The 64,493-nt window shown below is 44.8% G+C and overlaps 2 protein-coding genes across 4 annotated transcripts; both read right to left on the bottom strand.

Moving 5' to 3' along the window:
* Positions 1-8,060: 8,060 nt before the first annotated feature.
* On the bottom strand, positions 8,061-17,470 carry IL10RB (interleukin 10 receptor subunit beta). The gene is made up of 7 exons (XM_026046700.1): positions 17,416-17,470; positions 16,441-16,564; positions 15,156-15,325; positions 14,030-14,196; positions 12,458-12,608; positions 10,666-10,823; positions 8,061-8,683 (listed from the first exon to the last, which is right to left on the bottom strand). The coding sequence occupies exons 1-7, from the start codon at positions 17,462-17,464 to the stop codon at positions 8,471-8,473; spliced, it is 1,032 nt and encodes a 343-aa protein (XP_025902485.1). The 5' UTR covers positions 17,465-17,470; the 3' UTR covers positions 8,061-8,470.
* A 665-nt stretch (positions 17,471-18,135) lies between these two features.
* On the bottom strand, positions 18,136-31,329 carry IFNAR2 (interferon alpha and beta receptor subunit 2). Of its 3 annotated transcripts, none has more exons than XM_026046696.1 (9): positions 31,131-31,329; positions 30,037-30,133; positions 28,334-28,375; positions 27,884-28,013; positions 26,119-26,282; positions 25,268-25,434; positions 23,004-23,169; positions 22,481-22,599; positions 18,136-19,276 (listed from the first exon to the last, which is right to left on the bottom strand). In XM_026046696.1, the coding sequence occupies exons 2-9, from the start codon at positions 30,077-30,079 to the stop codon at positions 18,578-18,580; spliced, it is 1,530 nt and encodes a 509-aa protein (XP_025902481.1). In that variant the 5' UTR covers positions 30,080-30,133; positions 31,131-31,329; the 3' UTR covers positions 18,136-18,577. The 3 variants fall into 3 exon arrangements, with proteins under 3 accessions (XP_025902481.1, XP_025902483.1, XP_025902482.1); XM_026046698.1 differs by having other exon boundaries at positions 23,004-23,166; XM_026046697.1 differs by having other exon boundaries at positions 27,884-28,010.
* Between the last annotated feature and the right edge of the window lie 33,164 nt (positions 31,330-64,493).

Genomic DNA, 64,493 nt, shown 5'->3' with positions numbered 1-64,493 from the left:
GGCCGCGCATGCGCCGCCGGCGCCGGGCGGGGGCGGGGGTGGCGGGGCACCCGAGGGCGTTAACGGGCGCGGCGCGGCGCGCGGGGGCGGTTAACGGTCCGTTGGGGACGCGGCCTCCCGCAGCGGCAGTGGTGCCTGGCGGAGCGGGAGGGCTCGGGGGCAGCTTGTCCCGGCCGCGTGCGGTGCCCTGGCCGGGAGGAGGCCGCCGCCGGTCCCCCGCCGTTCCTCCCGCGCCCGGCGGCCAGGCTGGCGCCGGCCCTTCCTGCCCGGGCCCGGCTCTGGTGCCGCCGGCCCGCTCCCCCCGCGCGGCCGCGGCTGCCGGTGGGTCCCGTGCACGCAGCGCAGGGGCACGGGGCCCTGCTGGCGTGTGCCTGTCCTCGTGGGTAGCCGCTGGGGAGAACRTGGAAGGCGCGGGGTGGCCGGGGCAGCGTGGCCGTGGAGCCGCGCGTGCCAGGGAGCCGTGGGCTCCCGCCCGCAGCCTGCGGCTCCCGCCTTCCCCTTTTMTGTTCCCTTTTTTGAAATTATTATTATTGTTTTCCCGAGGTTGTCCAGCTGCAGCGGAGGGGAGAAGTGAGAGGGCACCCTTCGCCTCCCACCCCCTGAAAAGAGCCTGCTCCGCAGCGGACGTAGCAGCGTTATATGCTCGGGGGTGAGGATTTGGAAGCCTAGCAGGCCAGGGCCTGTGTTTTGTGCATCCTGGATGCTCTGACCACTACATTATTTGCTCAGTAAGGCAGCAGTGCTGGCCAGGCGTGCTTCTGCACGGAAAGGCCGCTGCCTGCAGCGTCGTGGCCCCTTCTGCCCTTGCGTGTTCAGCCAGCTTGGGGCATGGCTACATGGAGACCTTGGTCCTCTGGGGACACAGATGTGGGACACACAGGATCTGTGTAGTTAGAGCCYGCATTCATTTGGCCTGTAAATACTGAGGACTACTCCAGCAAGCTACAAGAAACAGCAAAATCACTTTTATTTGGARATAGAAGGTGCAAGGACCCTGCCCTGTTCGTGAAGATCCTAGTGCCAATGTAATTCCACTTGAAGTGAGTCCTTCAATAAGCTCCAGAGAACTGCCTGTGTCTCAAGTCATATTCCATTTCTAGATGTCTGCCGGAAATGGGAGTGGAGGCGAAATGCTATGGACTCAGTATTACCAGCAATGTGCCAATGATGCTGGCAATAAAAAGCCCGTGATCATATCAGAGCGGGCTAGTGAAATATAGATGCTGTTAGTCCCTGTATATCAATGAATGCACACACAGCCTTAGACTGCTCAGTGAGATGAAAGCTGCAAACCTGTATTGCCAGAAGGAGTGGTGATGAAGAGGAAGCTAATGCCACTTTTTGAAGGTTTGTAAGAGGTTGTGGATAGCTATGTCCTTCGAAACACTCACTGTCTGAGGTTATTTATTTAGCATATTACAGGTGTCTAACTTAGCACAACTTCCTTAAGGAAAGAAGTAGTTTATGGAGTTTTACTTTCTGATTTCTATTATGATTTGATCAACAAATATGCAATGCAGTAAATGTATAATGCAGAGGTTTATTTAACGTGCAATAAAGTGATTAATGGAAAACTRTTAGAGTAGAAATGCGCTGTTGAGCAGCAGGCATTTGAGGCTGTCAGGTCTATCAGGATCCTTGCACGATGCAGTCAGCAGCACCAGCGAGGGAAAACAGCATCGTGAGGAGCTCAAAACAAGCAAGTCATTACTTGCCTGCATCATCTATTGAGCACCATCATCGGCTTCACCACAGCTTCCTGCAGCTTTTCTCTTTTTTTTGGGGGGGGGATGTAAACAAGCTTTTCTTTAAAACAAGGGTGGTTACTTGTTGTTTATCTAGGACACAGGCTGTGGGCTCCGGTGCAGCATTTGCTCCATGGTCGTGTTAGTCCGTAATCCCAGTAATCACCCGCACGCTCAACCTGGTGGTTTAAAAGCAAGCTTTATTAGCCGGCCGGCGGCGGACCTCTTCCAGATTGTCCCGAGATCCGYGCYGTTTGAGGAGAGGTTCGTGTTTTTATAGACGACTAMAACTTCTTAAATGTTATTTACGACCACCATTGACTARCTCCCCTTTTCACAATCCCCTTACCATTTGGCACGTTTGGAATCTTATCTCGGGGTCACGGCAAAAGCAACAAGAGCAGGGTGTGCATCCTGTTAGTCCTTATACTCCCTTGTAGCAAGCGATATTTACAGAAGCAGATGGCARGGTTAACTGTAAATTACCTGCTAGTCCTTATCCTCCCTTATAGCAAGCGAGWTTTACAGAAGCAGATGGCAAAGTTAAATGTAAATTACATAGTCTATATCTTATACATCTTCAGCGTGCAGGCTTTATTTACAGAAGCAGAAAGCACRCTACCCTGTTAACCCCTTACAGGCCTTACAGTCGGAGGAGGGCTTGGGCAGCTGGAAACATGGGTGCRCAGGAATGTCGCTGCCAGGTCTTGGCCGGCGTTTTCATCTTGCCGCTCCCTTTCAAGAGGCTCCCAGGAAAAGGCYGCAGAAAAGGAGCTGTGTGGGCTGGGTGAACTGCTAAGCTGTAGAGTTACCTATCTGATACAGACAGTTGTGAAGCACTGGAAGTCGAGAGAGGGACTCGGCACCCTTCCTGCGTGTTTGGTGGGAGGAAGCCTTAGCCCTGCGACGTCAGGAGTGGGCTGGGAGAAGCCGCATCCCTGCAGGGGGAGGCCGGGCTGGTGCGCAAAGGCTGAGGTTGGTTAAAACGTGTCCTAAAGGGCAGTTGCTCGGCCGTGAGAGCATCGCCAGGGGAAAGCAAATCTGCCCTTGGAGAGTGGGCCGCTGCTGAGGGGAGTGGGGTCACTGCAATAGGTGGTGGAGCCCCCGGGAGATGTGTGACTGGCTGTAAGGCTTCCCGTAGGGGAGTATATTGCTACAGGGCATTTCTCACCTCGAGGCTGCTTTATTCTGGGATGCYTAGTTGCTTTGTGCTCAAACACCATACAGGACCACATTTTTAGAGCGAGTTACTTAAGTAAATCACGCTTCACAGCAGCCATTCCGCAATCCAGACCACGGAACGAACCCCACCTCTCCAGCCCCGCTTGTTACCGCTCGGAATAAGCGCAGGCCTCCGGTGCCGCGGCGTTGGCAGCTGCGGCCGCGCCGAGGAGGGAGGCGGAGCGCTCAAAACAAACTTTTTTGAGKTTTTTTTTCACTACCTCCTAGCAGTATCTACCATATCATTTCTGTTGCCACTGTTAGAAAGCCTTTCCTCTTAAAACTGCTTGTTGCAGCCTTGTAATTTCTCTCCTGCCTCTCATGGACRTATAAAACAGATTGTTCATTTCCTGTTTTCAACAGCCTCTTACATATTTGAAGGCTATTAYATCCCCATTAGGCTTCTCTTTATCAGCTTACATAGTCAAACGCATTGCAAATAAAGTGGACGTTCAAAGGAAAAAAAAAAAAAGCCTGCCTCCTTTTCCTTCCCAGCATTGTGCCGTGTGAAACCCTGCTGCCTTCTTCATAAATGGAGATTTTTCCCCAAAGCGGGTGGCAACATGGTTATAGCTTAGGGATTTTCCATAAAAATGTTATGACAGAGGAAACTTTTGTCCGTGTGAACAGATCCTTCTAACAGCATGTTACAAGCAGTTTGCTCCTGTGCTCGTTGCTCTTGCATGGAAGGAGGGGATTTTGGAGCAGGGCTGGCTACATAACTTTTCCAAAATATTCCAGTGTTCCCTGTCACGCTACCTCATGCTTCTGTGTCACCAGCTGCTCAGTGGCTTTTATTACAACTTGGTAAGGCCCAGCTGGCCTTATGACAAAGGAGTTGTGCTCATTTTGGGGCTGTTTCCCAGTGTCCTGGGCCTGGCTGTGGTGCCTGGCGATGCACAAACTTCCAGCTGTGACTTCCATGCCGTGGGGAGCCACGTTGCTCACGGCATCTGGTAAAGGAAAAACAGCCYGAAAATCTGGTACCTGCCTGGCAAAACTGCCATGGGTTTCACTGGGACCAGGATGGTACCCGGGGCTCGCAGGGCTGAAAGTCTCCGTCTTTCTCTGGCATTTTGCGRTCTGCTTTTTAAAGGTGTGATCTAAACAGCGGGCGCTGAAAGAAGGGACAGAGACGAGCGGCAGCTGATGAGCTCTGTGATGGCAAAGGCAATGGGAAATGGAGGAGCAGGGAGTCTGGAAGCAGCTTCTTTGGCCTCGTGCTTTCTCCAGGGTGAAAGGCTCGCCTTAGTGATCTCAGACTAATGCAGCTGGAGCCASATCTCCCCTGTGGTGCTTCCCTGGTGGTATCTCATTCATCTTTTAGATACCATTATCGTTCCGAGCCTTCGCTCTTTTACAGTAATTGCTTGAAAGCAGGCAGGAGTTACTGAAGGAAATCCAATTTGTGAGGAAGAAACAAGAGAGGACTCTGTAGTAGGAGCAGCTTCCCGTACATTGCATGCAGACAGTAAGCTGAGCCTTCTGATTATTCACAGTGCTTTTTACAAATGAAATTAGCTGATTTTACTTTCTTTTTTTCTTTTCATGGCAGTGCAGCAGCAAGGAACGAAGCATGGCCTTGCCCAGATGCCCTTTAACCGCTCCTGCAATAACTGATGACTCCTGGATAACTGCATTTTGCTAAGTAATGGTAATGCTTCCCAAGCTGCTTCAGAACAAAAATGAGGAACATAACCCCGGGAAATCTTTCACCAWATCTCTTGTTAAAGGGCTGCTTACAACCTGCCTGTGGCCAGGCCTGGCCTCAGTGCCAGTCACAGCCCTAACTTCCTCACAGAGAAAGGAGCCCACGTGGTGCGAGAGGTATCAGTACAGACTAACTTTGCTGCAGAGCAAAGATCACCAAATCACCTGGTTTCCTCCACAGTCAGCAAGGGAAGAGAGGAGAAGGATCCCAGGCAGTGCCTTCTGCAGGGCCTGAAACAGGGGAGCCCCAGGGACTGGCTTCATGAGGCCAGAATGAGAGTTTCTGACCCTATCACCTCCTGTCACGTAGCCCTGTCATCTGACTGGAAGTTGTTCAGCAGGCAAAACACTTGGGAAAAAAAGAAAAAAAATATATATATCCAAGATATCCCCAGGAAGAGCTGCTTAGTGGAGCCTGAGTACAAAGCTAGCTTGGCTGAGTCAGTGTGGTAAAAAGCAGACGAGCCAGGGTTTTTCCTGGGTGAGGGTCAGCACATGAGCCTGGCCACAGCTGGGCTGCCTTTGTAGGGAAGAAGGTAGCGACGCACTCCTAGCTGTTGCGCTTGTTGGTCTGGTGTGGGTGGGTGTATCTGGTGTTGGTAATATCCTTGTGTGGATGGGGACAACTTCACGCTGGCCACGTGATAAAACAGAGCAGGTCTCCTGTGAGTCAGTGTTCCTTGCACGCTGGAATTGGCTTCCCGTGAATGTCTCCTGTCTGCACATTTCCTGGCATCCTCGTTGAAACTTAGTTTCTAAACGTAGGTAAGAGTTTTCACTCTGCTAATGTGATTACTCATTAGTGCAATGCTCTTTTTTTTTTTTTTTTCTTTTTTCCCCCCCGCATAATTGTAATTTCATATTGCTGTGAATCCTTCATATCTTCATTGCAGGACTTTGTGTTTGCTCTTTGTGTTGTAAATCTGAAATTTTACAAAATGTTCTTGTGCCTACAGGTAGAACACAGCTTGYTCCTGGCGGGTTCCCTGTGACATCGTGGATCATGCTGGAGACTAAAACCCATCACATTTACTGCAAAACAACATCTCCAGGGATYGCTCCATGCAGGAGCTCTGGAAGTCAGTCTATTAGTCTTTCTACTCACAAACCACATTCTAGTCATCCAAGAAGTAGCTTGCGTGCCTGAGCAAGCTGAATTCACCCTTTAACAGACATTAAAAATACACAGCTCTCCCTATTCTTCTCACTCTGCATCGAACGACCGTGTTGACAGGAACCACGGGGACCATATGCAGCAGCGTGAGGCCTTAGCCCTCCCTGCTTCCCCACCACGGCTGCCTCTTTGCCTGGGGGCTCCCATACCCCGTCCCCGCAGCACCTGCACGCCCTCGGCCTCGCTTCGGAGACGTGTGATGATACATATACACGCTCACACGTCCGTGTGATCTAACCATCAGCAGCGCAGCGTTCATCACAGTCCAGCCCAAGGGCAAATCCTGATTCCGGGTCCCTTCCTTTGCACGGGGGGTGAAGGTGCCATGCGAGGGGCACGTGCAGAGCGGCCCAGCGAGCGGCCTCAGCAGCCGCCCCACTGCACCGGGGCGCCAGGCCCCAGATAACGCGGTCAGCCTCTCACGGAGCGCCTCGCTGCCCTCCCCGCAGCCAGGAATTGCCCTTACTCAATAAGTTACTCTGCCCCGAGCCCTCGTTTCTGTTCTACACGGCGTACAACCGCCCGCAGTTACGTCCCCGGTGTCCTCTGCTAGGACAGCAGTAGTGACAGATGTGGTGTCAGTTCATCGTGCTCAGGCGGCTGGAGCACGCCAAGATTATGGCTAAACAGTTGCGAGGATTATGTGAGCTTATGGACTTTTTGGAAACTCTGGTGACCTGTTCAGAAGAAGATTTCATTCCTAGTTCATGCTAGCAGTGGACTATCATAATTTCAATTTTGGAGTTCACCAGGTAATTTCTTTTTTGATGGTGAAGGTGCCAGTAAGTTAAAGATGGTCTCACGTTGACTTCAAGTAGCTGCTCTTTTTGGAGAGGGTATGTCCCCATTAAAGCAAAGCTAAAGCAAAGCTATGAGGACAAATCCTTTCTTTCCCTGTGTCTGAGGACTGTGAAAGAGGAAGGAATACGCTCAGCAAGTCTGTCCCTTTCACCCACGTGATACTGCAACCACCAGCGTYGGCAAAGACACGAGGGGAACCACTTCCTACTTTCACGTGGGGAAGGCAGCGTCTTAAAATRCCAGAGATTTATCCATTCCTCTTGCCCCTGACTGTATCCCCCAGTCCTAATAACCACTAATATACTCCTATTTTTATCTTTTCCTTCTCCGCTCCTCTCTTCTCTTTCAGTTTGGCTTACTAATGAACCTGTAAGGAAGCGGCACAACACAMGGGACTGCCTTATCTGTGTCTTATCACAACCTTGGAATTTATTGACCAGTTCCAGCCATGTTTGATAGAGAATAAAATCCTGCTCTTCCACGGAAATTACAGGCCAAGCAGAGGCCAAGCAGACAAAAGCAGCTCTATTAAGAATGAAGAAAAGAGACAGGAAAGTCTCGGCCCTCTTCATTTTTACCTGATGGCAGCTGACCAGCCAACAAGCACCCACATTGACCATTGTAGCTGTGCTAGGTGGTTTTTGTCTCTCCTCTGGTCAAAATTAAAAAGAAAAAAAAAAAAAGAAGAGTATAGAGAAGAGGCTGCTAACATGGAAGAAGGGATAGGGAACATGCTGAGAGGTCAATTTTTGCAGGGGAGAGGGGTACTAAATTTTTCTTTGAATATTACATATAGTTCAGTGCCTATTTTCCTCATGTTTTCTTCCTGTAATACTTCTCAAAAAGATGTCTATTTATAACTAAAAAACCCTTAAATCTCTGATTATGTATTTTGTAATGCAGTTGTTTTACACMTATTTTCCCCTGTAGCGAGTCACTTCTGGTGACAGAATTTAATCATTTACTGACATAACCCTGATACGAATAAGCAGCACTATGCAGGTGTGCATAACGTAGCATGAGGCACCGCTGCYGTTGCCCACTTCTCTGGAACTGARACTCTTCATCACTAGATAAATGCAATGATCCTACCTTTTAACTCCTGCTTTAGCTGCCGATGTTTCCACAGATTTCTGTGGATTYGGCAAGATTCAATTAGTCATGGAAACAGCAGCAGAGATGCTCTGGGGTCTGGGAGCTGCACTGGCAAGCAGAGGGCTGTCTGTCAGTGCACACTGCTTATTATCCTCGGTGATGAAGCACAGAAACACCTTTGAATGCAAAACACTGAGCATTTGTATTTGCTTTATTAWGGTGGTATGCAACTTGTTCTGAATAACTTCAGAATTTAGCACCACGTAAAAATCCAATAGAGAGATTATGCCAATAGAGCCATCTTAAGAAATACATGCAATTTCACATTAAAAAAATATAAGCTATTTTCTTGCAAAATATGATCTTCATTTACAAATCTTATACAGTAGAGCATTTTGATTAGCTTTCGCAATAAATAGTGCATCAAAATTAAATTAACTAGTCATATATTATGATATTTAAAAAGTAAATGGAGTGGTAGGTATTGCTATAACTTAAGACTGTGCCACTACGAATGGCAGCAGCAGAAAATTACCYATCATTTAATTCCTCGTTTAGAAAAAAGAAACAGACCTTTCTTGTAGTTAAGAAAAAAGTACGATTCTATGAAAAGTCTTAGCTACAAAACCTTCCTCTGTGTGAATTTTTACTGTTAGGYATGCAGGAGGTAGGAGATAAACGTATTTGCTTTTCCTTTGGTCTGAACGAGGCACGAGGGGGGCATTTAGTCCCCTTCCGAAGCTGGGACTACTTTTAAATCAGGTGGTTCTTGCTCAGAGTCCTCCTGCTGCCCCGTTGTATCGCTGGCCTCATCCGCAACCCGCTCGCTTTGGCTTTTGGATTCTTCAGAAACAACTGTCAATGTGTCACAGAGAAGATGCTCTTCTTGGGGCACTGCAGAAAACAACTGGGAACCGTTGGCAGGCTTGCTCAGAAACTGTGGAGAAAAGAGGAAATGAGGATTAGGCCGCACCAGTCCTACCTGCTGCCATAGCTGCTTAGACATATGTTTTCTAATGCTTTCTACCCCTTGTTTGGCTTTCCCAATCCTTGGAAATTTTTGACAATGTAATTTTTTTCTGTTCACTCCAACATGTCATGCAAGGCTTGGAATCAACTCATAAGTCCATGTATTCATAAGACACTATCCTGGAGTATCTGTAGATATTCTAAGACTGTATCCTGGGGGACTGTATCCTGTATTCTCTTTGGAATATAAATGCTATTTTTTTAAAACAAAGTATTTAGGTTTTACTTGGAAATTAAGACTAAAAATGGTAAACTGACTATAGGTGAAGGCAGAGTCCACTGAGAGGTTTGCAGAGCAGCTCCAAGAGATGTGAATTGCTCCTGCCTTCTCAGAAACAGTTGCTAGCTTAGACATCAAGTAGCTTTAAATGTCAACATAAACCACGACAGTTAATGCAAGTAAAGGAGAGGGAGTTGTGCAGAGCTATGTAATTCGCCGAGAAAGCTGTCCTAATTTTGCTACTGAGATCTCACCGCTTCCTCCCACTCCTTTTTCTCCTAGCCAGAACCAGGCTCAAGAATCTCCATGGCCCTCACAGGGCGTCGTGACCGTACTTTGAACGCCAACACAAGAGCAACACACCCACTCAGCCCAGCAAGAGCAGCGCAGCCACTCATTTGGGCAGCTCCCATGGGAGTCCGTTTCATTTGGCGGATGATGGACGAGGCAAATGGATTTTCTTCCTATGACCTGCCCCTTTCGGTTTAATACATTGCACATACAAAAGTAAWCTGCTCTACCAACAGTTCTGTTCACTGTAATTTTAAAAAAAATATAGTGTTATTTCTTGACTTGGTCTATTAAACTGTGATTTGAAATGCTCTATCAGTAACCAGCAATCTCAATCGTAGTGAAACTACTGCCTTTGATTGTGTCASCTTAGTTAAGCAGGACTGACCTTTATTAGTCATAGCCAGTTCTCATTAACCAATTCCACCCAGCAGCAGTTTTCTTGAGAGAAACCTGGAGTAAGATGAAGTTCTACCTGATCCTGTATTAACCATACCATTTTGGCTTCTCAACAGCTGAGCTCCAGCTCCAGCAAACTACTGCTGCGTGGGCTCAACTTAAAGCACAAGATTTGGGCACCTGCTAAACTCAAGAACTTTGTTTCAGGGGAGGAGTGTGCAATGTGAAGCCTAAGAGGACAGAGTGGAGACAGACCTCAGTTGTTTGCTAGCTAGAAAGAGGAACTGCATGTTAACACCTGCTCTTCCTCCACTTTGAAAAAAAAAAACAAACAAACCCAAAAAAGTCCCATTTCCAAGCCATAAAAAGGTTCATACTGAAAATTATGCAATTGTTCCAGGGATAAACTCTATGCCAATTTTTGAATTATTCAGCTTTATAATATTTCGGAGTGCTCTGTGCCTAGGAATTCAGAAAGAGTGTTTTAGAGTTTATTGTATATCAGTATGCTTAAAAAAGGAAGTCTGATTTTCAGTTCTTCCCTTCTGTCTGTGTAGTTCCACAGAACTGGATGTAGAAATGGATGTAAAATGAGGTAACATTCATTCAAAGTTTATGACCTTGTAATGCCAGAAATTAGCCATTAAATGAACTAAATTCCAGTACCCTCCTCACRCTGAAAAGTACCTTGCTCTCTCAGCCTTTTACACCAAAGCTCACGAGATTATAATTTCTCCTTGCTTGAATGACTGTTTAGTCCAAATTGCTCAGCAAAAGAGCAATTTTTATCACACAATATTTACTATACGAACAGATAACAGAATGGTTCCTCTGCCTTGCCTATCAGTAGCAAGCAGTGCTCCATACACGTGCCACGAAAGCAGCTGTAGAAGTTTTGGCACAGAGAGCCCTTGGGAGGCAGGCAGTTCTGTCACAAAAGCTGATTTGAACTATGTTAGGGAGAACACAAACAAACCAACCTCTTTCAAGTGCTGTGGGAAATAATATGACGGGCAGAACACATGTTTGGTCAGTCGATACAGAAACAAAAAGAAAAAGAAGCAAACAGGAACAAATATTACAGCAGCCAACATGGATCCCAAAAGAACAGTGACAATTACCCACGTAGGGGTTACACCTGCAAGAACAGAAAAAAAATATTAAATCGGCTGTTTATTACTTTCTGAACATGCTGTTTTCAAAACATCATACTTCCTAAGGAACTAAAAAAGCTTTATTAACCTTACAAGGATGTAACTGCAAATAGAAGTCATTTTGTCTCTAAACTCTCACATACACACAGTAAAACAAAACAAAGCAAAACAAAACAACAGAGTCACAGAGTCTATGTCTCTGTTATCTGTTTCGGTTTGGCTGGCAGGCACCTCTGGGGATCACTGGGTCCCACTTTGCTGCTCAAGCAGGGTCACCTACAAGGGGCTGCCCGGGACGGTGCCCAGTTGAGCTCCGAGTACCTGCAAGGAAGGAGAGTGCAGGGCCTCTCTGGGCAACCTCTCCCAGGGCTTGGCCACTCTCACAGTAGAAAGAAAGGGGRAAAAAAAAGGTTTTTTGGTATTGAAAGTGGAATTTCACAAGTTTCAGCCTGTGCCCGTTGCCTTTTGTGCTGTCCCTACCCTGGTAACCATCGTGTTCAGACATCTGCAGTAACACATACAGTAACCAGTGACTCTACTTGCAATATGAGACATATGATTAAAGAAACTAAGAGCTAGCACTACTGGCAGTATAGGCTTCCTTTTTCTCTTTAAAAAAAAAAAAAAAGCAAAAATAAAAACGCAAAAAATGGCAAGAAAGCGAAGACAGCAGAGAACAAAAATGTGGGAACTCCTAAACTCCTGAGCCTTTTAAAAATTCTTGTCATGCATGAGGATTTCTCAATAGGTAATGAGAATACGGATGTACCAATACATCTGTATATACTTCACTGTATAAATGTATTAAATGGCTCAGAGTTGCTAAGCAGTGGCCTAGACACAAATTGACAAGAAACAGCACCACCAACTCTCCCTGCAATTCAATTGCTCTAGCTGCAGATAATATATGTGTAGGAACAGTGCACGGGGAAAAATATCCATGGAAAAGTTTAGCCCTCCATCTTCCGCAGGCTCCCCAGTGATGCCTTCCCYTCCATGATAACTTGTATGAACTCCAAGGCAGCGACACAAGTAGTCTGAGGGTACAAGCTACAATGCACGTGAAAAAGCAGCCAGGGCTTCATCCTTTCTCTTCAACAGGGATATAAAGCTCCCTGCTAAGATGACAGGGTCTGGCCATGGTCCTGGCTATTGCTGTATCCCACAGCCCCAGGAGACACGAYGGCAGCATCCCCCAAAATGAAGCAGGTGGCAACACAGGGCCCAACTCCTCTCGGTGATAAACGGATGGCACAAAGGCTGTGACAGTGGATCCAGCTTATGGGAAAGGAAATTCAGACCTGGAGAGARGAATCAGCAGAAAGCCTAGGCTCTGTGTAACTCCTGCTTAGAGAATAAGAAGAATTCAGAGGCTTCTGCCATGAACAGACTATCATGCAACAGGTGCTGCACTGCCTGTAGCTTTCACTCAGCTTCCAAAAACTCCCCTGTTTAAGGGTCTGTGCATGATGATCTGTGCGTGCACAGCTCACCAAGCAACAGCACAGTGAGAAATGCAACTTTCCGCTGCAGGTTTGCACATCACACTGCCATTCCTTTGAAATCCCTGCTTCCTCCTTCCCTGCAGAGCTTGCAGCACTGCTCCCGCATTACTTGCCGTTGTGGGTTGTCTGGTCACAAAGCTCTTGGCTCAGCTCCCCAGTCTTGTTCCAYTCGGGAATAACTGCTTGCACTTGGATGCAATATTCCGTCCATGGCTCCAGGTGAGATAACATTTCAGAGTTATGCTTAGTATCTAGGTGAATTACCTGGCAACGTGGAAGGACACACAAAGAACCTGAAAATCCTGAGTCCAGAGAATTGACCAGCTCAATAATTAATATTCCATCCAGCAGTACCAACCTCAGCAGCTACAGCCGSGTAAGGCTTTTAAAGGCAGAACGAAATACTCTGTGTATGAAAAACGATTGCTAACAATGCATTAATTTCTCCTCCAGCTACCACGTGAGAGCCTTCACACCACTAACTGGATGGGGTATCCGCCTGGGTGCCTTAATGAAGCCCCAGGCCAAAGAGCACTACAGAGACAGCATCAATGAGACGGGCTTGCAGGCAGGAGCAGCTATCCAGCCAGGGGAGACGAGGAAAGGCTGCTGCCACAGGCAAAGGGATTTAAGCTGAGGCAGGGCATGCAGGAGGGAGGATCCAGCCTGGGAGCAAACACAGTTTGCTGCCGAGGGGCAGCCTGTGCTTGCATGGGCTCCTTCTCCGAGGCAAAGCTGCTCTGCAGCAGCCACGTGGCAATGCTTTGCTCAGTCACCTGCTTTAAAAGACAGCCTGCAGAGGTTCTGTTTCCTGGCCCTTTTGAAATATTTCTTTTTTTTCTAAGTGAGAAATAAAGACCCTTTATCTACTGGAGTGGAATGTCAARGACTTTTGTAAGGTAATGAGTACATATGCATTAATAATACGCACTAAAGCCCTGCTGTATGAAAATTTTACTGATGTACAAAGCACTAATTATACTGTGATTGGTATCTACAGCTGAAATGCCTTTTTTTTTTTTCTCTCTCTCTCCATGTAATAGACCTTATGATCCTAAAATTAATACATTATTGATGATCTTTCTCCATACATTCAACAGGGAGAAGCCTGCTGAGYTGAGCAGCAGATCTGCCAGGGGAAAAGGGAGAAAGCAAATTTCACCTCTTCATCTTCCATCAGGTGTAAAGCTGGCAGGAGGCCACCACAGGTAATCTAAGCACCGATCGTGGTAGTATTCAGAGCCAAGAGTTTCACAAAGGCTGCTGCAGCACAAATGCCTAAATGATCTGAAGCTGGGATTTAGGTTGGCCTTTTGCCACGCTCTTAGACACTGCAAATGTGACAAYCCCCAGGCTTACCCTTGCATCTGGGTGTGAAGTACAGAGATGTGCACTTCTGCCAAATAAATGCACTGCTGAACAGAGACAGTAAGCTCTTATAGCACAGCAGTGATTTTTGACTATGGAAAGATTACATCCAGGCTGCTGATTAACCACACGACCACCTGACATCCTCCTCTGAATACCAGCTGTAATGACTTTATTTCATTATGATTTATAGCAATACATATTTTACTATTGTTGGCTTTCAGAGACTCATCAGCACCCCATTTTACCAAGCAGGGCACATGTACCAAAGTCATGTCTTGTGAGCGTAGTTAGAGCATCAAGTGAGCAGAAGTTACCTCCTTTTTGCTGCCTTTCTTCCAGTATAGTATTCGGTAATTCCACGAGCCATAATATTGCCGTAAAGACCACTTGTTAGGTTCATTTTCAGCAATAGGGCCTAYGAAATCCATTTGCAAAGACCCGGATTTTGACTTCACCTTTACGTCAGGTGGTCCAATGACTGCTATATATGAGAACAGTGGAGAAGAACAACAGAACTCAAACTCATAYAGCTGTCAATTTGAGATTTTAATGCAACACTTCCTGTTTGAAGCTTCAAAATATTTTATGCACTTGGAAGAAAGGGATTTCCTCTCATCGGTAAAGGATAAGTAAACCCTTTCCTTACACAACTGGTCAAAGGCATTTATTTTTTTATGGTCAACAGCTATCTTTGCAGACTACATTTCACATACATGAAGTTTACCCACTTCTCCTTKGCCAGCTGCTGTCCCTCCCAGAGGAAGCAGGCCCATTTGCATAGGCTGCTACTGCTCACTTCCCCTCCTGGGCWGAGCTGCTGCAACACCAGGCTTTTCTGGGGAAACCCTCTGGTGAAGCCTCTCCCAATGCTTCTTTCATTTGGATTGCTTTGAAAAACTGAAACACCCGAATTGTTTCTGCAAGTCTTACCAGTCGTACCGAGTGAGGTCCCTGCACTGCATATAAGGTTTTCATACTATGGAAAAGGAGCATCTTACCTGTGCTTTGGGGCCACTACCTGAATTATTGCATGAGAAGCTGGGTTACCACCTAAGCTGCATCTGCAATGAACTCTCCATTAAAGTCTCCGCTTATTCCAACTGAGCAACTCTGCCTTAGTTGCTCTAAGCCTCTAATAAGGTTCTGCCTTGCTAGAGCCGCACTARGAAGTGTTTAAAAAAGGAAGAGCTCACAACACAGGCAATCTTGCCTTCTTCCAGAAAGACGTGGCTTTAAATTTAAGAAAATTAGTACAGTAGCTACATCTACAGCCTGAAAAGAAAAGCATCCCAACTAAAATTTTGTAGCTCAATGTAAGCAAATTTGCAAGTAAATTTGTTTGTAAATTTGGTGCATGTTTCAGCTTCCTGTATGGGGCTGTATTGCGAAGGTGCATTAATAGCAGGCACTATTTTAATGGAAGACTAGAGAAATACTTACTGTCAACCATCGGCTTAAATCTGACCGTCACCCAGTCTGACTGCTCATTTTCCGACTCCGCTCTGACGCGTAAAATATAGTCCCCATACAGAGACAGAGAAGAGACATCACACTCTGGGACTCCCAGGTTTGTGCTCATGTTTTCAAATGTGGCTTTAGGAAGAAGGATGCTGTATGGAAGAGTGGGGAGAGGGAGAAACAAAAAATTATCTGATGSGTAAACTGCAAAACTTGAAATATCTTTCCTCTCAGTTAACTGGAAAAGTGGCAAATCTGTTTGTTAGTACAATCAGATAGGCCTTACGAACACGAAAGATTAGATCAAACATATACGAAACATTATTAGTACAAATGCATATTTCTATAGTATATGCAAATTATGCATTTTACACCTAAGTATATTATTTTATTTTTAAGTATATTATTTTGTGAAGTTAGTCATTAAGATTATGGTTCAGAAAATACATGCTTTTTTTTTTGACAGCGATTACAAAAGAGGAGATAATTAGACACGGCAATAAATATGAGAGAGCCCTTCTCTGCTTGGCTTTGCTGTCTAATTCCAACTTTTTTCCAAACTGTCCCTAGTCTTTCCTTATACATTTGAAGGCTGCCTAGGAACCATGTGTGACCAGACAGACACTGCTTTTTGTCTTGCACCAAACGCCTACCAAGGAACACGCTGCTCAGTAGGTTAGTGCCACCATCACTCCAAAAAACGCAACCCTGCTTTCAACTGCAGTGGTTCACACGCATCCCAGCTGGAATGCATTTGGAAATATCCCCTCCACAGTCACTACCTGTGGGTGCTATCTCCTCAGCTTTGCTTCCTGACCCTCCTTTTAATCATCCCAAAGAATTCAGCCTTTCTGCAGGGCTGTGAGACCTTGGATTCAACGCATGAGACCTTGGATTCACAACCAAACCAGCGCCGAGGCCTGATAAAAGGAGACCTCGGGAAATGTGTCTGAAGTGAAGGGGTGCTCAGGTGCAGAGCCGGAGGACACCGCACAGAGAGCGGCAGTGTCAGCACCGGCACGGGCTCCACCGGCACGACGGCGCCTGCGAGGCAGCCCCGCGTGCAGCACGTGCCCCTGCGCCGCTGCCCGCCTCCCAAGGGAAGCCTTCCAAAGGCCGGGAGAACGAGGCAGCTCCTCATCTCCTTGCAGAGGAGGGAACGCACCACAAACACACGCAGCGGTAAATGTGCATTTCTGAGAGTTTATGAATAAATACATAACTCTAAAGGAAAAAAAAAAATAAAGTGCAGCTCCTCCAGACTTACCTCTTGAATTGCACCGTGTACGTTACGTTTCCTTGGGGAAACACGGGGGGATCCCACCGCAAAACGCTGTGCAGGTTAACGGAGACGACTCCTGCATTTCGGGGCTTGGGCACTATTCCAAAGGCTACGGAAGCAATCAAGAAGCACAGGCGTTTCAGTATCTATTCCTCCAGCGACTTCCCACGAGGCCAAAAGACAAAAACGCCGCCTTTCGCTTCCTGCATCTCCCTCTAACCTCCCCCAGCCTTTTCTTCTCTTTTTTAAACGGAATTTAATATGGGCTAGATTCCACCCTACAATTAACTTTTGAGCCCTCAACACCTACCACTCAACCTGAGCTTAAGCAACGAGGGAAAAAAAAAAAAAAAAAAAAAAAAAAAAAGAAGATGAGCTAACCCCAGTCACTTCCCGTAAGGATCCTCCTTATCCTCCTTACGGTATCGCCCTTCATCACGAACGCCCTGGCACGGCCTCAGCCTCCGCAACCGGTCGGTCCCAACGGCGTTTTGGCCGTTTTCGCCGTTTTGGCCGCTCGTGGCCCCGCCGAGCCGAGGCGGCTGGCTGCTCGAGCCGAGGGTCCTGCAGGGGCCGGGGCGCAGGACTGACACAAGCTTGGTGATAAATACCATTAAAAAAGCGCACGGCTTGGCACCGAGATGTGGAAAAAAAGCGCGTTTCGGGCCCGGGGCGTTCAAGGACGGAGCTCCCGCATCGCCCCTGGGGGAGCAAGTCCTCGGGAAGCGGCGGCGCGGGATGGAGCCGCGGCAGCTCCCTGCGGGCCCGGCCGCTCTGCGCGGCCGCCCCTGGGGCGCCCCCTTCCCGCCTCCCCGCTCCCGGGCGCTGCCCGCTCCCGAAGGCTCCCCGCTCCCGAGGGCTCCCCGCTCCCGGGCGCTGCCCCGCTCCCGAGGGCTCCCCGCTCCCGGGCGCTGCCCCGCTCCCGAGGGCTCCCCGCTCCCGGGCGCTCCCGGCACTCACCGCCCAGCAGGAGGCAGGCGCAGAGGGCGCCGCGCAGCCCGGCGCCCATGGCGGCCCCTCAGCGCGGGCGCTGCCGCCGCGGCCGCGCCATGGCCGGGCCGCCCCGCGTCTTTCCCTTCCCTCCCCTTCCCGCCCTTCCGCCCGCCCCGGGGCCGCCCCGCGAGGCGGGGACGGAGGCGGCGGCCCCGGGGACGGAGACGGCCCTGGGGCCCGGGGCCGCCCCTGCTCCTGGCGCCCGCCCCGCGGCGCTGGGGAAAACAAACAAACAAACAAACAAAGAACGCTTTTCCTTGGGGTTTGCGTCTCCTCCCGTTTTTATTTCCGTGGCCGCGCTCCTGCTGGAAGGGCAGCGTGGAGCCTTTCGAAGGCGTGGAGGGCCCACAACGGGAAAGGACSAGGCGCCGCTGCGGTGCTTCGGGTAAACGGGTAAAGGGGGGTATGAAAACGGCAGCCTGGCTCTTACAAAAGGATTTTACACTGCAGGAAACCGTTGTTAAAAAAGCCTTTATGTCATTAAAATGTAGCATACTTAATAAACTGCACAGAATATAAAAAACGTTAAAAAATAAAGTTGATATGTATATATAAGGCCTTGATTCCCATTTAGGACAACACCGCTGAGTATTTTGTTTTACTTTAGCCTCTTCAGTGTCCCTGCTCAGCTTTCCCTGCACGGACACCTTCATGCAGAAGTCACTGTGCCAGCCTGAGTAGGGGACTACCTCGATGTCTGCAATCCCCTTGGTAAAACAATGCACTAACAGAGCGATGAAATAGTTCCAWGAACCCACCACTTCCATGCTCCCTATCGTTCTTTCCAATGCTGATAAATGCTTCTGACTAGGAGACCAGCCACTCACCTCTTCCTACACGATGAACTCCCCCCAGGCACCATCAAACTGCAAAATGAAATAGCTGATCTCTATCCCTGCCCCATCTTAGTCCCTTAACAGTCACGGGTGTTTCACTGTAGATAATAATACAAGCCCGACTACACCTGTAGATGTACACCTGCCACCGCAGTACTTGTTACAAGGGAGTCTCACCTGTTTTCAGTGTACAGCTATCAAGAATGTTAAAAGAGAGAAAGACCAAATCTGTGTTCTGTCCAGAAGCAGCTAGAGCAGACAATATACATTTGTATGTTATAAAACAATGGTTCTCATCTTCTCATGTATTCTCGTCTTCTTATGTATTCAGTTTTTGGGTCCATAGCCGAGTCTGATGAATCACCTTCATCAGAACTAGAAGAGCTTGGCCACTCACAAGAGACATCAGGACAGAGTGGTTTCTGCAYGCTTTCTGCATCATCAAGAAGTTCTGAGTCAAAACCACCAGCATCTGGCCAGTCGTCCTTATCTTCTTGGGAAGAGAGGAGAGCGGCAGAGCCGTCTGCATTCCCTTCAGACAGCCCCAGGAGCACAGTTTTTAAGTTTATGGTAAAGCAAGCACTGCTCCTTGACCCATCAGAAGGACAATTGACCTCAGAGAAAGAATTAATTAACTCTCCGCTTGCACCTTTCTCTTCTTCGGTGTCTGTTTCGTTCTCTTCAAACACCTCGAGGTCCGAGTCTGGGTTTTGGCTGGCCTGGCTGCCGTCGTCTCTGCACGTGCTGTCTGCGCAGCACTGCACAAACACGTGGGACGTGTCCGAGGGTCGAGGCGGTCGGAAGATATCACGCCTTCTGTAGTCATTATTGCTTCTGGTTTCACTCTCACTGTCGTCGTCGTYATCTTCATCACTGTCATAGCCAATAAATTCCTTTGCCTTTTTTCTAACATCCTTAGAGATGACCTCTACAAAGTCTATTTTTTCAGATTCAAATGTAAAAGGTGAGTCAGATGATGTTTTGATGGATACCTAAAAGAAAAAAAAAGTGAATTAAAAAAAAAAAAATTTACACAAACACAAAGCTAAAAAAGAGTATCCATAGCATGAGGTCATCAAACAAAGGGTTCTCCCTGTGTAATAAACACGTTTATTCACTCAGGCTATCGAAGGATTTTGTTAAAGTAACCACATCCTGTTAATGATCCACAAGATGTTAACCATGAATAGGCTTTGCTTGCATAGGAACAAGTTTGCGAGACCAAGAGATAGCCAACTATTTTGCATACAATGGGCACTGAGGGCAATGGGAAACAGAGGGCACTGAGGAAGACTTCTCTGCCTTCCTCCAAAACGACCACCTAGCAACAGCCGGCGCAAGCACATTCCGACTGAGCAACATCCACAACACACAGCGCAGACTCAACGGAACCTTCGGAAAAAACACCAAAGGCGGGACTCGGACTCAATATAAATACCGAGACTTTGGGGACTTGAGTAGGGCCTGAGAATGATTACCTCCAGGCCACCCCAGCGCTGTCACCCTTTGTATCCAGCTTACTTYAATAAAATGTAGATGAGAAAATTGGCTCGCCTCATCTATAACACCTGCACCATTTTTCTGGCCTTTTCTGCGGAACTCAAAGCATGACAGCTATTCCTTCTTCTCCATTCCTGTAAACATGAAACCCTGCACTACAAACCAAGGTACTCTCACAGAAATGAYCGTCAGTACCATGCACCTCAGGGAGAGTCTTTTAATTCTCACTCTTGAAATATTTAATATTAAAAGCTCATTTCATAAATATAAATTGGCTTGTTGAGCCAATACTTGCTGAAGCAAATCTTGCAGTTCTCTTCTAGCTTGTGTAACTACCATGCTGAACAAAAGAAACCTTACTTTAGTAACAATCTTAATGAAAAAGCTAATGAAAATGGTAGAAAGCTACCATTTGAAGCCATGGCCTGTTTTATCGGTTGCCATTCTGAAGATTACTGAAGGTTGAAGCATTGGAGGAAAAAAATGCTGAAAATAAAAGATTAATCTCAGAAGCTACTTGGTAGAGTCACACTGAACAATCCTAAGGATAGAAAGGCAAAGTCCTATAGCAAAGGATAGATAGATAAGATAAAAAAAAAATCTTAAAAAAAGTCGAGATCAATTTGTTCTAGCTATGTTTTCAGAAAACGGTAAAGGCTTATGTAAAAACCAAACAAGCAAATAATGCTCTCCAAGATGAAATGTGATAGAAATCACACACACTAGATCAAGAAGAAAGCCAGGAAACAGAGAGAGATGAGTCCCCAGTCATCTTATTCTTGCTTGGAATTTAGTGGCAATTAATTTCTTTAAGTTGTTATCTGGTGCTATCTCACAGAACGAGATTTCATTAAAATACTGGGAGGAAAATTATCTTTTGCTCAATATTCTTTTCTTCATTAAGGTAACTGWCCTTTCTTAAACATGGACTTCTGGTAATTACTCTACCTGACTAAAAATAGTATGGCACTTGGAAGGTACGTGACTCTTCATGAGTAACCATTCCTTCAAAGCTGGATTGTTTCTTTTGTTTCCACTCTGCTCCAGTATTCAAGCAGATTACGACAGCCTGGTCACAGTATGTAACTTCTGAGAAACTGCATTAGCTCCACATTCCCACAGAGACACTTTGTAAATAAATTTCTTCTTCTTTTTTTTTTTTTTCCCCTATCAAGTTTCTCACTGTGTAACATCCTTTTTACTACTTCCTCTTCACAGAAAATACACTAAGAAATCACAGCTGAGCTGAAGGAAGGTGGACATAAGGCCACACAGAAGTGATCTTCAGCTCTGCCACATAACTATTTGAAAGGAAGAGCCAGGATACTGTTCTGTCAGGGAAGTATCTGCAAGATAACTGCACCCAGTTTATAGCATGAGAAACTTAAGGTTTCTTACTTAAAGCTAAACTGCTCGGTCTGTCTGTTTTTACTAGAGAAGCTGTTTCCTTTGACTCAAAAGCCACTGTTGATGTTGCAGAGCAGAGAGGCTTCCTGAGGAATAACAGCGTTTGGAGACTGCTTCCTCACGGCTGCAGTCTCATCGCTGCCCGGCCCTTTGATCATCTGTCCTTTGTCTCCTTGTCCATGGGAACAGCTGCGCGCAAGACCAAGTCCGAGAACTTCTTTGCAACCATCATCTAGATGGTGCTTTCTTACCAGGCTGCCGAAGTGTTCGTTTTGGCACTTTTTGGGTGCTCCCCTTGTCTCCTTTTGCGGACAATAAGGAAAAACATAGCTCTAGAAAGAAGGTCTTAGACCACTGACACTGGCTCTTTGCTTCAGCAGATCTGCCTAAGTACCTGGCCCATCTTTTGGGGATTCATGAGCGTGAGAGATCAAACGTCCCACTTCTAGGCCGTACTGATGCTTCACTGCAGGGACAGTAGGCTTAGAGTGGGAAGAGACAAACAAAACCTTGAAGGCAAATTTAATACACTTGCTTTCAGTAGCACAACCTCAAATGCCTTTCTGTAACTCCAGCACCTAGGGATCAGGCTGAATGACCCTCAGAGCTTCAGGGAACGATCTGATTCTTGGTGTAATAAGTGAAAAGTTTCATTCAGTTGCAGTGGGGACAGGATTTGTTCCTACAGTGGTGCACAATGCTGCAAGGTGAAATAAAGCCATGTTGGGCAAAATGCCCTCGAAACTGCTTTGCTAAGGAACGACTGGTTCTCAGAGCATCCTTAGCCACTCTGTCAGCATTAGGTTTCCTCCCTGCACATCTCACCTGACAACTGGAGCGGTTTCCATCTGGAATTGCTGCTCTGCCTCAGATGGTGGGAGGCATCTGACTGCGGCGACAAGGACTTGCATATAAGCCAATGTTCAAAGGGGCTGTTGTGGCATGCTGGGCACTGCTGTGAGGACTAGCCCACATCTGCCTACTGTAGATAATTCTTTTAAAGTCAGGCTGGGGAGTCTTCCTGTCATTACAGCTTGCACATTCTAACTTGCCCCAGAAGTAGCAAAATAGGTTTTTGAAAAAGACTGAATATTTACAATGTGTAATACACAAGATTCGATRGCCTATGGACAATCTTTGAAAGTCTGGAAGATGCTAACTCCACATTTAATAAATTCTGCTTGTGCAGTTTCTGCACACAGCATATTATTAGAAATTATTTTTGCTCAGCCAAAATAGTAAAATTCTTTTTCCACTACAGGAAGGCTAAGTACAAAATGAACACATACCAAAGTACGGGGAAGTGAGTTTYGTTGAAGTATAAAACCTCCTGCATACAAACAGAGCAGGATGACCATGATTGACAACGAAAAACATACAGCACCTATGATTGTATCAACACGATAATCTGCAAGAGAGAAAAAAAAAAGTTTCTAATGACCATATTCCAAAGTACACATTCAGAACACCTACTTAGAACTGCAGAACTATTTTGATTAGAAGGGACATCTAGAGTTTTCCTAATCCAAACCCAGAATAAGATCAAATCCAAGGTTAGATTCAAGCACTAGAATAAATAAATTATATCATTCTTGATAACTATTTATGCAGTCGGTATAGATAATATACACTTAGCAGAATTAACAATAGATGTGTAGCCACCAAATAGAAGGGTTTTAATATTCTATTTATAAATCCCTCAACTGCTTAAATCATGGAAGATGCTCTCTCTTACTATTGTCATAATTAACTGACTTGTAAATCTTGCTATGCTAAAACACAGATGATCCATCTAGGTTACGGAACAGTTACCTTGTTGAGCTATAGAGTCTGTAGTTGCACATTTCCAGGGTGATGCAATGGAATTCTTATTTAGAGACGCGGAGATAGTAATGRACACACAGTAATTTCTATTTGGATACAACTCTTCCAGCACTGYATTAAAAATTTCTCTAGTCGTTTTTTCAGATCGCCTCTGCTGTGAAAGACAGTGTTTTAAGGTCAGCTCTTTGCTTAAGAGAGTTCCCCAATCACTGATAAAACATGAAAATTTCAGTGAAATAATACAGTAGTAAGTTACTGAAGCTTTTTACGAATAAATTAAATTTCACTTGAGGGCATCAGTTCTTTGAAATGAAACAGTTCTGTTTCCAAGAAACAAAGTCTACATGATTTCCCAGCAGATTTGCCCTGGATTCAGCAAGCCAATAACTATAAATAATAATATCTAGCATAGCTATAAAGAGTAGTTCTATAAAAAAAAAAAAAATGACTAGATCAGAAATTCTATCTATACTGTTACCCTCCACTAGTGCCCTTCTAGATGCCAATTTTTAAGGGTCCGTTGTTCACAATTTAGACTCTGGTCTCACTGCTGGCTGCCTGGTCAGACACCTCGAGATCCCCATTCAACTCCCGGGCTATTCTTTTCTGCCAAGCAAGCAGGGTGTGCTTGCATTATTCAAAGCTCTGCTTTAAGGGGTCACCTTGGGGGAGCCCCAACAGCCTCTCATTAAYTCTGCCTAGCCCTTGAATCGGCTCTTTTCAGAAATTCAGCTCTTTCTACAAGAGTCCAGGTGCCCCTGCAGTACCTGTGTTATTGAAACACTGTAAAGTTTTGTAGTACCATGAAAACATGAGTTCTCTTACACTCTTCAAATACATCCATCTTCACAGACAGTTAAGGACTTGACTCAAAACCTTGGAAGGGAGCTGCTTCTATTACTGTTTATTTCATTACAGGTCACAAGCTTCAMTAAGTGTGGCTGGGTTAATAATTCATATCCTACAGAAGGCTATTATTAAATCTATCCTATTTTAGCAGTTAGGTACTGCTGAAGAAGACTTAGTGCACAGGCTGACAGACAGGCTTGCTCTAATGTAGTATTGTCAGGGAGAGGGAAAAAAAAAAAGTAAAACTAATGGAGAGAAGGAAATTTTAAAATGTTGCAGCATCAAGTTGTTACTAACACATGCAACTTACAGTTTCAGGTCTGACCTGACAGGAAGCCAGTGGTTTCCGGCTCTAGTTTAAGTTGTTACCCAGTTGCCTACTTTACATCTATTTGTGAAGCATTATCAAAAAGTAATTCAAGAAGAGTTTCCTCGTGCCTCCAGATGCTGACCCTCCTTGAGGCAGTCTCACATAGATTCTACATGTACGAAACTGCCAGGCATATTCCAGTTCAGAAACCAAGGATCTCTATGCCAGGCAAACTGTGATCCTGCAGATCACAGCAAAATGGGCTGGATTCTTAATCTGTCTGACCTGTTGTCCAAAACTTCCAGTACAGACAGTTTATCCCGGTGCTTTGCCAGTAGTCTCTTGGTACGCAGGATCTTCTCTGCTACAAGTTCAGTTTGCTGGCCTTTGTCTCTGAGTGCATGGTTTATTTCTCCCTTCTTTGCAGTCGACATTTACACAGCGAGACACTCGGGCCTCTCACGTGCCTTCCTCCCACACATCAACCAGTTCCCTGTTCCTGCAGGGTTTCCTCCTGGGCCATGCTTCAGGACGCCTCCACAGCCCTCACTACTCCTTTCAGGATCCTGCTCAGCTGGCCTGTGCCTCTTTTGAGCCTTGGGATGGATGCAGGGGGGCTTTACAAGCACTAAGAAGGTGAAAAAAAAACCCTTTCCTACAGTTTTTTTTTTTTTTTTTATAGTATATCTCTGCTTTTCTGCTGTTGCAGAACTTAACTGGATACACAGATTCACAGAGGATGACTAACTGCTTTCTAAGGGTGATTTCCCTATGTCCTATTTATACAGCTACCAGTAGCTTCAGTTAGGCCTCTATTTCCCTTGTCTTCCCAAAAACCAGTCCCTTTAGCCAGTGCCATGCTCGACTTCCATAAAGACAGCAGGCAAATCGTGTTCTTTTTCTAGGCTGCTTCTCTGGTGCAGAAGGAAGTCAAATTTGTTTCTGCCAGATTATGCTGGCTCACCCTTGGTTTTCTTCTAAGTACTTTCTATTCAAATATTTACCTTTGTCAAGCTGCTAACCATTGGGGGCAGTTTATATGTTCTACTTTCCTTTCTTCTCTAATGCAGAAATAAAACAAGAAGTTCTTTACCTCTCCCTCAGGTGTTTTCAGTCTTATCTCATAATCAAGCTCTTCATATATATCAATTAAAGACAGCAGCTTTCCATCTTTTCTCAAGTGAGATTTCGGCAGCTTTACAGTGATATTTAAGCAGTTTACACAGGAACTTATGTTAACTTCAGGGGGTCCCAGGAATGCTATTAAAAAGAAGAAGGAGGGGAAGGAAGAATCACACACTACTATGGAGCTCGCCACTCTCCAAACAGGCATTCCTTAATCTCTGTCTTACTTCAAAACAGAATTCCAGAAACTCCACTCCAGGTTGAAGCCACCTCTGGCATTGGAAAATAGCACTACTAGTAAGTGTCTMTTTGTAGGAGCAAGTAAGAAGAAAATAGCAGTGTTCAGGAAATGAACAAGGAGATAAACCTCTGCCCCAACATCTAGTATGGGCTAGCTTTTTAAAAATTCCTAACACCAACTACTTATATATCTATCTATAAAATATACATTTAATACTGCTTTAAGCATCTTAGGCACTTACTGTTCTTTACTTTGTGCTCGTGAATACTCAACACAATACTATTTSCTCCACACATACATATACACRCACACAAAGAAGATGTATGCATGTATACTTCAAAACCAGAAATAGTGTCTGTTTATCAGAGATGTTTTAGCCACACATGTCAGAAAACTATCTTAATATTTTTTGTTGTTATGCACTAGATTACACACCAATTCACATTCTTTCACCTACAGGAGTATAGCCAGCCACTAAATCAGCTTGGCATGCTTTACKGTAATGTTAGTAGAGAGTCGTTTAAGTGTAACTAGAAATAAAACACATCCAAATYGACAAATGCAGATAGAAAACTTACTGTCAGTAAACGGTACAAAATAAAGTGCAGAAGAATTGAATACTTCCTTTTCCACAAAGCTCTGAACCAATGTAGAGTAAGGAAAAACATCTTTAAAATCCTCTGTCAGATTACACGAGAACTGTGTAATATCTGAACACTGTTTAGCAGTCATCCAGYCATTTCTGTAAATTGAAATAAAAAGAAAAATGAAAATTAGTCTATCATCTGCTTTAAGAAAGCATTTCTGAAGAACATAAAAATTGTCAGATGTGTTGTATCAGAAGATGACTGCTACTGCTTAATGTATGACCAAAAACAACTAATAAAATCTGAATTATTTTTGATTGCACTCTCATTCTAGGAAAGCAAGAAACACATATTTCAACTAAGACCTTAAAAAGGTAGCAAAACCAAACTCAGGAGATCAAGGGGCAGGGGTAACGTGTAAATACCACAAGCTGTGTTCTGTCCCTACAGCAGCCTAAGTCACTGGTGTCATTGTCCCTGGAGGACCTGAACACGGGAATGRCATCGCTTCCCACTGTGCACGTTCTGTGCTGCTGAACCTGAAGGATGCTACCACTGCTCAGGACAGTCCCTCCACCACAGCTAGTAATGTGGGAAGCTCCCTACAGGTGAAAAGACCAATCTGCTCGGCCACATTTACACATCCATGCACACACAAAGCTAACTTTGCTTGCATTTTACTCAGCCTTCGTTTTCTTTATTTCCATGGCATGTCTGTTTAGTCAGGGCTTGTATCTCCCACTGTGCACTTCACATATTGGATCTCCTAGATTCTGTTATCATCACAAACAACCCTCCTCTACTTGCAGTACAATTGAAGGTACCTCAAATCTGACTCTTTCAGGCCTTTCTCGTGGAACTTTTGCTTGTGTCATAAAGACAGAGAAGAGCTATACACACAAGGAAGACCTACAACATTAAGGAAACTGCCTGCAAAGACTTCAGATAAACACCACTAAAATTTAATATAATAATTAGATAAATTGGTTCTGTATTAAATGGTCAGCCTACATTCCTGAATCTTCACGTGCCCTAAAGCCACAAGTGTGTGGACACCATATCCTTCAAAGACAAGACCAGGGCATGCCCCAGAAACGGCTGTTGCGCAGGGATAAACTGGCTCACCAAGCTCCCATCTCTCCACGTGAGGATGGGACGAGGGCAACCACCAGGACTGACCTCAGCAGCCTTTACTCCTACACGGAGCAGTCCTGGTTACCTTGCAGGTCTCCAGGAGGCCAGCACCAAAAGCCAAGCCACACGTCACCGTGCGTCAGCRCTCCAAACAAGAGAGCTACTTTGAACAAACCTCTAACTACAAACTACCCACTAGCCACATCTACAGCTGTGTATCTTGGCAAAACCCTGTTTCCAAAAAGACAACTTGGCTGAGCAGAGGTGTCTTCAGGGGCATTAAGGCTCCTCCACTAGACCTAGTCCACTCTACACCTCCAGTGATAATGGAGTGCAAAAAAGTTATTAATAAAATTGACTGCAAGCATTTCTGGATTTTTTTTTTTAAGGAAATTGCTTCTTCTCCATGATACAATTTGCTCACAACATGAACACATAGGGAGCTTAAGCAAGACACAGCTAATTATACAGTAAAATCCAATTCTATCCTTTTTATCTAATAAATGGCCAACTACAGGAGAGCCCATGAGTGGAGAGAAACAGACCAACAAAAGAGACACAGACTGAGCATTTGGAGCAGACAAAAGTAAAACTGCATAACCCTATATGAAATCAGACATACTTGCGGTCAGTATACAACACACGATAGTGTGTTGGCACAGTTGGATCACTTTCTGCCTGCCAGGACAAAATATGTTGAAAATTATGAGATTTCATCTGTAGGTTGAATGGTGGCCCTCTCACAAATGCTGCTATAAAGAAAAAAAAAGAAAAAAAGAGTAAACATATGATATGAAGAGGAAGGGCAAACAAATGCAAGATTGCATGAGTTCTGATCAATAAACCTTTATACCCTTAAAGCAGCTCAACATCAAACTCCAAATAAACTAACTATGGAAAAGCATTGAGTTCTGCACAACAGCTATCAATGCAAAGAACTTCCTGCTTTGCCTTATTTGTATGAAGTTTTTTCTTCAAAAGAAATAAAGTTGCAAAGTGATACTCAGTGGGAACATGCAAGTGCTTTGTGAAGTGCTAGGAAATAAACTTGAAACACMGTAAGAGCTCTTACCAGACAAGCTGTAACAAGCTGCAGACAGAATGCTCACATACACTGAAAAATAAAACCATATATTAGTGCATTTGTATGCCTACAATATTTGATTCATGAGTAATCTACTACTAGCAATACTAATTTGCAACAAATAAAACCCAACATTCTCTCTAACATTTTGTAGTCCCTTAACTTCCTTTGTGGGCAGGTTGTCTCTAACATCTTCCTCCTCCTCCTCCTTTCCTCTGCTCTTTCTTCGACTTTCTCAGAGTGTTAATGTCCCTTTCCAACCAGCCATTAGATCAAGACTCCAAGCAGCAAGTTTGTCAATAAATGCACTGTTTTTAAAGGCTCACGCTGATCCCTGGTAGAAAGGGCTGAGGTCTCAGTTTGAACAAACTTACTTAGAAAGTACTTATCAAATATTGCCTTAAAAAGAGTTCTTCCTGCAAGCCWGGTAGCTCATGCTGTTTATTAAACTGCATATTAAGTCAGGACAAGAATTTTGAATCTGGACTAGGAAAAGACAGAWACTACAGTTTGAAGAACATGACAGTCATCTTCACAGATGTCCTTCTGCACTAAATGTGGGAAGCCTTCAAGGCAGTAGCGTAAAAATTTCAGAGTTCACTCTTTTTCAGTCAGCTAACTCCTAACTCTAACCTCTCCTTTCCAGTGTAAAGATCATGTCCTGTGTCTGTACGCCCTTCCAACTCTTTCTCACATTCTATTCTCTCTGTAAAAGAAAGAAAACAAAAGCAAAACYGAAACAAAACGAGGACAACAAGGACACTGCACCACGCGTACACCCCTAGTGTCACAGGGCACSGTCTGACTGTCCTCTTGAGCTCAACCTTCTCTCCGATGCCCACATCTAGAGCTCCCCATATCTACCTACTAATGAGACATCTCTTTTGGGCCAACTCTTTGGTTTAGAAGGAACATTTTTTTGCTGCTCTCTTTTAACCAGCCGCCGTGCCAGCTCTCAGCTGTCATGCTGAAGGAATTTCGGTTCACAAGAGCTTTTCTCTCCTCCTTTGTGAGCTTTAAATACTTCTCCCCTATCAACATCAAGCTTGGATCATGTATAGCTTGAAATACKGCAGTAACTTTGCTTCAACAAATAAGGCTAAACAAAAAAAAAAGCTGGAATTGTAAAAATGGATACAGTCAGACTCTTACATAAGGAACATAAACAGAAAGAAGAATTATCATAGAACAAATAACTGTGGGAAACAATGGAATGGAGCAAAAAAAACCCCTACATAACTGTAAACTAAACAGAGAAACCTTTTGTCCTTTTTACAGAATTAAAAGACTTTTATCAAGACAGTTTCCCACTAAGTCTACAGCTGAAACAACAAACTATGTTTGTTGTGCCCACTCACTAATCCAGACACTAAAGAGCTTTGGTTAAAACATAAATAAATAAAAAGGAAATGAGGAGTGACATATGCAACTGAAAGTTCACTAGAAATTTAGGGAGGCAGAAAGTTGTTTTAAAGCTTATTTATTTATTTATTTATCCCGAGGAGAAAATAATGGTTTCACTACAGAACCAAGTCTGTAGAATATAACCCAGTGGGATCTGGATTCTGTGATTCATTCCAGGGACAGTGACATAACAGCATGCTGCTATCTTAGGTCTGTAACTCAGAGGGTTGTTAGTGAAAAATAAACAATACAGCTTCTCTTACAGCATAAAGTTACTTGTGACTTACCAAGTGGATAAAAATGCAGTGGTTCACCCATCAGCGTTGCCATTGTGGTTAAGAAATACGACCTACTGGTTATGAAATACACATTTTGCTTCTATACCTGCAAATACATTAAATAAAAATCAGATTGAGCAAAAGTCTATTAAAATATTCCCTCTCCAAATGTTGTTATTCTACCTCACCTACTATCCTCATAATACTAATATATGCAGGATCTGGGCTTGAATTATAAGCAGAAGAGGAAGGTACAACTGTCAAACAAAGGCTACTATGGTCAAACTTCATACCAAACATTACAATAAGCTCATTTAAAGCAAAGCCTTTATTCTAAATGTAAATCTTCCTCTGCTCAGAGTTTAAAAATAACTACAGAAAGTCACTGTGTAATGTTGAGGACCTGAATCTGTGCAACTGRTAGACATCCTTGCATAATAACAACCTACTCTGCAGGTGACAAGAAAGTCTCCCTCCCCCAATTTCAGTTTAAGTTTCCTAAATATTACTCACACTTAAAAATAAACTAAAATGCTTATTTTCCCCTTCCCACCCCAAACTAACAGCTTATGAATGTGGAGATAATATCCACCAATTACTAAATCTTGAAGTTTTTCAATGCCATCAAGCTGGAAACTGATTAAGGCACCAATTTTAAAGCCCATTTAATTCCAGTACTTATAATAAGAAAGAAAAAAAGAAAAAAAAAAAAGAAAAAGACTTTCTCATTTAGATCAAGCATACAGACTAAACAGTAAAAACAAGCAAGCAAAAAACACCAAAATACTTCCTACTTGCAGCAAGTTTTGTTTTGAAGTCACATAGAAAACTAAAGCCTTACGCTATTATTTTCAAAGTCATTTTCAAAAGCAGTTGTACTTGTAGGATCTGATCCTCCAGGCTACTCAAAACCATCTCTCCATGGGGAAAAGCTTGAGGTTCCTCGATCCACTTTATAAAATATTTAATTTGTGTCTTAAATCTTGCAATTAATCACAAGCTATGTTCAAAGCACCCTGCACAGAGTGCTATAAATAAGCTTGTTTGTTCATCTTAACTCTATCCTGTAGAATCGGAAGCATTTTGTGCACGRCTCCACATACCAAACACGCCAGGTACTTCGAAATGATCCATTTTCACAGTTACACCAGGACATGGTCCTTGGAATACGCAAGAAAAACGTGACAAAACAGGTTTCTCCTCAAGTCTGGAGAGCCGTCTAAACCCATATCTTCTGAGGAAGCGCCAGCGAAATTCCAGGAGAAAGCCATGATGGTCGGAATCCTCACGAGCTCCTCTGTTGCTCCTCCTTGGCGCAGCACCTGGAGAGAAGCCATGGGGGAAAACAGYGGGTCTGGCTTTCAAAGGCTTTCAATGCAGCTGTTTGGGATACTTGGATATACTCCTTACATACACGGAGCGCACGTGCTGCCCAGCGCCTGCCTATGGAATAGCTGCATTCCCTGCTGCCACAGGGTGCTGCCTGCACGCTTCCCGGCTCTCCGGCTCTGCAGGTGAATTTGGGAGAGCAGCTCTGGAAGCAGGTTGGAGAAAAACCTCTAGAAACTCCTGTAAAGGCTCATTTGCGTTTGATATGAAATGTTTTGGGGGGTGCTGCCTCCTTCCTCTGTTCGAGGCACAGAGCTCTGGGATGCTCTGTACTCGCTTCGAATGGAAGCCGGCTCTGTAAGCTCAAGAGCTTTGCTTTTCAGAAAAGCTCCGTGTCGGTAAAGCAGAAAACACACCCCCGTTCCTGGAACAAGCAGATGGCATATTTATCGAATATATATATATATATACTTATATTTTATTGGATTATTGGAGTATTTTTCGGGAACCAGCCAGGCCACGAGCTATGGGGCGCGGGGCTGCCCTGGCTGCCGATCCCGGCGCGCCCGAGCCCGGGCGGCTCCGCAGCGCCGCGAGGCACCCGGATCCCCGCGGAGCAAGCGGGATGCGGCCGGAAACGGTTTCTCTTCCAGGAAACGGCCGCGCGGCCGCCCGCGCCGGCACCCGCCGCTCCGCTCCGGGGCCGCCCGGCACAGCGGGGCGGCCCGGCCCTACCTGGCGGCGGCTCCGCTCCGCGGCGGCGGCTCCGGCGGCAGCCCCAGGGCGGCCCTGGCCGAGCAGAGCGGCCCTGGCCGAGCAGAGCGGCCGCGGGGCCCGGCGCTCCCGCCCCTTCCCGTCCCTTCCCGTCCCGCCCCGCCCCGCTCCGCACGGCGGCGCGAGGCGGAGCCCGCTCGGCGCCCGCCCCACGGCCGCCTGTCGCCGCCGGGCGTGTGGGGCCGCCGGGCACCTGAGGCGCTCGCTGCCGTTTGGGGGTGCGCCCCGCGCCGGGGTTTTGGTGGCCGGGTTGGGTGACAGAGCCCGGGCGCAGGCTGCCCAGAGGGGCTGTGGAGTCTCCTTCTCTGGAGGTCTCCAAACCCCGCTGGATGCCGCCCTGTGCTCTGGGTGTCCGTGCTGGACCAGGGGCTTGGACTGGGTGATCTCTAGAGGTCCTTTCCAACCTCAACCGTTCTGTGACTCTGTTGTGCTTGCTCTGCTTCAGCCGCACAAGGCGAAACAGGAGATTTCCCAGCGCTCCTACACCCGTTGAAGCCATCGGATTAGGTTGTACACCTTGCTTTAGCCCACGAAGAGCTCGCAGGTAGTGGGGACAGGTGTTCCCCATTTCACTGCACGCAAAAATAATCCCGGATCCAGGATGCAAGTTGTTGGGGCRCCACCGGAGCCAGGGGCTCCCCAGGGTGACCGGGTGCTGCTGGTGGGTCCTGAGGGCAKCTCCAGCACTGGGGCCATCAGGGCCAGCGAGACCTGTTGGGGCTCTCCCACGAACTGGGCAAGTCCGCTCTCTAGAAGGGCTCCCTGTGTTCACCGTGGGTCAGGGTACGAGTTTGCCTGACACGGCAAGCAGCTCCTGTGGCGCCTTTGTTTCCATTCCTCCATTTCCGACRGGCCCGTGGCAGTGCCCAGGTGTTCAAAGGTGAAAATTCCCAGGCTAATTGTCTGAAGGCCACTGCGTTTACCTGGAAGCGCCGTGTGGGATGGAAGTCGGGAGGAGGTGCGAATTGCAGCCAGGCCAGCGGTGCCGCAGCAGTTGGGAGCCCTTCTGCCGGGCTCCTTCTGCAGGAGCCTGGCCCTGCTGTGTCGCCGTGCACTTTGCTCCCACACCTCCAAACGCAAAGGTCTCCTAAACACTATTTGCTCTTTCCCTCACCCTTTCCGCATTCATTTCCCCGCCTCAACGCTGCCTCACCTGTTATCCTTTCTTTTMATAACTGCTTTTTCAGCATTAACTTTCAGTGAGCTCTCTAATTTCCTGCTGTCTTTGCAGAAGTTCCACAAAAGCCAGTTGTTCTTCTGTGCTTATTAGGTGGCTTTCAGTGTTCTCATGATCTCTCAGCAATTTGTGCTGAAGGCTCTGAAATTTAGCTGTTCAGTCTACATTTCCTCTTTTTTTTTTTTTTTTTTTTTTTTTTTTTTTTCTGGTCTGTATGCCTTTCCACTTCTTTAAACTATATAGCAAAAAGTGAAATCCTTCATCAGCCTTCCCCCCACAAGTAAAATCCCCCCAGGCAATGATAACACTGTCACTTGATCAGTGATGATGAATGTTTTGAAGGGCATTTTCCAAGGAAGCCTTTCAGCAGGTGTAGTGGCAGCTCCAGTGGGCCAGGTTTCCCATTTACAGGTCCCCAGCTCTCCATGGAGCAGTTTATTTTTGTGCTATTATAATAAAATTATATGATTATAAAAGTAAATATAATAAATATTAATAAAAATTAATAAAATATTAAACTTAATAATATAATAAAATTAATATTAAAATTAATATTGAGTAAAATAAAACTTAATGAAAATAAATATAATAATAAGATTATATAATAAAATTATATAATAAAACCCTATTATAATAAAATTGCTGCGTGTAGCCGTGTGCTGGTATTTATGTTACGTTTAACACATGGTCAGAGTCAACTCAATAATAATCTCCCATATGCCCTAACTTTTAGGGCCTGTGGGTATTTTGTTTTTCTTTTCTTTGGTTGCTTTTACTTTGTCCTTTTTATGACTACTGGCTTATTCTTTTCACAAAGCTTAAAAAAAACACTAAGAAAATGATTTGTTCTCTTGGTTGCTGGATATCCTTGAGCCACATGCAGTGTTGTTGAATTACGTGAACAGCASTCAATCCAGAACACAGGATCTGGTAATGTGAGTGTTCTGCTCCCTTCCTCCTTGCAGGGTGCTTTTCTTTCTTCCTTGCGCTGGAGTCTTTTCTCAATCCTCGAATTATGTTTCTCTTGCAGAAACAGTTGTTTATTTTCTTGTAAGGAAACTGTTTCTTTATTTGAACCCGATTGCAGGCATCCAAACCCGTTATTTCTGTTCTTAAAAAGCGGATCTTTAACTTTTACTTATAACTGCATAAAGACTTATATTTGGTTAATATTGTTTCCTTCCTTCCCATTCCTTTGCTTGTCTTTGAGTAACATGAATATTAAATCTTTCAGGACAGGGAACACCATTTTGAAAAAAGTCTGCATAGTGCTCTGTAAAGTTGTGAGATTAAGTAATATTAGCAATACTAAGTAACTACTAATAAAGTAATATGCATGTTTATACATAACTAGTTGACCAACTGATTGACTGTTCTCTAAAAAGTTAATCTCTTGCATTATTTGTACAAGATCAACTGAAAGAAGAACAGCTGTTTATGTGTGGAGCACGCTGTGTAGAACTGATCTCGAGGAGGCAGGAAGGTATTTTGAGGAAGTCGCTGAGATGCTGAATTTTCCATTCCCTGGAGGCCTCTTCACTCTATTATTCTACTCTATTATTGCACTCAGTATAGGGCTATCTAAAATAATCTGCAGGGTTCACAGTGATTCACCTTCAATGAATCAGATTTAATTTATCATAAAAGGTTTCCCTAGGATGAAATATGCCACTCCTGAATATATGTGATTGTTTAAAGAGCAGGAAGTTTTAGTACTAGATTCAAAACTAGTGTAAGAAATGCAAAGCTAAGAAAAAGATGTCGCAGTTGTTCATTAGCTCAATTGTGGGCAGAGAGGAATGTTTTGCTCTTCCATTAGGGCAACAATTACGAGATGTTCTCTTTTAATTTAGCGCTTCATGGCTGAACTTGAAGCAGATACTTTCACATAAGACCTCTGGGTTAAAAGTTGGATTTTAACACTGCGAAAGTAAGTGCCTGTTCTTTCCAATTGTCATTTTGTGGTGCTTCATGGATGTGTGTGCAGGGCCACCTGAAAGAAGCACAACATCCGTATCAAGCAGGAGAGGATCAGACAGTCCCTGGTTGCACAGGCCGAAAGCTTCTGGAGATTGCTCAGAGGTCACAAGCRGCCTGAGCATAACGCAGCAATCCTGTGTCCCTGCCTGGGACACGACAGAAAGAGAGTCCTGCTGCTCTCCTGAGCGTCCTGGTAGGTAGAGGGCAAAAGGACTCCCGTTATGGGCAGCTTTCTGGATGCAATCACCCCTGCAGAAATGGAGAGGTGAGCACAACAGTTCTCCTGCATGTTTTTGGCAGTAAGCACAGCAGYCTTATGCATGGCTATCTCTATGCGTACATTAAATGGATTAAATACTCCATTAAATGGCACTCCACAGTGTTTCTGGAATAACTGATGACCTTCTTATGGATCCTCAGCCTCATTACGCTCCTCAGCTTTTTATCGTGCAAGATGATCATGTGTATGTATCATACCACAGGGACAAGCAGCAGCATGCAAACGATTCAAACTCTCTTTTCAAGATAGCTCAACAAGACAAATTCTATTCTGAAGTTACGTATTGGCATGAATATTGGCATTTTTTTTGTTGTTGTTTGTTTTCAGGTTGTGAAGGAAATACTTAATGCACATGTAGATCTTGCCTGACTGGGTCTAATTTCTGTTGATAGCTTCCTCTACTTGCGCTTTCTGAAATATCCTGTTTTCTGTTATTAGGCACCATGTTGACTTTTCTGACTATTTCATCATAAGTGGGCAGTTTCAGGTGGCAAAATAATTCCTGTGGTAGTTGGCTGCTGTGAGCTGTGTGGGAAGGGATAGCTTTGTGCTCTCCCTTTTACCAAGGAAGAACAAAGTGTAGGAATGATGTGCTCTTGTTTCTCCTCTGTGAATTCGTGAGACACTCATTTTCTTTCTTGCATCCATTTCAGATACTCTCAGCTTTTCCATATCCTAACTCTCTTTCCACTATCCTAATGCTCCTTAACTAAGAAACTAAAATAAGCCTCCCAGTGCTGAATGCTGTGTCATGGCAGGGTTAGATTCATTGTAGAAAGGATGGGAATTAATCAAAACTAGTAAAACGTGCTGCAAGCCTTTCTTCGTCTGCTGGACTCAGCATCACTATTAGTTTTGGTGCACCTGATCTAGTGGTTGCATTAGGAAGATTTTTGTTTTACAAATGCCAGACTTATGCACCTTTGTATAACTTTCAATGCTTATTTACTTGTCACACAAATCTATTTATATTAAATCTTATATTAAATTTTACTTCTATGKTTTTTTTTTGCTATATTTACTGTATTCTGAGCTTAACTGTGTAGACCATTCCAAAATGTTAATGGAGCCAAAACCGAGGCTAGTCCCATCCTCCACCCTCTCTCCCCGCAAAAAAAGAGGAGAAAAAAGTGTAAAAGCTTTTTGCATGTTTAAATTTTATATTTTGGGACCAGAATAAAAAGAAAGYATGCAAGATTTGGGAAAGTGATTTTTTTTCCCTGACTAAAGAAATTGGAATGTGATCTCCTGTGGCCTGAAGGTGATGCTGTTTCTCTAGGAAAAAGTATTGGAAAAAGCTACTGAAGAGGAGTGCCTTGGAAGTCGGACTGAAAGGGCTTGCACTCATATTAGTTATGTGGCTATTTATGCTCTTTCACTTTGTGATATTTACTTCCTACAGATGTGATTCACRATCACTTTGGAAGACCAAGACGCCTCTTAGTGATATTCAGACGTGTTTTATCAGAGTATTRTGGGTTCTTCACCAACACATGAAACAATCAGATCCATTTGAATTAATTTTAAAAATAATTTAAAAAGATTAATTTAAAATTTAAATGATTCATGCTCCTCTTTAACAGTCTTCTTGGGTTGGTACTTGCTGCTGCTGTACAGAATAATAAAACCCATGGTCATGAAAAGCTGTGTGAAACTCACGGGTGGGTTTTCAACTGCAGAGGCAGAGATTCTTTTTCATGTTTGCCAGAAATTAGTTGTTTGTTAGATCTTTTCCTTTCCTCAGCCTCTATACCTGTGTTGTGTATGTCCTGGATATATAGGCTCTACCTTCTCTGTGTTACAGGCCTTGCATTGCATCCTAGTTGTGGCTTGCATTGGATTGTGAGCTATTTAGGTAATGAGATCTTTCGGTAAAGATAGTTTTCATTGGACATAGGCATGTAAAGAGCAACTACTGCAGAGCTCTGACTGGTGTTTCTAGACACTTTTGTAACAGAAATAACAAATACAACCTCTTAATAATATTTATTCTAGGGGGCCTGATAGCTTTTCTCTCAAAACTGCTGGTTTACAYGACCTTGATCATTGACACAGGGGATATGCAGGTGCCAGACTGAATCCTTGCATATCGTGATCTGCAGAATTTAATTTGATCTCTACATGGTTTATGATGTGGAGAACCACAACTGGGAACATCGTGTTCCACTCCCCTCCTGGGATYAGGGGGCTGGGGAAGAAGCTGGTGACCCCTTTTTTTACTAGTCCTGCTGTCTAGTAAACACTTTTCATCTCAGAACCTGTCCTTCACTCTTCGTTGGGAAGAAAAAGTACAAYAAAGTGTGGAAACTCTTCCTCAGTTTCATAGGGAGTGCTGTACGCTCTCTGAAGCACTGCTGCTCTTTGAACACCGAGGACTGAATTCAGTTTTCACTGCTGGTTCAACAGGCACTGCAGGCAGCTTCCACRTAGTCTGTGTTGGCAGAGGTTTGGTTAAGTTTCTCTGCAGCTCCCAATGACAGATAGGAAAATAGTATTGGGCAGTACTTTCCACTACACCCCTTCTTTGGTTACTTCTGCTATACTATAGCAAAGGAGAGGAGACCCTATGTGCTGCGTTTGGGATAGAAGCCAATAGGGAATTTTAAATGTTGGAAAAATTTCAGAGTTGCCACTTTTTTTTTTCCTACGTGAAATGACAAAGGACATATTATCCCAGATTTTCACAAGTTACTCCAAGTGTGTTATATATAAAAAATCCAGGTCTACTGTTACTACTACTGGTACTACATGGGTGAAGACAGGTTTTGTACAAATAAGTTGAAAGAGGAAATCTTTTCCATGCAGCTACATTCCCGTGCTTTGGATACAGCTGTTTGCACGCCACATGCACAGATCACTGCTTAACATTCATTCTTTTTTAATGGTTTTAATAGCTGCAATKGAAATCATGCTTATGTTTTATTAGGTGACTGTAAACAAGATGCCCTTCTCTATCCTAATAACTAACGCTTAATATAGTTATGGTACAAATAAAGATGTTTTAAGCTAAAAAATAAAAGGACATTTACTGATTTTTTTTTCTTGTGTATAGAATTCCCGTTATAATGAGCACTTCCAGCAACTAAACCAAATACTGGACCATGACATAASAGCAGTGACAACAGTTAGGGGAACCTTTATACTCAGGCCCAGCCTCCATTTCTAGCTTGGGCATAAGCTGTGGGTAGAATTGTTGTACAGTTTAAATATAAATTACACGTAAAAGATAAAATTTTTAAAGCATACTAATTGGAAAATAGATCGCTGAGAATTATTTTTTGGCTAATATTACTACCAAAATGATTTTTTTTATGAAAATGGTTGTGCTTAGCCTTTGGTGCCTTGGCGTGTCACCTAACTGAGTCGGGATGTGATTTGGTATTGCTGGGACGATGGATGTGGTATGTGGGCCCTAATTTTCCCTGCCTGGGGTACAGTGACCAAAGCAATACAGGTGTGACTGATTAAGGCAAGTTCTGCACAAATTCATGCCCCCTCAGCAAAGTCAATTAACCTAGTAAGGTGCAACTGGTGAGGGATTTGGTCCCTGGTGATTTATAGTCATTAAAAATTTGCAGTGTTTTGCTGAATAAATACCACTGAGGTAGAAGACTAACAAATGCTTTCCAGGGCTGATGAACGGTCAGAAATGGTTTGACTTTTCCAAAATATTTGGTTTACTGGAAAGCTTTGATCAATCCGCTGAATAGCACCTCGTAGGTTTAGAGAGCTGCAGGAACTGCACAGTCCTGGAGCATATGATAACATATTATCCCCAGTGTGGGAGCATTAGTTACACCGTTTTCTCAGGTAARTATAAACATAGGAACATGTAATAAGTGTTACTCAAAGCACAGCATGCCTCAGCTGGGATTTCACTGTCCGCAGGTTTTAAATTCAGGGGTGTCCCCAAGGGCTAATCAATATTGATGGCAATTATTCTTGGTCCCCATAGCAAACGAAATGAACATTTATCTTCCTCCTGGTTTGCTTTGACTGTTCTCTAAGATGTGATTCAGAAATATCAGAGCGATAAAAGGACTGTATTGGATCTGCAGCAGGCTGACAGAGCAGTTGCATTTATTCTGCACCAGGTGCTGTGGAACAACTGTCTCCATTTCCTCTGCCCTTAGAGAGAGGGATAATGCATGGAGCTCTCCTCTGTGCAAAATCATGACAAAAAATCCTACCACCTTGATTTAAGGAACATGTTAAGACTATTATCACGGGATTTTTGTTTCTGTTTTCACTTTTGTCAACTCGAGTCCCTGGAAAGCTGGGAATTTATGTCCTGGGGAAGCTTTTCTCAGTATCTGATAGGTGCTGTAGCTGATAGAAAATGTGTGCACAACACAGCGTCCTTGCCGAGCAGAGATGATGAAACTTAGATATTACTGTAGCCCTCCAAGCATTTACGTATATCCTTGGTTTTACTTGTACAAATTGGCTCAGTGAATTAAATACTCCACAGAAGTATGTGTGAGCAAAGAGCCTTAAAATTAAAGGGTGTTCAATCTTCCGTTGCATAGTAATGGGATTTTCCATTTAATCACCACGTACAAAGYGTCAGGATCTGGACGTTTTGCTTTCAGGTGACTGGCCTATGTTCTAGTCTGGTGCAAAGACTTCCCCTCTCCTCCAGGTTTTGACCTAGTCCTTTGAGTTTGGATTGGGATAAGAATTCATTTTTTGCCTCATTAAAGTGTTTGAGTAGAAAGGAAAAGTGGAAGTGAGCGGAGCTGGAAATCATGCAGCTGATGAAGGGCTCCAGGCCCCCATGCAGTGTGGGGTGGACCTGGGAAGCAGGWTTCACAAATATGGGTAGGAATTTCTGTTTCTGTAGGTGTCTCATTGTTGAGAGAGTTACTCCTGTGGTCTCAAAGAATGAGCCCCACTGTTCTAATGTTTTCCCTCCCTTGATGCATTCCTTCTTGTAAATAATCACTTAATGGCAAGTTAGAGCCTAGGAAAATCATTGTTAATATTATAATAACGTAATTTGCAGCTCAGCTGGCGGTAAACAACTGCAGACTATGCTTCTACATGAGATGATAATTTTGGGCTCACCGTGAAGATACATCTCTGTTGGCTTTGTAATAGGAAGCCCAGAAAASAGCAGAGTTAAAATAGCAGCTGGAGTAGAAGCGTGACACCAGAGAGACCCAATACAGGGACCAGGTTAGTTAGTGGTGGCAGCTCAGCAGTTCCTCCTACTTGCAAATCCAGTCAACAGCAGTGATCTTAAAATCCTGAGTAGTTGGATTTAAATTGTATCCTGGGTGTGCCTGGCTGAGCGGATGCTCTTGGAAAACTGCAGGAATTAGTTCTGTAGCATTCCTGGACCTCATGGATGGAGGGAAGAGCCGCAGRGGAGCATGTTTCCCTTCTTGCTCTGCCTGCTCCAGAGGTTTTGTCAGGAAGCCTGTGGACAGTATATATTTTTTGCTGCAGCTGGATAGTCCTTCCTTTCACATTCCTTTCACAAAAGCCTGAGTCCTTTTCCAACATTTTTAAGTTGTGTAACCTTCCAGACTTGTGGAGAGCAGTGCAAGTGCCCTCTCAGCAAGACTCAGGAGTGCATCCACTTCCCTTGCAGGAAGAGCAAGCATGTTCTTGAACAGAGTAAGCAGAAGTTTGCCCCATTTCACTAACGAGAAACACAGATATGTCTGGCCCTGGGGCAATCAGTGGTCACAACACCGTGGACAGGTGCCTAACAATTTGAGTTTTCTTTATTTTTCTGGCAAATTACAGGACCAGTTGCTACAGTCCATGTATGTAATATGGAGAGTGTTCAGTCTGACTCTTCAGTAGTATTGATCTTTCTCTGTGGAAAATAACATATAGTTTTGCCAGAAAATTGGACAATTGGAAACACTTGTTGTAAAGCTCCATTTGCAATTTGGAATGACTTGCAATAAAAGGAACTGGGTTTGTAGTGGGGATGTGTTGTTAATCATCATTAGACCTCTGCTTTTGATTAATGCTGCTAATTAGTTTCTGTCCTTGACTTTTTCCAATTAAGGAGTAGATGCCTTGATGCTAAACACCTGGGCAGATTATCTAATTAGATGAAAGAAACATGTACTCTCTTTGTAGGTAATTATTTTCACTTTCAGCTGTTGTTTTGTGCCAAGCAGAGGTGGTTATTCTGTCTCTTTGAATGACTGTACAGGAAGTTACAAAATACCATGAGAAAAAAAGAAAAAAAATTGCAGACAGRGCAGGGTGGTGGGTGCAAACCATTTCCTGCCAAAAAAAGTTCACAACTTGTGCATGTGACAAATAATTGCTCTTCTGGTASACATAGGGCTCAGGAAGGAGAAAACAAAGCAAAATGAAAAGCAAGGGTAGGAAACAGAAGACGCTACAGTTCAGATTCTAAAACCAGGTTGCGGTCAAACTTACATCAAATTGAGAAGAAGTTGGTACCTGAAGAACTTCCATCACTTTCACAGAAGTTGGCACTTTTCAGGGTCCTGATACCTTGTGGTTGATGGACATTTTTGGAAATTCTGTGCTTTCCTGTGTTTGGGGGCTAGAAGAAGCAGGCCTTCATAGAAGCCCATGAGCATCTCAGAAGAAGGAAAAGAGTCAGCCTTGGGGAAGTAGCCTGCACCTTGCCATGGCCCCCTTCCTGAAGGAGCTGCCCAAATCCACCCAAGCTTGACATCTGCCTGAGAGACCCAACAAAAGTGGCTGCTGTGGCGGGTGGATCTCACTGGTTCCTCTTTGATCACAGCAGAGCCTTCACATGGCTCTGTGCTCCTTTACCCTCCTGTGTGGAATGCGCTTCCTGATACTGTCTTTTAACTGCTGGCATGATTTGCAGTGCTGCCCTTATTCTCCAAAACCTCCTTGTGGGTGGTTAAGGTCTCCCTTTCTCAGGAAACAGGTGATCTCTTTACTTGTGGGCTTTTCTGAGAACTGAAACCAGCTGGTAAGCTTCATCAGCTCTTCCCTACCTCAGGCTCCTAATGTCTCAGCAAGCGCAGGACTTTCGGAGCGGAGGTCAGAAGACACAATTTGAAGCCCTGGGCTGGCGCTGAGCCTCTGCAGTGAGGGTAGATAGTGTGTAAGACAGGGCAGCCTGTATCTGCAGGCAAGCATGCCACCCCGCTGTGTAGGGAAAATAAGGGGCAGTTTCAGACCCTAAGAGCTTTTTATCTAACCTGAAAAAATGGGGGCTACCCCACGTGAGCATAGGGCGCATGGCTGGTGTGTATTGAAGCCTTCTAAAGAAAAGAAAAAGGGGAAAAAGAAAAAGAAAAAAGAAGTTGTAACTATATTTTGCACATGTTGGTGAGGACAGGGAAGGGACTCACAGATGTCAAGAAGAGATAGATGGGGAAGGGGAAAGAGACTGTGGCACACGGGGACCGGGAGGGATGGAGGAGGCTCTGAGGAGCATTGATGCTGGCCGGCTGCATGTCAGTCACTGAAGGGCTGACTGAGGTCTGCAGTAGGGAGGGCAGAGACCTTTCAATGTTTTCTGKGATGACCTTTTTTGTTATGTGATTTCTAAAGCAGAAAAAATCCGAAGGTAGGTGAGTTAGCCCTAAGCCGTGTTTTCTTGCTCAGAGCCCCGACATCCTTGACCTGCTTATCTCAGGCTATCCCAACCTTGTAAGATGCTGTCACAACCACGCCAGGTATAAATATCTCAAGGGAGGCAGTGAGGAGGAGGGGGCGGCCTCTTTTCAGTGGTGGACAGCGATAGGACTAGAGGAAACGGCCACAAGCTGAGGCACCAAAAGTTCCACAGGAACTTGAGAAAAGACTTTTTGACAGTGAGGGTGACAGAGCCCTGGCACAGGCTGCCCAGAGAGGTTGTGGAGTCTCCTTCTCTGGAGATCTTTAAAACCCGCTTGGATGCAGCCTTGTGCCCCCTGCTCTAGGTGACCCTGCGTGAGCAGGGGGGTTGGACTAGATGACCTCTGAGGTCCCTTCCAACCTTAAGCATTCTATGATTCTAGGTGTGCAAGGTGAAGGAATCAAAATTCTCTTCAAAATTCTCTTCGTTTCATTAGCACGGCTCCCAAATCGCATACATTCCCCCTCCCTGCAGAAATGGGAACTGAATGACAGGAAAGCCCGAGGAGGGGCAGAGGACCGGGAGCGCTCCCGTGCCGCTYGCCGTGGGCACGCGCGTGGGTGATGCCGCTCCAGCGTGCTCATGGGCGCAGAGCTAGCTGGCGCTTCCCCAGCTCTGAGGCAATGGCTTCGTGAACAAAAGGAACAAGGGCTTCTTAATTCCCAAAAGAGACAACAAACAAAAAGCCTGTTGGGCATTTTTTTTGGAGGGGGGGATTGATGGCTTGGGAGAAGCAGATGTATATCAAATCTCTGCTTGACTGGAGGTACGTAAGAAGCTAGCAGGAATTAACGGTGCCTTTAGACCTTTAGCAAGAGAACCCTTAATTGTAGTCTTTCTTAATATAATCCACTGAGCTATTGGGAACATCTGTAAAGTTGCAACATGCAGGGAGCTGCAGGGGAGTGCTGTGCAATTAGATGTTGATTTGCATATAGTATTTGTWCAAAAGCAACAGTTTTTGAACCAGATAGAATTATAAAGTATTTAYGTTGTGCTAAATACTGTAAATTTAACTGAGAGCAGTCGAAAGACTGCAAAACATATTTTTTTGCTGATTTGACAATATACATTTGAATGGCAGAAGTGGCAATTTCTTTGAAGCACTTTGAATTCCTTGTATTGAAGCCACTATAAAACTGCAAAGTATTATCATGCTAATAATATATTGTAGTGGAATGTCATGATTCTGCATATAAAATCAGAAAACTATCATTTTCCTTGTTTGCATAAACAACTCACTTTACACTGCTAAATAATGCATGGGAATCCAGAGGTAGGATTAAGATAAATGAAGGAACAGATCACTTCCAAAGACTAAAGCTTTACAGCTCCTGGAATTAGAAAAGAATGAACTAACCACTTTGTTACACTTTAAGAGAACCTTTAATATACATTTGCTTAGAAAATAAAATGTTCTCTGGTCTATGTTTGCACTTGCAGACACGATGCAACATCCCACAAAGCAAGAAACTATTTCTTTCTAATCCTTCCCATGTGCATCACCTGAGTAAGTTGTTCACAAGAGTGTGGCTTCCTTCTTCCAAACCCAGGACCTTTATGTCTTATTGATTAGTACCTGTTTGATCAGGGAGAATATTAGCATGTATTGTGAAAGAGCAGTTTCAAAACAGTGCACCCCATACTTTATGCTTTTGTTTAACATTGCAGATAATAACTTCTGGATGCAGGTGGTTGATGAGCCAACAAGGGGATGGGTGCTGCTAGACCTGATACTAAYGAACAGAGAGAGTCTAGTGGGAAATGTGAGGGCTGGGGGCAGTCTTGGCTGCAGTGACCACAAGATGTTGGAATTCACAATCCTACAAGGAGGAAGCTGGGCAAGAAGCAGGATTACAACCCTGGACTTCAAGAGAGCCAACTTTGACCTCTTCAGGGAACTCCTTGGAGGAACCCTCTGGCTCAGGCTCCTAGAAGGAAAAGGGGCTAGGAGAGTTGGCTAATATTCAAGCACCACTTCCTCCAAGCTCAGGATTGGTGCTTTCCTACAAGAAAGAAGTCTAGCAAGAGGGGCAGGAGACCTGCGTGGAGAAAAAGAGCACATCCACAACGTGGAAAAAGGGTCAGGCCACATGGGAAGAATATAGGCATGGTGTCAGAGAGTGCAGGGATGCAATGAGGAAGGCCATGGCCYRTCTGGAATTAGCGTTAGCAAGGGATGTCAGGGACAACTGGAAGGGTTTCTATAAATATGTCAGCAGCAAGAGGAAGACTATGGAAAATGTTAGTGCGCTGCTGAATGGGGATGGTGCTCTGGTGAGGGAGGATGCTGAGAAGGCAGAGTTACTAAATGACTTCTTCGCTTCTGTCTTTACTACTAAGGCTGGTCCCCATGAACAACAGAGCCCAGGTAAAAGAGAGATAAATGGGAAAGAGGGAGACCTTCCACTGGTTGAGGAGGACTGGGTTAGGGATTATTTAAGCAAGCTGGCCACCCATAAATCTATGGGCCTGAATGGGATGTACCCAAGAGTGCTGAGGGAACCGGCGGAGGTTATTGCTAAGCCTCTCTCCATCATCTTTGAGAGGTCATGGAGAGCAGGGGAGGTGCTGGAGGACTGGAAGAAACCAACGTCACTGCAGTCTTCAAAAAGGGCAGGAGAGAGGAGTTGGGCAACTACAGGCCGGTTAGTCTCACCTCCGTCCCCGGACAGGTGATGGAGCAGAGATGCTCCATCCTAGAGAGCATCTCTAGGCATGTCAAGGAGAAGAAGGTGATCAGGAGGAGTCAGCATGAATTCATCAAGGGCAAGTCATGTTTGATGAACCTGATAGCCTTCTATGATAGGATGACTGGCCAGATGGACGATGGGAGAGCCATGGATGTTGCCTACCTTGACTTCAACAAGGCTTTGGGCACCATCTCCCATAGCATCCTCATAAGAAAGCTCCGGATGTGTGAATTGGACAAGTGGACAATGAGGTGGATTGAGAACTGGATGGAGGGCAGAGCTCAGAGGGTGGTGATAAATGGGGCTGAGTCTAGCTGGAGGCCACTGACGTACTGGGCCCAGGGCTGTTCAACTTCTCCATCAATGACCTGGACAAGGGCACAGAGGGCACCCTGAGCAAGTTTGCAGATGACACCAAGCTGGGTAGAGTGGCCGACACTCCGGAGGGCTGTGCTGCCATCCAGAGGGACCTGGACAGGCTGGAGAGTTGGGCAGAGAGGAACCTCATGAGGTTCAACAAGGAGAAGTGCAGGGTCCTGCACCTGGGGAGGAATAACCCTGGACACCAGTACAGATTAGGGGTGGACCTGCTGGAGAGCAGTCCCGCAGAGAGGGACCTGGGTGTCATGGTGGACACCACGTTAACCATGAACCAACAGTGCCCTCATGGGCAGGAAGGCCAATGGGATCCTGGCCTGCATCAGGAGCAGTGTTGCCAGCAGGTCAAGGGAGGGGATCCTCCCCCTCTCCTCAGCTCTGGTGAGGCCGCACCTGGAGTACTGTGTGCAGTTCTGGGCTCCCCAGGGCAAGACGGACATGGAGCTTCTGGAGAGGGTCCAGTGGAGGGCAGCAAAGATGATTAAGGGACTGGAATATCTCTTGTATGAGGAGAGACTGAGTGAGTTGGGCCTGTTTAGCCTGGAGAAGAGAAAGTTGAGAGGAGATCTGATCAATATGTATAAATACCTGAGGGGAGAATGTGACCAAACTCTTCTCGGTGGTGGCCAGTGACAGGACATGGGGCAATGGGTACAAGTTGAAACATAGGAAGTTCCATCTTCATCTGAGGAAGAACCTCTTCACTACAAGGGTGCCAGAGCCCTGGCACAGGCTGCCCAGGGAGGTTGTGGAGTCTYCTTCTYKGGAGGTCTYCAAAACCCACCTGGATGCTGYCCTGTGCCCTGTGCTCTGGGTGTCCCTGCTGGAGCTGAGAGGTTGGACTAGATCATATCTAGAGGTCCCTGCCAACCCTAACCATTCTGTGACTATGTGATTTATGATAAAATCAGTGCAATACAGGATATATACTTTATTTTAAATAATAAGAAAATAAATCTTGTTCACCCTAACTACTTCTTTCTTGTGCTATAACTACTTGAATACATCATGTACAAACAGAGTCTGCAGTCTTCAGAATGATCACTAGCTTGGACAAGGAGGTTGGTTAAAATATGATTTACTCTATGCCTTTGTTATGTTTTGGATTAGTAAATCAAATGCTCTGTGTTAGCTGTAATACACTGAATTTATCAGTGTAAATTGATAAATGTAAACTCAGAAATTGATGCAATTTCTCAAATGCCTAATGACAAGTGCCCCATATTTGGGTTTTAACAGYGGGCTCTCTGGCAATTCTTTCCAGATCTTTCTTTGAGCATTAATTTCAAGCTACTGGTTTAAGGAGTTTAGATTACCAGTTGGTGTGTAATAGGGACACTGTTTAGGACAGTCAATATGTATGACTCCTTAAAATGAATAAGTTTCATTTGTTATATATATTCAGATTTATTCTYGGGCATATAATTCCTTTATAGCCTTTGCTAAATTCTGCCTCCTGCTCGCCTGTGGTCAAATACAAATTTCTAACACTTTGCCTTTCTTGGATAGGGACTGAAGATGGGGAATAGAAATGCTCATGTCGTTAAGTGAATAATCAATCATGTCATGACTGATTATTATGGTACTTGTGAGTGGTTTAGTTATAATGCCAGGTGAAAATGAAATTTTATTTTCTTCTTCTATGCTACAAATCATTTCAATGAAACAGCACTTTTTTTTTTTTCCTTTAAGGATTGCCAATGTTCAATTTACAGGCTGACTGTTCACTAGGTACATTGGTCTGTGACACTGATAATAGTGACTTCGGATTTCACTCCTGGTCAGCGCTGAGATGCAATGAGGGCTGTTCATGCCTGAGTGTGAAATAGGTCCTTTAAGACAAAAATGCCAGTCTGCCACAAAGCAGACTTTCAGTGAGTCATGACTGGAAGCATGGAAGAAATAAGAATCATGAAATGGAAGAAATAAGAATCATGAAATGCAGTGGCTATTTGCTCTTTCTCAAGCAGGCAGGAGCACAGATGAGATGTCATCATCCTCCATGCATGATTGGCTAGAGGTGGCAGTTCGTATTTACAACAGCAATTCTGGCCTCAAAATTGCTCATTCCAATGCTCAGCAACACCCTCACCTTTGTGTCTATGCAGAAATGTAGCTGTCTTAAATGTCTGCTTTTTTTTTTTTTTTTTTTTTTCAACCCAAAGCAGAACTTCCTGGTTTAGAATTTGTAAAATAACGGTGAATCATGTTGTAACTCAGCCACTGGGCTAGTCCCCGGGTTCCCATGCTCTTTAGCTGAGACTTTTCTACTGCAAAGTACCCTGGATCAACCAGAGTAAAACATTCCCCTCTCCCAGGGTTGCAGTTCATCTGCTACATAGGTTGGGAGCATCTTTCTATTCTTCTGTTTTCCTCCTGAAAACTTAATATAAACCCATGAAAAAAATAAAAAAGGAAAGAAGAAAAAAACAAGATATTCCAGCTTTACCAATGTATATTTGGGTGAAGTTTCACTTGGTAAAACACAACAGTAGCTCCAGCCACATGCTAAAATTCACATCCTGCAGCTAAGTCTTCATTGGTAGCAAGAGGAGAAGTCTGCAAGGCCGAGGCCCCGTCTGGTTTCACTTCTCCCCATGTATGCAGGCACGCGGGGCCTGCACCAGCTCTCCCTGACCAGACCCAGCCAAACCTCAGGGCGACTCGACGCAGTGGTTAATGCGAGACATGAACTAAGCCGCAGAGCAGCCTGCTGCCTTCCTTTCCGTTTGGTTAGATGCTGCTGGCAGGGTCAGCGAGTGTTAGGGAACGCGAGAGTGTGTGATCACACATGGAGGCAAAATCCYGGAGTTCTTCTTCTAGGATGTCTAAAGCATGTACTCTGATATTCCATTCGAACCCATAGACCACCAGCTAATGGCAAGGAAAGGGAAAACAAACAAACAAACACACAAACAAACAAACAAAGGAGAAAAACACAAGGCATAACTGCTAAGAATCCTTCCCCTAGTATCCCGAGCAAYTTGGAGGAAATAGAGATTTACTGTGCCATTCTACTTCAAACTCTTTGTTTGATAAAAGGAGTTTAATGAAATTACTGCATGCCTGTTTCAATGGCTTTTATATTCCTAAAAGCAATGGCTAAGCTTTCTCTTTCCTCCAACCCCATAATGCTATTCATAATTTTATAGCTTTATATACCATGCTGGAATTACATTGGAAGGAGAGGGAACCCTCAATTAGCTTAGTATTTTTCTGAAGTTTGTGGCTAGTATACAAAATGCTGATGCTTCATTTCTGACTAGAGGCAGTATCTGAGCTTTGCAATRCGTGTGAAATTTGCAGAGTGCTTTGAAAATATCTTCTGTAGATGCCTGCCATGTACAGGTTTCTGACACATTGCTTTCCCATGATTCTGCAAAGCCCTTTGTGATCTTAGGGGGTTGATGGTCATGCAAGGTCCCTTTTTTATGTTGTATGCCTTGAATGCATTGACAAGCAACGTCCAAGCAGGCCTGGAGGCTTCTCTTTGCGACCAGGCGCAGGAYATGAACATGTCCTTTGGTAGTTTGCAACGCGTTATTCTCATCGGCTTATATTTCTGCTTCTCCCGCTTAGGAATTCTTCAGCTGCAGATAGACTTGAGCCTTTGTCCCGCCAACTAAAGCCAACCAATTACCCGACCAGTGACTAACAATGACATAAAAAGTATAGTCTGTTAAGTTGTTTGGGCTACCGGCCATGCAAATGTTAGCACCCTGCACTCTCATTATCATACACAACGGAATTAAATGTATATTTCCAAAGAGGAGTAGGCAGAAGTTTGTGCACAAATCCCCCATGAATAACGCTAGGGGATTTGTGCGGCCCTCTGAAACTGTCCCCCTTAGTGCATGTGAGAGCATTAACTCTTCATGGATGAATGTGTTATTGACTCTGAGTAAACAGCTCTTTCTAAAGGCCCTACAAAGTGTTATTGGCCAATAATGCACGGCAAATAGACAAAGAGTTACACTGTGACAGTTAGAACAAAAGAGAGAAAGCGAGGGGTACAGATAATGAATCATTAATGACCAGGARCTGTGTGTTGCTTTTTAAGAGTTGCCCGAGGGAGGTAGGTGGGAGGGCTAAAACTCTGCCATGTGCTCAGGCACGCGGGACTCGCTGCGCAGAAGGCTGAAATAAGGTTTCCTTCAAATCTCAGAATCAACCCTGGCTCCGTTCTGATACTGCCAGACCCAGACTGAGCTGCCCAAAGGCTCTAACCACAGTCTTGTGCTCAAAACTTGTTGGAAATCTGAGTAACAGAGACTTGAGGAGACAAAATGGTCTCTCAAAGACCATATTCTCCTTCCCTGGAAGTTCTCATAATATTTTTGGCTGGTCTCAGCCTACCAGAATGTATTTGTCCTTCAAGTGCTTGAGCTGAATACTTCAGGAGGAAGGATATCTGCCCGTTGCCCTGCTGCTCGTGCATATACAGTGTAAAAGAGAGAGCTCTGCTAGGTTGTATCTAACAGAGCAGAAGTGGGAATATCGCGGATCTTTTAGCTGCTATGAAAAAGCAGAAGTTAGTTAAATTTCACTTAAAATTGTAAAAAGATCCAGACGTTCACAGACTGCTGACAGTTTCTTCATTGCAAAATTAGCTTGAAAACTAATAAAATGATTTTGTAAAAACAAAACAAAACAAAACAAAAAAYTCCTCAACCATTTGAGGACCAAGTTGGGACTGTACCTGAGATGCTCATAAGACACATTCTGAGATTGCCATATTCATATTTCACACAAATTAATCCAATAATCATGCAAACTACAATATCTCCCCTTAGCTTGGTTTTGGCTGCATGGATGTGAGCTTTCCAGATTGCTAAGTATAATCTATAGAGAAAGACGGACGTTGACAATTATTGTTCTGGGAACAATGGTTTCCTGCTGCTTTCGAAGGTTCCCCATCAAAAGGAATGTGACCCGTCAAATGTAACCAGACATAGCACAGAGAAACGGCCTCCACAGAGATAAACATATGGCACTTGCAGGACGACTGCACGTGGTAAGGCAGAGATGGAGAGTCACACTCATTATCCGGACTGTGATTAACTTCAGTGTAGTGCTTTGCTGGGTGAATATACAGAATAATCCAAGTGTGACCTGCAGCGTATTTACGATGATTTTCTAAAAGTCTTGCAAAATGAGGGCAGTGAATATGGGGACAATGGAAAAGTGGGATCTTTAGTCTATTTATTTGAATATACATAGCTGGGTAGATATGTGTGTTACAGAAATACCTGTTAGGAGATCAAATTGTCTTATTTGTGAAAMAATTTGAGTCTCCAGTCTTTAACCTGTAGTTGCTCTTGAGCTGCAGCTCCCAATAGCTGACTCAACAAGAGATTATGTAACTCCCAAGAGGTCCCATGCATACATTTCATTATTTACAGTTTKACTGCATGCACAAGCCCTATTTTTTCAGTCTATCTGGTTAGAGTTGTGTGCAGAAAAGGTGACAAGCTATCATTTTGCAGGTAAAAATGCGCTAGTTTCTGTGCCTGGGAATTCAGACACATAAGGGATGCTTCTTCAGGCTGGCCTTAGAATGATTTATTTTTAAGCTGAGAGAAAGTGAAGGTTAAGAAAGTGAATGTGACTATGTGAGTTTGAAAGCCGGACGATGTTCGGTCTGAATTGGAGGCTTTGCCCCAGCCCTATCTCACAGCCAGAAGCATTTATTAGTCCGAGGGGCGCACATGGAGACTCCCTGATGGCTCCTCAGCCTGGTGGGAAGAGTCACGGAGGGGGCTGGCAAATGAAGAGAGAGTCGCTAATGAGGCAAGTGCGGAGGCTTCCGCAAGCACCATGGCTTTTAAACCTAAAACAATTCCTTTGTTTTCACTCCCTCTTCCCCTCCCTGCCTGCCCGTGAGTGGCTCCGAATTAACTTTGTGACTCGTTAACTTCTCATAAAGCCGAGAAGAGGGAGGGCGCGAGGCACGCCGCGGGGGACCGCTTTGGAGCAGCCGCCGAGGGGCACTTTGCTGGCAGGCTTTCCCGGCCGGCACGAGGGACTCGTGCGCGGCCGCCTCGCCGCTTCCCCTCTGCATCCTGGTAGGCAATGTCCTTGGCCTTTGGGCTGCCGCCTCTTCTCCGGGGCTCCGGCCCCGGACTGCGGTGTCAGCGGTGTGATCTGGAGCGGCAGCAGGGAGAGCAAAGGACAAGTGACATCTTTGACTCGCTGTGCTGAGCGTGGGGCTTTTCCTGGCGCCGCGCTCCGCCGGCCGTGCCGTGGCTGCTCCAGCGAGGCCGCTGCAATGGGCCTCCGCTCGAGGCTGTTGAGTTGTCTTGCTGGTTAATTAAGGCTGGCTGCCTAGGAAGGCCCATCTGTTCCCAGGTAAATTGTGCTGCTATTTCTTCCCTTTGGCAGGCGTACAAAAAGCTCCCATCGGTCCTTCCGAAGGATGGACGGGCGGTCTCCGGTGCCAGCGCTCGCATTCCTTCTCTCCTTTCCCGGAGTCACAACAGTCAACATGGAGTCACACGGAGTTTGCCATGTGTTGGCATAAAAGGCAGGGTAACACCCTCCCCTATGTCTGCAGGCTTAACACTCACAAAACACCCGCTCCTCCCGCTCTGCTTCTGGCAGCCCCCGTATCCTTTGCTGTCCCTGATGCCTTTCCCGCCCACAGCTGCAAGGATGCCTCCATGTTACAGCCCTGAGCTCTCATCTGCTCTGGTTCGTGGATAATTCTCTGCTTAGTGCTCCAGAGAGCGAGACTGAAAGGGAAGTGTGTGTGTRTAACTGTGAGCTTAGGCACCTTGAAGGTAAACATTTTACCCCAGATAAACATTTTACCCCAAATCTGCAGCGTGTGGTCCTAATCTTCCCCACACCTAGAAAATACCCTGGTTCCAGCCCTCTTGGTTGTCACTTCTCTTACATGACAGGCACTTTCAAGGACATAATTGTCAGGGGTGTCTGAGCATTCGTTGGCTGCCCCAATTTGAGAGAGCATTGGAAAGGCTGTGACACATCTGGGTTTGGCTTCTTAGCCGCTCTCTCCCATCCAAGTTATGGTTGATGGGAGCCGCAATTACTGATGTAGAAGGGAGACTTTAAGGAGAAACAGCTTGAGGATGTAGTGGTACTATGTAATGATTTCAATGCAACAAACCCTGCTTTAAAAACTGACTTTGTGACGCATACACAGGCATGTGGGCCTGTTTCAAAAGTAATTAAACCAAAATAATGAGGAGAAGTTAAGAAGCACAGATATAAGTCACAAGGAAGTTGGATAGAGGTTCTGACTACCCCTCTACTGCCGCTCTAGTACAAGGATCTTCTTTTCTCCTTTTTTTTTTTTTTATCAATATTTATTGTAAATAAAAGGTAGGATAACATACAGAGATTAGAGGTTTCCCACAGAACCCAAGCACATGAAAGGAGCAAATTTAGAAGAACTCTGCCAATACTTTGGAATAGGGAATACCGGAAACAAACAGAGCAAAATGTGAAATGAACATTTCATGGGAAGAATAAATCTGTGGCACTGTACTTATCGAACTAACAGTAAGAAAATGTTTCCATCTTAAGAATTTAAGCAGTGCTTAACCATGTTGCTTTCAGAAAGATGTGTGTCTTCTCCCAGACAACTCTGGTCCAGAGTGTCGAAACACAGTTCGAGCAAGTAACAGGAGACAGAGAGCTGAAGTGAACAGGGAAAGGCAAGATCTGTAGGGAGGAACAGATCAATAAGTTATCCGGGTAAGACAAATTCRCACAAACCTCAAGCCCTTTTTAGGTACGAGATTGCTTTGTATTTTGTCCACTGTTGCAGTGTTTCCAGCTTTGTGGTCCTGCTGGATGACAGACGAGGTGGCTCACGCTCCAAAGGGAATGGTTTTGTGTTGCTGAGGCATTTAGAGAAATAGCAGAGACCTTTATATCATCCCTCCTGTAAAAGATGTTTTGCTCTCCTGTGCTATATCGATACACTGCCTCAGTGTCTTCACTTGTGTCCTAGCAAGCCAGAGCTGTGCTTAGGATTTGCAGTTTCTTAGTTTTTCCTCTGTTCCAAGTGATAAAGTCTCGGCTTGAAATGCACCCCTCTGATACACAGCTTGTCAACGAGTAATGAGCAAAAGAGGTATTAAGCTGAGATGGAAGCTAATAAAGCAAGACATGTCAAGCCTAGTTAGGAAAGATTTGAATCTGGAATTCATTTGCCCAGAAATAAAACATATGATTAAGGGAAAAAAAAAAAAGACTAAGGGAGCAGTTTTAAGGCTAATATAGATCACCAATTTTCTATGATTGGTTTCTTTCTCCTTGTAAAGAAGTTGGAGCTGACAGACACCCAGTTCTGCTGGAGGTGTGTTCAGATCACACTGGCAGCAATCTGAACATGTTCTGAATGAATAAAGTAAGGACATTCTTGCCAAGCAGTTTTGCAAACGCTCAAATATAGTCAAACAAAGACTTAATCTGGGCTCAAAGACACGTATCTCGGCAGATGTGTGTAAACTAAATCAAATCCCCTGGGAAGAGTACTTACGAGTTATTCTTAGGCATCGGAAGGACAACGGTGGTCCATCTGTGAATTTATTACAGGAGAGGAGAAGCATCATGTGAAAGTCATTGCTGGACTGTAGGACAACATGGCTGATTTTTCAGAAAGTTTAGAGGTCATTTCTAAAATCTGTGCTTAATTAAAAGCGAATTCCTAAAAATCAGAACTGAATCTAACGTTTGAAGGCATACATTTACCAAGGTGTGGCTGATTAGGAGGAAGACAGAGGTAATTTTGCTACTGGAATCAGTGTGACCTGCATTTTGCAGAGGCCTTTTGAGTCTTTTAGAAACTTTTGCTGACATTTCATCTCTTGTTAGAATAAATGTCTTGAATTGGCAGGAGCTTAACTATTTTAGGAATGTATGATTTAAAATAGCAAGAGAGGATTCTAGTGCAGAGATACCAGTTATATGGCCGTGTATTACTGTTACACACCATGAATAGCACCGAACAGAAACAGTCTGTCATTAAAAAGCATAATATAGCCCTTTAGCTGACACCAAACCTGAACCTGACACCTTTTGGGTGGTTCGAGTTAAAACGCTTCAGCAGTTTGCAGCTGGAGCAACATGGCCCAAATGAAGCAGACTGTCCTTCATAAAGGAATGTCCCAATGCACAGAAGGTTTTACAGACCCATTTCAACACCTTAAATTTAATCTGTGTGCTCAACAGTTGGTAGCTACAATTCTGAGGGTGCTGGAGCACTTGATGCTGCTTAAAGTGTGGCAGTAAACACCAAAAAATAAGGCAATGGGCAATAATTGGGAGTAGGATGGATAGATGCACGACCTGGTGGATTCTCCTCTGGAAAAAAAAGAACGATGTTACTTTGGAAGATGAATGAATCACTAGTTTGAAAGCAGACTAGGGACTTGTTTCAAGTTCAACTTTGGTGCCTAGGTACTCATCWGTGTGAGTGAGTGAAATTTGGCTCATACTGGTGTACTTACTGTCATGCAGAGAGTACCTGAGCTGACTTTGAAGAGCAATGACATCTTGTAACTCTAATCCTCTGCTCATTCTGAACAGAAGCTCTGTTCCCTGGTTAGGAGAAATGGACTTGAATTTCCATATTAAGGTAAATGTCACCTCCAAATTACAAGAATAACTCTTGAGACACCTATTCAGCTGTGTATTTGCTTCTAGGAAATAAACTTCTCTTAATGCATGCTACTGCCAGGCTTCTGTGCAGCAGTTGTGAATGGATGACTGAAAGAGTTTGCAAATATTTTAAAAGTGAATATTCATAGCCATATTCTCAAGGGAATAATGCCAATTTACATCAGTTGAGGTTCTGTCCCCTCTAGGAGACATCTAAATGACACACTGCCGTAATCATACAAAGAATACAAGCAAAGTTTTCCACAAAGCTGAAAGAATACTCTTGTATAAGAGCACCAATACCAAAAAAAAAAAAAAAAAAAAAAAAAAAAAAAAAAAAAAAAAAAAAAAAGCTAGATACCTTTACTGCCTTTTACTCTGAACAATACTTGTTAATGGGGAAGGTGACAATTTTGTCAAGAGATCACCTTGTAAATATGGGTTCTTGCCATATTCATAGAAGTCCACAGGTTAAAGATCAGTGTGAGTGCCACTAAGGCTTGGACGCATGTTGCTCCTATAGGCTTCCTMGACATACCATCTCAGGCAGTCATGGTTCTGCCTAATTTCGGAGTTGCTTAAATGCCAGTTTAGAAGTGTTCCTCACACTGCTCTGGCCCTGGTGATGCTGACCCAAAATCTCTGTGTTCAGTTTGACACATTGAGCTGAGATTTGTGAATCAGTCATTCTCTGACARCCTTGCTTCCTAGCCATAGTTCACCTGGTTTCCTGAAATCATAGCTACCATTTCCCTTTYGGCTACTGTTTTTTGATAGTCGGAAACTCACCGGTGAAAGGTTTGATTTAAGTTCCACTCATGCCCAAAAGGATTTTATTATTTTTATCACCAAGATGCATGTCTCAGAACTACACAGTAAGGTCTTCCAGGCCTTCTAAAACAACGACTAGAGRACTGAGTATATTTTGTTAAAGAAGAGACTGACAATTATTTAAATATGCATTCTGGTGGAAACAAAATTCTGAATCTCTGTTTTGTTTTGTGACAAATGCTCAGTGGATGAATGTGGCTCTCTAAATATAAGCTCTAGTTCACACTGCTCTGCCTATCACATGTTTAAAACTGTTTAGATGCTTGGCTGCCATTTGCCTTCTTACTGACAGCCTACTTAATTCTGCCTTCAGTGTGGGAGCAGGGAGCATTTACCTTAAATGTCTCTTATGCTACTGAATAACCAGTGAAGGGCAAAAATAAGCATCTCCTTGATTAGGCCTCCTGTTCTCCAAACTGTCAGCAGTATTTTACTCACAGGGCAGTTAGGTAAAAGCACCAGTTGAGGCTAACCAACTTTTTCCTAAAGGCAGGGACTCTGAAGTCAGGGTTGTCTGCAGCCAGGCYGAGGGGACACAGTTCCATGCATTGCTGTGCTATTTTCTAACAAATAAAGGTTGTACTAGCTAAATGTCTGATGGAGAATCTTGGCCAAGGCCAGGGATACTCAAAGCTCATGGACCCGCAGCAGTATCAATATTTCCTCCTGGGAGGTTTGCCCCTTGCCCTTTGTTTCAGCATTCCTGGGCCACCTGCGTTACTGCTGTGGAGCTGTCACACAGAATCACAGAAGGGTTGAGGTTGGAAGGGACCTCTAGAGATCATCCAGTCCAACCCCCTGCTCCAGCAGGGACACCCAGAGCACGGGGCACAGGGCGGCATCCAGGCGGGTTTGGAAGAYCTCCAGAGGAGACTCCACAGCGTCCCTGGGCAGCCTGTGCCAGGGCTCTGTCACCCTCACAGTGAAGAAGTTCTTCCTCACGTGAACATGGAACTTCTTCTGAGCCTCAAAGACAAAAATATTTTCTCTCAAAGGGATTGCAGCTGCCTCTAGAGGCCACACTGAAGATGTTATGTCATGGCAGTGCACAGCAGAAGCATTTACCAAGTGTAGTCACTTGGATCCACCATCAGAAAGACGCCTGGGCCAGCAAAGTCTCCTTGCATTTTTCAGGGCAGTGCCTTTAGCAGCTTTTTCCTTGTTCCCATGCTTTTCATGTGCACTTTTTCTCCTCGCTTCCCCCACCCCACCCCTCTGTGGAAAGAAGCTGCTGGCTCTGAGGACTTTCCGCCTCTGTCCCCGCTCCGGCGGCGGGGCCCTCTCCTCCACCTGGGCCGAGCGCCCCGCGGCTCGCGCGAGCCGCCACGGGAAGGCCCGCGGAGGGCCGGGGCCCTGCGGCTCGCCGCCGTGGCCGCGCGGCCAGCAGGCTGCGAGGGGCCGCACGCAAACAGCGGCAGCTGGCCACGCAGCATGGCGCGGCGGGCCCGCCGCACGCGGCAGATGCGGCTTCAGCTGCTCGCCGCGACGGAGCGCCAGCCTCCGAGCCCGGGTCACGCGGAGGAGCCGCTCGCGCCGTGACAGGCCGGTGTCAAACTGCCACTCTCCCTCGGATTCCTTTTTTTTTTTTTTTTTTTTTTTTAATGTTCCCGATCTTAAAAAAAAAAAAAAAAAAAAAAAAAAAAAAAAAAAAAAAAAAAAAAAAAAAACCAAAGACCAGGCCTCTGGTTCACAGGCCAGGGGACAAAAAGATCACGGAGAGCAAGGATGGAGCCTCTCCGCTGAGCGCTGCCCTGCCGGGAGAGCTCTGCTCTTCAGCTTACAGCTTCACTCCAAGCCTTTAAAAAAATTCCACTACAGGATGAGTTATCTGTAAAGCATGGCTTATTGTTATTAATAGGGGCTCTACAATACAACTGAAAAAAAGAAAGAAAYCAAAATCTTCTCTCTACAGCCAGCACCCTCTTTTTGCATCACCAGTTTATTCACTTCTTCCAAAATAAATTGCAAATTCCATCAGGCAATCACAATATTTGTSAGGGAACTGCTATGTGCTAGAAAATCTGCCAGAAATTTAGGCAAAGGCACCATGCTGATAAGAAATCACACTCTGTTTTCTACGCTGCCTATGACCGTGGGAGGTTTCACACTGTTAAATTCCTTTCTCACACTGCTGCAACCAGCAGAAGCAAAAATGAGGTAAAACCCTCCGTGGCTATCAGGATAATAGTTCAAGACTCAAATATGCTGTGACATAAAGCACGTGTATTTATCATTTTGTGATGTACAGGATATACAGATTGCTCACATGAATCCACAACACCCCCGGAGTTGCTTACTACTGTATTGCAGCATTGCATTTTGACGAGTTTACATTTTCAAGGGAAATTTTGGAATTATTGACCAGATTTGGGCTTTACTCTTTAAAACTTTGTCTTGCAGAAGTTACTCCAGAGGCTTAAAAAAAATCCCAGTCTTGGTTTTTTGATGCTGCATTTGCCCCAGAGGAGAGTATACTGTAAGTATAATCTTCAGACACAAAATGATACATCAACTCTTACACTGAAAAAAGAAATGTTTCTAAAARAAATCTCTTTCTTTTCCTTTGTCAGGATAATCTTTAAATGAGTAAACAAATCTACAAAAGGAAAATAAAGAGAAATCCTAGGCAAGGCACCAAGAAAAAGCATTGTGATGGGCCAGCTTTAGGTCTGCAACTTAAAAGGCAATTTCTTTAGATCTTCTACATTCAGGGGACTGTGGGTCTATTTACCAAGGGATCAGTGGCAGGCATTTGTGAATCAGTATGAATTGAAGCCTGGAGCAGCATTGCTTCATTGCTAGTATGGGTGTCTATAGAAACAGATGTAAGAAGAAAAGGAAAAAAAGGCTAATATGGTATGATGTTCAAAGACTATCCAGTAAGAGATATTCTCGTTCTGTGCTGACCTTTTTCTGAAAACCTGGGCTCACATAAACTGGGGAAACTTGCAGTTTGACTGCACAATTAGGGTCTGTCACAGGGATTATTTCTTAATCCTGGGTACACAAAATTAAGCACTGAAGTTGCTTATAGTTTGATGCCTAAATAAAGGCTGTCTGATTTTTCAAGGTGGGGGAAGGTGCTTTTTGTCTTAGTACCTCTGGAAATTGCACCTGTTTTTCACATCACTGGCACATGTCTTTTTTAACTAAATACTGTGATTTAAGCAACTGTGGCAACCAGAGTAATGGTTTAAGAGCATCAGTCCTACTGTACAGATCACATCCTTGAATATTTTAGTTTTATTCCCTGATTAACTTCTAAGAAGTATGCTTTTTTTGTTAGCAAAAGGAGCTGTCAGAATTGATTTTTAGAACTCTCCTGCTCTTGTGAGAGTGCCCAAGCACCATGATTAAAAACCCTTGCCTTTTTTATCTTGCTGTACTTCCACTTCAAGCTAGTTGCATGGATTGCATACTGCTTGATGTAGTCTTGGAAAAAACCTCTGCCATCTCATCCTAAGGCAGGTGCTAGAGACGTGTGGGGTGGATCACACTCCAGCAGCACCTATATCTTCTGCTGACTGTGAAGGACCCTGGACAACTAGAGTCCGTGTAGATATCAAAGATTCAGGCAACTACAGTAAGCTGAGACACCCCTGTCTTTAGAAACGCCACCCCTGCTGAAAACAGTGGTCTGTCCCTTTCTGCCAGCTATCTGTGATGATGAAGGTGAGTGTTTTGCCAGCATGATGGCTCCAGACCAACCTTGCAGGGCAGTGACCAGGTTTGGCCATSGCTGTAGTTAGGGGAGATGGTGGTCAGAGGCAGTGGAGAGGAGAGGTCAGAGGAAACCTCATGGAATTTGTGCTAAGTGGGATTCTTTACTCCCTCCTGGYACTTGCCACTCCACGACTTGGACATGGCTCCCATGCAGGTTGCCCTCAGTGGTGCTAGTGCTCCTGGTCCTCTGCAGCATATCCCAAGCTGCTCGAAGGCCTGAAGCAAAGCATGCTAGAAGATCCTAAAGAGAGGGGGCCTCGATCTCTTTGTGGCCTGCCTGGCTTGTAATGCCCTGGATAGATTTTGTCATGCCATCATTCAAGTTGGAAGGGACCTGCATAAGCTTCTAGTCCTGCACAAGCAGGGGCAGCTTGGCATCAAACCAGGCTGCTCAGCTGGGTCTTTAAAACTTGCAKAGACAGAGCCTGCACATCCTGCTTGGCAATGACTAAACCGAGCAAAAGAACCAAGAGAAAGAGGGGAATGGTGGAGAGGGAGTGAAATCTGCTGGTTGTACCAGGAATGGGGAGTACTGCCTTGGGAAAAGGAGTCTGAAGAAGGAAGTCATAGTGCAGGTTATTCCTGTGAGAGCAATTGTCTTGCTGGTTCTTCGCCGGATGTTTTGTGGGAGAATTCCCTTGTTCTCCAAGCTGCTGGATCCCTACAGAGAGGTCTGAACATGGATGCAGAGAAAACCCTGAGCGCATGTGCAGGGGGAGCTGGTGGGGAGAAATTGATCCCAGTGGGTACAGGGAATGTTTATGGGGGAGTCTCAATATTGGGGCATGCAGGACTGATTTCCAAGCCAGACTCTGTGCTGCAAGCGTATATCACATGGTGACAAAGCTCAAAAATCAGGTTTTTGCATCATCAAAATACATTGTCTCGCATCTGTAGATGTAGCTCAGAAATAGCCTAAGCTTTTACATTATCAGTGTATTCTTAAAAAAATAAAAATCTTAGGATATGTTTAATATGTTTAATTTGTAAATATTTGTAAATAAATATTTGTAAATATTTGTAAATAAATATTTGTATATATTTGTAAATCATGCACCAAGTGGTGTTTTTTACAACTCATGCCACTAACATGCTTGAACAGAACAACTCACACATCTTGCTTTTCATTTGTTCACTCTCCCCAGGATTCTTTCCAGGCTTATCTACTCTTGTAATTTCTTTGCTCTTTTGAGACCAGCCGTCCTTCGGACAGCGATCTGTTTTGCCGCGCGTGGACATCCTACATATTCAAAAGGCCTTTGGGAACGTGCAGCTTCCCCCTTACACTGTCGGTGCCTTCCGGGTTAGCAAACGCGTCCATTTTATATACGCTCAAAATAAAATGCGGAGCAGCTCCGTTTTATACGTAACACGACAGAGACATTGAATGCAGCGTAGGCCGATGAGTCCACTCCCTGTCACGGGCCAGTCGCTCCAGAATATCTTTTTATTTTAGTGCTTTGTCCTGTCGAGCTGTGGCAAACGACGGGATTTCTGCTGTGGGATTTATGCAGCGGATTAACGAGCCGCAAAACTCCCCATATGTTTAAATCGTGGTGCTCGCTGCCCTCATTGCCAGCGTAAGAGGGGAGAGCGGCCGCTCACCGAGGAGGCCCGCGCGCCCGCGGCCGCCGGGCACAACGGCCGCCTGGCACAACGACCGAGGCGGCAGCGGCAGACGCGGCGCCGGCAGCACCTGACGTTGCCGCAAGGTGCCTTTCCTCTCCCAGCATCTGCTCCCTGGGCAAATTGCTCCACTCRCCGCTCCCCAGGTTACTGCAGGGCCCCGGCCGGCGCGCGCTGCTCGGGGTCTGTTCTCAAGTTGTCGCGGCGCGCCGGCCGTATGATGGCAATTAGAAGCAGTTAGCGCCCAGATGAGGCTCGCGAGTGGCAGGTGGCGAGAACGGGGCTCAATTAACCAACACGCGCCAAAGCCTCYGCTAATGAGGCTGGGCCGGCCCGGCCGTGCGGGGAACCATGTGGCCCTGACAGCAACAGCGGGTCCGGAGCGGGGAGTCAGGGAAAGCGGTCAACAGGTATCACGGGCCAGCAAAGCAGCCTTTCTGCCGCCGCCGGATTAAGCGGCGCGCCCGCGTTTGCGCTCCCACAAGTTGGCCGAGGAGGCAGCTGCTCCGGCAGAGTGCTTGGAAGAATTCCCTTTTCCCTGGCTTTTAAATCTGCTGCCTCCTCTCCTCTCTTTTCCCGCTGCCCTTTCTAGGCGAACCTACTCTTTTGTGCGAGCTGGTGCAATGATTGAACGGTCAATGTAAATTTAAGGATCATCTGTGTTGTCAATATGCTGTCGTGAAAGGCAATGAAGGTCAGGAAAACAATTAATTTGCTTCGCTGTCAAATCAGATCACGTTAAAACAATGCAAAAGCTGTGCTGGGGGTGTGCGTTATTTAGCCCCTGGCCAYGTTATACTGTGAACTCTGTTATTCTTTGTCTTCTGCGTGAAACAGCAGTTTACATTTAGAGAACATAGTCACAGATGACCCCATAGGTGATATGATTTTAGCAACTCGAACGTCAAATTTTCTTCTTCTGGCTGACACTCTCTGAAGCTGTCACTCTGAACATTATACCACTTCTAAGCCATGCCTCCAAATCCTACTTTCTTTATCACCGTTCCTTTTAAAGCAGTTTGAAAGGGAAGCTAGAGCTGCGAGTTATTTTTTGAGTGCATTTTGTACGATATCTTAAATTCTGCAACCTCTCATTTTCTGATAAGCTGTTCTTTTACCCGGAAATATTCTTAAAGTAGAGTTCCAAATCCCTAGAAAACTTAACAGCACACGATATACAAGGTCATCCCTTATGCCAGTACACTAGTCAGTTGTCATAAACTTATTTCAATGGCCATTCAGTATTTGGAAAGAAAACAATGCTGCTCTTTAATTGCCGTGCCAGAAATGATTCATATAATTACATAAATTACTCCTATGCTTGCAGTTGTAGCTAGGTTTTACACATTTCAAAGTACTCTGAAAAAAACCCTCATGCTATCTGAAAGGCTATCATGATCTCTGCAATTTTACAATGTACATTGCTGTGCTGGTGTACTCAAGGAATATCTCCAGGTCCAGTTCAGCCTTAGTAGAGTGCTATGATTACTGAAACCTCAGTTTTTTAAGTTCCTAGTGGTTGTTTAGAAGCAGCTTCTAAGGAAGCTGGAATATGTCTAAAAAATAGATTTTTTTTTTTCTGATTTCTATCTCTCTGGTCTCTGCCTAAGGTATTTCACTCTGTCGAGTTMTTAAGAGCTGAATAGCTTCTTTAACCAGTGTGAATGTTTGCTGACAAGCAATGGGGTGTCAATATATATATTTATATATATTTTTGGAGGTAGTGCTTAAAGCTTATTTTACCTAAGGTCATGGAGGGAGACTCCACAGCTACTCTTTAAGTGGCACATTGTGAAATTTTCTTGTGTGGCAAGCCCTGCAGACCTGGGAAATAGAAAAAAGCTGCAAAAAGCACCTGTGAAATTTCAAAATAAGAGCATCCTTCTTGCTGATTCAGTTTAAAAACAAGTATTTCCTCATGACCATAGCAAACTCATCCTTCTGGAACAGTTTTGGATSAAAACTTGGACTCTCGGTTACAGGAAGTTTTCATGGGGATGTTAACCCTAGTGTCCTGGATGAAGTAACCAGCTTGCCCTTGCAAAACAAAATGGGGAAGCAGGCTAACAGGAATTATTTTTCACTTCCAGCCTCAAACTTGCATTTTTTTGTTTCTGTGGGTTCCCAAACATCTGCTGCCTTCTGCTACATGGGCTATACTTCCGCACGGGGTGACATGCTCACTAGCATCTTGCTGCCCAATTAAACCAAAATGCTGGACACCTGCAGATCCCAGGAGCATTAAATAATGTATGAGTGTCCAGTTCTTTTTGTAAATCATAACTTGCTATGAGGAAATGAAAGAGRTTGAAATACTTTCGTGGGTTTTTTTGTATTTTGAAGACCAAAAACAACAAAATAAGGATGTGTGTAATTTTTCCAACACACCTGTAGGGTCCATCATGAAAACATTATCAGAAACCTACCTATTTTTGCTTTTTTCATAGAAAA

The sequence above is a fragment of the Nothoprocta perdicaria genome, unplaced genomic scaffold, assembly GCF_003342845.1.
Source record: "Nothoprocta perdicaria isolate Ctin4 unplaced genomic scaffold, notPer1 scaffold_456, whole genome shotgun sequence".
NCBI lineage: Eukaryota > Metazoa > Chordata > Aves > Tinamiformes > Tinamidae > Nothoprocta > Nothoprocta perdicaria.
Note: the sequence above shows the minus strand (reverse complement) of the source record. Positions and strands in the feature narration are given on the sequence as shown.